We start from the raw sequence: 72,089 nt of genomic DNA on the forward strand, positions 1-72,089 counted from the left end.
GCCACGACATGGAAGCCAAAAGAAGGTCCATAAACAGATGAATGGACAGAGAAGAAGTGGTATATGGACAGAATGGAATATCAGTCACGAAAAAAATAAAAGAATGGCATATGCAGCACCACAGGTGAGCCTAGAGATAATCACACAACGTGAAGTAAGTCAGAATGCGAAAGACAAATGTCCTATGATATCCCTTATGTTATCTGAAAATTCATAAACATGAACATATTTCCATAGAGAAAGACAATCTCAGAATGAGAAGACAACTTATGGTTAAGCCAAAGAAAAGGTGTGAGGAATGGATAAATTAGGATATTGGGGTTAACACACATATACTAATACATATAGAAAATATAATCCCCAAAGACCTATGGAATACCAAGAGTGGTCTACTCAACACTCTGTAATAACCGACATGCAAAAAGGACCCAAAGATCAATAGATATATGTATATGTGTAAATGAACAAGATTCTGTACACCTAGAACAAAAGACATTTTTCAATCAAATTTGCTCTGATAAAAACTACAACTTAAAGACACAAACAAGAATTAAGGAGGCTAAAACTTATCGGGGTTTGTCCTGGCACATTCCACTCTAATCTGCAACCTCAAAGCACAACTTGCAGCAAGGTTCTGTTTCCCTAGCAAGCAGAGTTGGCAACTTAGAAATGCTGCCACCCTAAGGCCGTTTCCTCAAAGAGCAGCTTTAAATCTACTGCTCATGGTCACTAATATTCACAAGGACGGCAGGGCTGTAAATGACTCATGCCCTCAAAAAATGTCCTGGGGTAGGGAATGGCCATAAAAATCCAAACGCGGTAAATTTTTCAAGAAGGCAATTTGAAGTTGTAAGTTTAGCTCAATCTTAAAAAAAATGAAAAGGACACTGAGAAATGCAAAACATCAGGAATTATTAGACGCATGCAAATCCAATCTACACAAAGGTATCACCTAACACCAGTCACAATGACCATCAGCAAAAAGTCAACAAACAATAGATGTTGAAGAAGTTGTGGAGCATAGTGTAACCTCTCGGTCTAAGTGGGATGTAAACTGGTAACAGCCAATAATAGGAACAGAATGGCAGTGCGTTTAAAGGTAAAAATTGAGTCACCATATGATCCGGAAGGCCCACTATTGGGCCTGTCACTTGTGAAAGCCAGAATCAAAAAGACACGGGATGGAAAATCGTGTATTGCAGCAGTATTTACAATAGCTAAGACATGGATACAAACAAAATGTCCATCATCAGATAAATGGACAAAGAAGAAGTGGTATACGTACCGAATGGAATAGTAGCCTCAGAAAAAAATGAACAGTGCCGTTTTCAGGACTACAGATGAGCCTAGAAATAATCATATTAGGTTAAGTTATTCAAAAGGGAATAACAAATATCCTATGATATCATTTATACATGTTATCCTAAGATTTCTACCAATGAACATATTTCCACAGAAAAAGACACTCACAGACTTATAAAACAAACGAATGGTTCGCCAAAATGAAAGGTGGGAGGATGGATAAATTAGGACTATGGGGATAACATACATATACTAATGTATGTTAAATGTATATAAACATATAACATATAAACTCTATGAATTATATAATCACCAATACATATAAGATATATAATCACGAAACACCTGCCAAATACCAAGGGAGGTCTACTCAACATTCTGTAAAAAATTACATGGTAACAGGATCCGAAGATGAACAGACATATGTATGAATCATTGAGCACATTCTGTACAGCCAGACAATCACAACACTCTAATCGAATTTACTCCGATAAGAAAGAGAAATTAAATTTAAAAAACAAACATAAGTAAGGAGACATAAACTTCTGGGGGCTTATCCCAGCACACTCCTCTCTAATTTACAACCTCGGAACACTACCTCCAGGAAGACTCTGTTGCCCTAGTAACAAGAGGTGAGAACGTAATAATGCTGCCGCCTTGTGGCTGTTTCCCACAACAGCAGCTTTAAACCCAGTGCTAATGGTTGCTTAATAGTCACAAGGACTGCAGGGCTGTAAATGACACCTGCCCTCAAAAAATGCCCTGGGGTAGGGAATAGGCAAGAAAATTCAAGTTTTCTTTGACAAGTTTTTGAAGAAGTCAATATGAAGAGGGAAGTTGTACTCACTCTTTAAAAAAAAAAAAAGGAAAAGAATAAAAAGCACATGCCTAAAGCTCAGTATAAGGAATTATTAGTCACATGCAAATCCAACCTCCAAAAAGGTTTCAGCTCACACCAGTCAAATGACCATCAGCAAACAGTCTACAAACTGTAAATGCTGAAGGGATTTTAGAGAACTGTGTACCTTGTAGCTGCTGGTGGGATGTAAAGTGGTAAGAGCACTAACGAAAACTGAATGGAGCTGCTTTAAAAGGTAAAAATTGAGCTACCATATGACGCGGCAGGGCACCTTCTGGGCCTGTAACCTAAGACCACCAGAATCGGAAAGACAGAGGCAGGCAAATGTGCACTGCAGCATTACTGAAATAGCCAAGACGTGGAAGCAAAAAAAAGGTCCATAAACAGATGAATGGACAAAGAAGAAGTGGTATACGGACTAAATGGAATAGTAGCCTCGGGAAAAAAATGAAAAATGCCGTTTTCAGGACTACAGATGAGCCTAGAAATAATCATATCAGGTTAAGTAAGTCAAAAGGGAATGACAAATATCCTATGATATCATTTATACCTGTTATCCTAAGATTGCTACAAATGGACATATTTCCACAGAAAAAGACACTCACAGACTTATAAAAGAAACTACTGGTTAACCAAAATGAAAGGTGGGAGGATGGATACATTAGGATTATGGGGCTAACATACATATCCTAATGTATGTTAAATGTATATAAACATATAACATATAAACTCTATGAATTATATAATCACCAATACATATAAAATATATAATGACAAAACACCTACCAAATACCATGCGAGGTCTACTCAACATTCTGTAATAAGACACATGGTAACAGAATCCGAACATGAACAGACATATGTATGAATCATTGAGCAGATTCTGTACAGCCAGACAATCACAACACTCTAATCCAATATTCTCCGATAAGAAACAGAAATTAAATTAAAAAACAAACAGAAGTAAGGAGACATAAACTTCTGGGGGCTTGTCCCAGCACATTCCCCTCTAATTTACAACCTCGGAACACTACGTCCAGGAAGACTCTGGTGCCCTAATAACAAGAGTTGAGAACGTAATGATGCTGCCGCCTAGTGGGTGTTTCCCACAACAGCAGCTTTAAACCCAGTGCTAATGGTTGCTTAATAGTCACAAGGACTCAGGGCTGTAAATGGCATCTGCCCTCAAAAAATGCCCTGGGGTAGGGAATAGGCAAGAAAATTCAACACATGACAAATCTTTCAAGAAGTCAACATGAAGAGGGAAGTTGTACTCACACTTTAAAAAAAAAAGGAAAACAAAAAAATGGACATGCCTAAAGCTCAGTACAAGGAATTATTAGCCACATACAAATCCAACCTCCAAAAAGGTTTCAGCTCACACCAGTCAAATGACCATCAGCAAACAGTCTACAAACTAGAAATGCTGAAGGGGTTTTAGAGAACTGTGTACCTTCTAGCTGCTGGTGGGATGTAATTGGTAACAGCACTAACGAAAACTGAATGCAGCTGCTTTAAAAGGTAAAAATTGAGCTACCACATGATGCGGCAGGGCACCTTTTGGGCCTATAACCGAAGACCACCAGAATCGGAAAGACAGAGGCAGGCAAATGTGCACTGCAGCAATATTGAAATAGCCACGACATGGAAGCCAAAAGAAGGTCCATAAACAGATGAATGGACAGAGAAGAAGTGGTATATGGACAGAATGGAATATCAGTCACGAAAAAAATAAAAGAATGGCATATGCAGCACCACAGATGAGCCTAGAGATAATCACACAACGTGAAGTAAGTCAGAATGCGAAAGACAAATGTCCTATGATATCCCTTATGTTATCTGAAAATTCATAAACATGAACATATTTCCATAGAGAAAGACAATCTCAGAATGAGAAGACAACTTATGGTTAAGCCAAAGAAATGGTGTGAGGAATGGATAAATTAGGATATTGGGGTTAACACACATATACTAATACATATAAAAAATATAATCCCCAAAGACCTATGGAATACCAAGAGTGGTCTACTCAACACTCTGTAATAACTGACATGGAAAAGGACCCAAAGATCAATAGATATATGTATATGTGTAAATGAACAAGATTCTGTACACCTAGAACAAAAGACATTTTTCAATCAAATTTGCTCTGATAAAAACTACAACTTAAAGACACAAACAAGAATTAAGGAGGCTAAAACTTATCGGGGTTTGTCCTGGCACATTCCACTCTAATCTGCAACCTCAAAGCACAACTTGCAGCAAGGTTCTGTTTCCCTAGCAAGCAGAGTTGGCAACTTAGAAATGCTGCCACCCTAAGGCCGTTTCCTCAAAGAGCAGCTTTAAATCTACTGCTCATGGTCACTAATATTCACAAGGACGGCAGGGCTGTAAATGACTCATGCCCTCAAAAAATGTCCTGGGGTAGGGAATGGCCATAAAAATCCAAACGCGGTAAATTTTTCAAGAAGGCAATTTGAAGTTGTAAGTTTAGCTCAATCTTAAAAAAAATGAAAAGGACACTGAGAAATGCAAAACATCAGGAATTATTAGACGCATGCAAATCCAATCTACACAAAGGTATCACCTAACACCAGTCACAATGACCATCAGCAAAAAGTCAACAAACAATAGATGTTGAAGAAGTTGTGGAGCATAGTGTAACCTCTCGGTCTAAGTGGGATGTAAACTGGTAACAGCCAATAATAGGAACAGAATGGCAGTGCGTTTAAAGGTAAAAATTGAGTCACCATATGATCCGGAAGGCCCACTATTGGGCCTGTCACTTGTGAAAGCCAGAATCAAAAAGACACGGGATGGAAAACCGTGTATTCCAGCAGTATTTACAATAGCTAAGACATGGATACAAACAAAATGTCCATCATCAGATAAATGGACAAAGAAGAAGTGGTATACGTACCGAATGGAATAGTAGCCTCAGAAAAAAATGAACAGTGCCGTTTTCAGGACTACAGATGAGCCTAGAAATAATCATATTAGGTTAAGTTATTCAAAAGGGAATAACAAATATCCTATGATATCATTTATACATGTTATCCTAAGATTTCTACCAATGAACATATTTCCACAGAAAAAGACACTCACAGACTTATAAAACAAACGAATGGTTCGCCAAAATGAAAGGTGGGAGGATGGATAAATTAGGACTATGGGGATAACATACATATACTAATGTATGTTAAATGTATATAAACATATAACATATAAACTCTATGAATTATATAATCACCAATACATATAAAATATATAATCACGAAACACCTGCCAAATACCAAGGGACGTCTACTCAACATCCTGTAAAAAATTACATGGTAACAGGATCCGAAGATGAACAGACATATGTATGAATCATTGAGCACATTCTGTACAGCCAGACAATCACAACACTCTAATCGAATTTACTCCGATAAGAAAGAGAAATTAAATTTAAAAAACAAACATAAGTAAGGAGACATAAACTTCTGGGGGCTTATCCCAGCACACTCCTCTCTAATTTACAACCTCGGAACACTACCTCCAGGAAGACTCTGTTGCCCTAGTAACAAGAGGTGAGAACGTAATAATGCTGCCGCCTTGTGGCTGTTTCCCACAACAGCAGCTTTAAACCCAGTGCTAATGGTTGCTTAATAGTCACAAGGACTGCAGGGCTGTAAATGACACCTGCCCTCAAAAAATGCCCTGGGGTAGGGAATAGGCAAGAAAATTCAAGTTTTCTTTGACAAGTTTTTGAAGAAGTCAATATGAAGAGGGAAGTTGTACTCACTCTTTAAAAAAAAAAAGGAAAAGAATAAAAAGCACATGCCTAAAGCTCAGTATAAGGAATTATTAGTCACATGCAAATCCAACCTCCAAAAAGGTTTCAGCTCACACCAGTCAAATGACCATCAGCAAAAAGTCTACAAACTGTAAATGCTGAAGGGATTTTAGAGAACTGTGTACCTTGTAGCTGCTGGTGGGATGTAAAGTGGTAAGAGCACTAACGAAAACTGAATGGAGCTGCTTTAAAAGGTAAAAATTGAGCTACCATATGACGCGGCAGGGCACCTTCTGGGCCTGTAACCTAAGACCACCAGAATCGGAAAGACAGAGGCAGGCAAATGTGCACTGCAGCATTACTGAAATAGCCAAGACGTGGAAGCAAAAGAAAGGTCCATAAACAGATGAATGGACAAAGAAGAAGTGGTATACGGACTAAATGGAATAGTAGCCTCGGGAAAAAAATGAAAAATGCCGTTTTCAGGACTACAGATGAGCCTAGAAATAATCATATCAGGTTAAGTAAGTCAAAAGGGAATGACAAATATCCTATGATATCATTTATACCTGTTATCCTAAGATTGCTACAAATGGACATATTTCCACAGAAAAAGACACTCACAGACTTATAAAAGAAACTAATGGTTAACCAAAATGAAAGGTGGGAGGATGGATACATTAGGATTATGGGGCTAACATACATATCCTAATGTATGTTAAATGTATATAAACATATAACATATAAACTCTATGAATTATATAATCACCAATACATATAAAATATATAATGACAAAACACCTACCAAATACCATGCGAGGTCTACTCAACATTCTGTAATAAGACACATGGTAACAGAATCCGAACATGAACAGACATATGTATGAATCATTGAGCAGATTCTGTACAGCCAGACAATCACAACACTCTAATCCAATATTCTCCGATAAGAAATAGAAATTAAATTAAAAAACAAACAGAAGTAAGGAGACATAAACTTCTGGGGGCTTGTCCCAGCACATTCCCCTCTAATTTACAACCTCGGAACACTACGTCCAGGAAGACTCTGGTGCCCTAATAACAAGAGTTGAGAACGTAATGATGCTGCCGCCTAGTGGGTGTTTCCCACAACAGCAGCTTTAAACCCAGTGCTAATGGTTGCTTAATAGTCACAAGGACTCAGGGCTGTAAATGGCATCTGCCCTCAAAAAATGCCCTGGGGTAGGGAATAGGCAAGAAAATTCAACACATGACAAATCTTTCAAGAAGTCAACATGAAGAGGGAAGTTGTACTCACACTTTAAAAAAAAAAGGAAAACAAAAAAATGGACATGCCTAAAGCTCAGTACAAGGAATTATTAGCCACATACAAATCCAACCTCCAAAAAGGTTTCAGCTCACACCAGTCAAATGACCATCAGCAAACAGTCTACAAACTAGAAATGCTGAAGGGGTTTTAGAGAACTGTGTACCTTCTAGCTGCTGGTGGGATGTAATTGGTAACAGCACTAACGAAAACTGAATGCAGCTGCTTTAAAAGGTAAAAATTGAGCTACCATATGATGCGGCAGGGCACCTTTTGGGCCTATAACCGAAGACCACCAGAATCGGAAAGACAGAGGCAGGCAAATGTGCACTGCAGCAATATTGAAATAGCCACGACATGGAAGCCAAAAGAAGGTCCATAAACAGATGAATGGACAGAGAAGAAGTGGTATATGGACAGAATGGAATATCAGTCACGAAAAAAATAAAAGAATGGCATATGCAGCACCACAGATGAGCCTAGAGATAATCACACAACGTGAAGTAAGTCAGAATGCGAAAGACAAATGTCCTATGATATCCCTTATGTTATCTGAAAATTCATAAAAATGAACATATTTCCATAGAGAAAGACAATCTCAGAATGAGAAGACAACTTATGGTTAAGCCAAAGAAAAGGTGTGAGGAATGGATAAATTAGGATATTGGGGTTAACACACATATACTAATACATATAAAAAATATAATCCCCAAAGACCTATGGAATACCAAGAGTGGTCTACTCAACACTCTGTAATAACCGACATGCAAAAAGGACCCAAAGATCAATAGATATATGTATATGTGTAAATGAACAAGATTCTGTACACCTAGAACAAAAGACATTTTTCAATCAAATTTGCTCTGATAAAAACTACAACTTAAAGACACAAACAAGAATTAAGGAGGCTAAAACTTATCGGGGTTTGTCCTGGCACATTCCACTCTAATCTGCAACCTCAAAGCACAACTTGCAGCAAGGTTCTGTTTCCCTAGCAAGCAGAGTTGGCAACTTAGAAATGCTGCCACCCTAAGGCCGTTTCCTCAAAGAGCAGCTTTAAATCTACTGCTCATGGTCACTAATATTCACAAGGACGGCAGGGCTGTAAATGACTCATGCCCTCAAAAAATGTCCTGGGGTAGGGAATGGCCATAAAAATCCAAACGCGGTAAATTTTTCAAGAAGGCAATTTGAAGTTGTAAGTTTAGCTCAATCTTAAAAAAAATGAAAAGGACACTGAGAAATGCAAAACATCAGGAATTTTATTAGACGCATGCAAATCCAATCTACACAAAGGTATCACCTAACACCAGTCACAATGACCATCAGCAAAAAGTCAACAAACAATAGATGTTGAAGAAGTTGTGAAGCATAGTGTAACCTCTCGGTCTAAGTGGGATGTAAACTGGTAACAGCCAATAATAGGAACAGAATGGCAGTGCGTTTAAAGGTAAAAATTGAGTCACCATATGATCCGGAAGGCCCACTATTGGGCCTGTCACTTGTGAAAGCCAGAATCAAAAAGACACGGGATGGAAAATCGTGTATTGCAGCAGTATTTACAATAGCTAAGACATGGATACAAACAAAATGTCCATCATCAGATAAATGGACAAAGAAGAAGTGGTATACGTACCGAATGGAATAGTAGCCTCAGAAAAAAATGAACAGTGCCGTTTTCAGGACTACAGATGAGCCTAGAAATAATCATATTAGGTTAAGTTATTCAAAAGGGAATAACAAATATCCTATGATATCATTTATACATGTTATCCTAAGATTTCTACCAATGAACATATTTCCACAGAAAAAGACACTCACAGACTTATAAAACAAACGAATGGTTCGCCAAAATGAAAGGTGGGAGGATGGATAAATTAGGACTATGGGGATAACATACATATACTAATGTATGTTAAATGTATATAAACATATAACATATAAACTCTATGAATTATATAATCACCAATACATATAAAATATATAATCACGAAACACCTGCCAAATACCAAGGGACGTCTACTCAACATCCTGTAAAAAATTACATGGTAACAGGATCCGAAGATGAACAGACATATGTATGAATCATTGAGCACATTCTGTACAGCCAGACAATCACAACACTCTAATCGAATTTACTCCGATAAGAAAGAGAAATTAAATTTAAAAAACAAACATAAGTAAGGAGACATAAACTTCTGGGGGCTTATCCCAGCACACTCCTCTCTAATTTACAACCTCGGAACACTACCTCCAGGAAGACTCTGTTGCCCTAGTAACAAGAGGTGAGAACGTAATAATGCTGCCGCCTTGTGGCTGTTTCCCACAACAGCAGCTTTAAACCCAGTGCTAATGGTTGCTTAATAGTCACAAGGACTGCAGGGCTGTAAATGACACCTGCCCTCAAAAAATGCCCTGGGGTAGGGAATAGGCAAGAAAATTCAAGTTTTCTTTGACAAGTTTTTGAAGAAGTCAATATGAAGAGGGAAGTTGTACTCACTCTTTAAAAAAAAAAAAGGAAAAGAATAAAAAGCACATGCCTAAAGCTCAGTATAAGGAATTATTAGTCACATGCAAATCCAACCTCCAAAAAGGTTTCAGCTCACACCAGTCAAATGACCATCAGCAAACAGTCTACAAACTGTAAATGCTGAAGGGATTTTAGAGAACTGTGTACCTTGTAGCTGCTGGTGGGATGTAAAGTGGTAAGAGCACTAACGAAAACTGAATGGAGCTGCTTTAAAAGGTAAAAATTGAGCTACCATATGACGCGGCAGGGCACCTTCTGGGCCTGTAACCTAAGACCACCAGAATCGGAAAGACAGAGGCAGGCAAATGTGCACTGCAGCATTACTGAAATAGCCAAGACGTGGAAGCAAAAAAAAGGTCCATAAACAGATGAATGGACAAAGAAGAAGTGGTATACGGACTAAATGGAATAGTAGCCTCGGGAAAAAAATGAAAAATGCCGTTTTCAGGACTACAGATGAGCCTAGAAATAATCATATCAGGTTAAGTAAGTCAAAAGGGAATGACAAATATCCTATGATATCATTTATACCTGTTATCCTAAGATTGCTACAAATGGACATATTTCCACAGAAAAAGACACTCACAGACTTATAAAAGAAACTACTGGTTAACCAAAATGAAAGGTGGGAGGATGGATACATTAGGATTATGGGGCTAACATACATATCCTAATGTATGTTAAATGTATATAAACATATAACATATAAACTCTATGAATTATATAATCACCAATACATATAAAATATATAATGACAAAACACCTACCAAATACCATGCGAGGTCTACTCAACATTCTGTAATAAGACACATGGTAACAGAATCCGAACATGAACAGACATATGTATGAATCATTGAGCAGATTCTGTACAGCCAGACAATCACAACACTCTAATCCAATATTCTCCGATAAGAAATAGAAATTAAATTAAAAAACAAACAGAAGTAAGGAGACATAAACTTCTGGGGGCTTGTCCCAGCACATTCCCCTCTAATTTACAACCTCGGAACACTACGTCCAGGAAGACTCTGGTGCCCTAATAACAAGAGTTGAGAACGTAATGATGCTGCCGCCTAGTGGGTGTTTCCCACAACAGCAGCTTTAAACCCAGTGCTAATGGTTGCTTAATAGTCACAAGGACTCAGGGCTGTAAATGGCATCTGCCCTCAAAAAATGCCCTGGGGTAGGGAATAGGCAAGAAAATTCAACACATGACAAATCTTTCAAGAAGTCAACATGAAGAGGGAAGTTGTACTCACACTTTAAAAAAAAAAGGAAAACAAAAAAATGGACATGCCTAAAGCTCAGTACAAGGAATTATTAGCCACATACAAATCCAACCTCCAAAAAGGTTTCAGCTCACACCAGTCAAATGACCATCAGCAAACAGTCTACAAACTAGAAATGCTGAAGGGGTTTTAGAGAACTGTGTACCTTCTAGCTGCTGGTGGGATGTAATTGGTAACAGCACTAACGAAAACTGAATGCAGCTGCTTTAAAAGGTAAAAATTGAGCTACCATATGATGCGGCAGGGCACCTTTTGGGCCTATAACCGAAGACCACCAGAATCGGAAAGACAGAGGCAGGCAAATGTGCACTGCAGCAATATTGAAATAGCCACGACATGGAAGCCAAAAGAAGGTCCATAAACAGATGAATGGACAGAGAAGAAGTGGTATATGGACAGAATGGAATATCAGTCACGAAAAAAATAAAAGAATGGCATATGCAGCACCACAGATGAGCCTAGAGATAATCACACAACGTGAAGTAAGTCAGAATGCGAAAGACAAATGTCCTATGATATCCCTTATGTTATCTGAAAATTCATAAACATGAACATATTTCCATAGAGAAAGACAATCTCAGACTGAGAAGACAACTTATGGTTAAGCCAAAGAAATGGTGTGAAGAATGGATAAATTAGGATATTGGGGTTAACACACATATACTAATACATATAGAAAATACAATCCCCAAAGACCTATGGAATACCAAGAGTGGTCTACTCAACACTCTGTAATAACCGACATGGAAAAGGACCCAAAGATCAATAGATATATGTATATGTGTAAATGAACAAGATTCTGTACACCTAGAACAAAAGACATTTTTCAATCAAATTTGCTCTGATAAAAACTACAACTTAAAGACACAAACAAGAATTAAGGAGGCTAAAACTTATCGGGGTTTGTCCTGGCACATTCCACTCTAATCTGCAACCTCAAAGCACAACTTGCAGCAAGGTTCTGTTTCCCTAGCAAGCAGAGTTGGCAACTTAGAAATGCTGCCACCCTAAGGCCGTTTCCTCAAAGAGCAGCTTTAAATCTACTGCTCATGGTCACTAATATTCACAAGGACGGCAGGGCTGTAAATGACTCATGCCCTCAAAAAATGTCCTGGGGTAGGGAATGGCCATAAAAATCCAAACGCGGTAAATTTTTCAAGAAGGCAATTTGAAGTTGTAAGTTTAGCTCAATCTTAAAAAAAATGAAAAGGACACTGAGAAATGCAAAACATCAGGAATTATTAGACGCATGCAAATCCAATCTACACAAAGGTATCACCTAACACCAGTCACAATGACCATCAGCAAAAAGTCAACAAACAATAGATGTTGAAGAAGTTGTGGAGAATAGTGTAACCTCTCGGTCTACGTGGGATGTAAACTGGTAACAGCCAATAATAGGAACAGAATGGCAGTGCGTTTAAAGGTAAAAATTGAGTCACCATATGATCCGGAAGGCCCACTATTGGGCCTGTCACTTGTGAAAGCCAGAATCAAAAAGACACGGGATGGAAAATCGTGTATTGCAGCAGTATTTACAATAGCTAAGACATGGATACAAACAAAATGTCCATCATCAGATAAATGGACAAAGAAGAAGTGGTATACGTACCGAATGGAATAGTAGCCTCAGAAAAAAATGAACAGTGCCGTTTTCAGGACTACAGATGAGCCTAGAAATAATCATATTAGGTTAAGTTATTCAAAAGGGAATAACAAATATCCTATGATATCATTTATACATGTTATCCTAAGATTTCTACCAATGAACATATTTCCACAGAAAAAGACACTCACAGACTTATAAAACAAACGAATGGTTCGCCAAAATGAAAGGTGGGAGGATGGATAAATTAGGACTATGGGGATAACATACATATACTAATGTATGTTAAATGTATATAAACATATAACATATAAACTCTATGAATTATATAATCACCAATACATATAAAATATATAATCACGAAACACCTGCCAAATACCAAGGGACGTCTACTCAACATCCTGTAAAAAATTACATGGTAACAGGATCCGAAGATGAACAGACATATGTATGAATCATTGAGCACATTCTGTACAGCCAGACAATCACAACACTCTAATCGAATTTACTCCGATAAGAAAGAGAAATTAAATTTAAAAAACAAACATAAGTAAGGAGACATAAACTTCTGGGGGCTTATCCCAGCACACTCCTCTCTAATTTACAACCTCGGAACACTACCTCCAGGAAGACTCTGTTGCCCTAGTAACAAGAGGTGAGAACGTAATAATGCTGCCGCCTTGTGGCTGTTTCCCACAACAGCAGCTTTAAACCCAGTGCTAATGGTTGCTTAATAGTCACAAGGACTGCAGGGCTGTAAATGACACCTGCCCTCAAAAAATGCCCTGGGGTAGGGAATAGGCAAGAAAATTCAAGTTTTCTTTGACAAGTTTTTGAAGAAGTCAATATGAAGAGGGAAGTTGTACTCACTCTTTAAAAAAAAAAGGAAAAGAATAAAAAGCACATGCCTAAAGCTCAGTATAAGGAATTATTAGTCACATGCAAATCCAACCTCCAAAAAGGTTTCAGCTCACACCAGTCAAATGACCATCAGCAAACAGTCTACAAACTGTAAATGCTGAAGGGATTTTAGAGAACTGTGTACCTTGTAGCTGCTGGTGGGATGTAAAGTGGTAAGAGCACTAACGAAAACTGAATGGAGCTGCTTTAAAAGGTAAAAATTGAGCTACCATATGACGCGGCAGGGCACCTTCTGGGCCTGTAACCTAAGACCACCAGAATCGGAAAGACAGAGGCAGGCAAATGTGCACTGCAGCATTACTGAAATAGCCAAGACGTGGAAGCAAAAAAAAAGGTCCATAAACAGATGAATGGACAAAGAAGAAGTGGTATACGGACTAAATGGAATAGTAGCCTCGGGAAAAAAATGAAAAATGCCGTTTTCAGGACTACAGATGAGCCTAGAAATAATCATATCAGGTTAAGTAAGTCAAAAGGGAATGACAAATATCCTATGATATCATTTATACCTGTTATCCTAAGATTGCTACAAATGGACATATTTCCACAGAAAAAGACACTCACAGACTTATAAAAGAAACTACTGGTTAACCAAAATGAAAGGTGGGAGGATGGATATATTAGGATTATGGGGCTAACATACATATCCTAATGTATGTTAAATGTATAGAAACATATAACATATAAACTCTATGAATTATATAATCACCAATACATATAAAATATATAATGACAAAACACCTACCAAATACCATGCGAGGTCTACTCAACATTCTGTAATAAGACACATGGTAACAGAATCCGAACATGAACAGACATATGTATGAATCATTGAGCAGATTCTGTACAGCCAGACAATCACAACACTCTAATCCAATATTCTCCGATAAGAAACAGAAATTAAATTAAAAAACAAACAGAAGTAAGGAGACATAAACTTCTGGGGGCTTGTCCCAGCACATTCCCCTCTAATTTACAACCTCGGAACACTACGTCCAGGAAGACTCTGGTGCCCTAATAACAAGAGTTGAGAACGTAATGATGCTGCCGCCTAGTGGGTGTTTCCCACAACAGCAGCTTTAAACCCAGTGCTAATGGTTGCTTAATAGTCACAAGGACTCAGGGCTGTAAATGGCATCTGCCCTCAAAAAATGCCCTGGGGTAGGGAATAGGCAAGAAAATTCAACACATGACAAATCTTTCAAGAAGTCAACATGAAGAGGGAAGTTGTACTCACACTTTAAAAAAAAAAGGAAAACAAAAAAATGGACATGCCTAAAGCTCAGTACAAGGAATTATTAGCCACATACAAATCCAACCTCCAAAAAGGTTTCAGCTCACACCAGTCAAATGACCATCAGCAAACAGTCTACAAACTAGAAATGCTGAAGGGGTTTTAGAGAACTGTGTACCTTCTAGCTGCTGGTGGGATGTAATTGGTAACAGCACTAACGAAAACTGAATGCAGCTGCTTTAAAAGGTAAAAATTGAGCTACCATATGATGCGGCAGGGCACCTTTTGGGCCTATAACCGAAGACCACCAGAATCGGAAAGACAGAGGCAGGCAAATGTGCACTGCAGCAATATTGAAATAGCCACGACATGGAAGCCAAAAGAAGGTCCATAAACAGATGAATGGACAGAGAAGAAGTGGTATATGGACAGAATGGAATATCAGTCACGAAAAAAATAAAAGAATGGCATATGCAGCACCACAGGTGAGCCTAGAGATAATCACACAACGTGAAGTAAGTCAGAATGCGAAAGACAAATGTCCTATGATATCCCTTATGTTATCTGAAAATTCATAAACATGAACATATTTCCATAGAGAAAGACAATCTCAGACTGAGAAGACAACTTATGGTTAAGCCAAAGAAATGGTGTGAAGAATGGATAAATTAGGATATTGGGGTTAACACACATATACTAATACATATAGAAAATACAATCCCCAAAGACCTATGGAATACCAAGAGTGGTCTACTCAACACTCTGTAATAACCGACATGGAAAAGGACCCAAAGATCAATAGATATATGTATATGTGTAAATGAACAAGATTCTGTACACCTAGAACAAAAGACATTTTTCAATCAAATTTGCTCTGATAAAAACTACAACTTAAAGACACAAACAAGAATTAAGGAGGCTAAAACTTATCGGGGTTTGTCCTGGCACATTCCACTCTAATCTGCAACCTCAAAGCACAACTTGCAGCAAGGTTCTGTTTCCCTAGCAAGCAGAGTTGGCAACTTAGAAATGCTGCCACCCTAAGGCCGTTTCCTCAAAGAGCAGCTTTAAATCTACTGCTCATGGTCACTAATATTCACAAGGACGGCAGGGCTGTAAATGACTCATGCCCTCAAAAAATGTCCTGGGGTAGGGAATGGCCATAAAAATCCAAACGCGGTAAATTTTTCAAGAAGGCAATTTGAAGTTGTAAGTTTAGCTCAATCTTAAAAAAAATGAAAAGGACACTGAGAAATGCAAAACATCAGGAATTATTAGACGCATGCAAATCCAATCTACACAAAGGTATCACCTAACACCAGTCACAATGACCATCAGCAAAAAGTCAACAAACAATAGATGTTGAAGAAGTTGTGGAGAATAGTGTAACCTCTCGGTCTAAGTGGGATGTAAACTGGTAACAGCCAATAATAGGAACAGAATGGCAGTGCGTTTAAAGGTAAAAATTGAGTCACCATATGATCCGGAAGGCCCACTATTGGGCCTGTCACTTGTGAAAGCCAGAATCAAAAAGACACGGGATGGAAAATCGTGTATTGCAGCAGTATTTACAATAGCTAAGACATGGATACAAACAAAATGTCCATCATCAGATAAATGGACAAAGAAGAAGTGGTATACGTACCGAATGGAATAGTAGCCTCAGAAAAAAATGAACAGTGCCGTTTTCAGGACTACAGATGAGCCTGGAAATAATCATATTAGGTTAAGTTATTCAAAAGGGAATAACAAATATCCTATGATATCATTTATACATGTTATCCTAAGATTTCTACCAATGAACATATTTCCACAGAAAAAGACACTCACAGACTTATAAAACAAACGAATGGTTCGCCAAAATGAAAGGTGGGAGGATGGATAAATTAGGACTATGGGGATAACATACATATACTAATGTATGTTAAATGTATATAAACATATAACATATAAACTCTATGAATTATATAATCACCAATACATATAAGATATATAATCACGAAACACCTGCCAAATACCAAGGGACGTCTACTCAACATCCTGTAAAAAATTACATGGTAACAGGATCCGAAGATGAACAGACATATGTATGAATCATTGAGCACATTCTGTACAGCCAGACAATCACAACACTCTAATCGAATTTACTCCGATAAGAAAGAGAAATTAAATTTAAAAAACAAACATAAGTAAGGAGACATAAACTTCTGGGGGCTTATCCCAGCACACTCCTCTCTAATTTACAACCTCGTAACACTACCTCCAGGAAGACTCTGTTGCCCTAGTAACAAGAGGTGAGAACGTAATAATGCTGCCGCCTTGTGGCTGTTTCCCACAACAGCAGCTTTAAACCCAGTGCTAATGGTTGCTTAATAGTCACAAGGACTGCAGGGCTGTAAATGACACCTGCCCTCAAAAAATGCCCTGGGGTAGGGAATAGGCAAGAAAATTCAAGTTTTCTTTGACAAGTTTTTGAAGAAGTCAATATGAAGAGGGAAGTTGTACTCACTCTTTAAAAAAAAAAGGAAAAGAATAAAAAGCACATGCCTAAAGCTCAGTATAAGGAATTATTAGTCACATGCAAATCCAACCTCCAAAAAGGTTTCAGCTCACACCAGTCAAATGACCATCAGCAAACAGTCTACAAACTGTAAATGCTGAAGGGATTTTAGAGAACTGTGTACCTTGTAGCTGCTGGTGGGATGTAAAGTGGTAAGAGCACTAACGAAAACTGAATGGAGCTGCTTTAAAAGGTAAAAATTGAGCTACCATATGACGCGGCAGGGCACCTTCTGGGCCTGTAACCTAAGACCACCAGAATCGGAAAGACAGAGGCAGGCAAATGTGCACTGCAGCATTACTGAAATAGCCAAGACGTGGAAGCAAAAAAAAGGTCCATAAACAGATGAATGGACAAAGAAGAAGTGGTATACGGACTAAATGGAATAGTAGCCTCGGGAAAAAAATGAAAAATGCCGTTTTCAGGACTACAGATGAGCCTAGAAATAATCATATCAGGTTAAGTAAGTCAAAAGGGAATGACAAATATCCTATGATATCATTTATACCTGTTATCCTAAGATTGCTACAAATGGACATATTTCCACAGAAAAAGACACTCACAGACTTATAAAAGAAACTACTGGTTAACCAAAATGAAAGGTGGGAGGATGGATACATTAGGATTATGGGGCTAACATACATATCCTAATGTATGTTAAATGTATATAAACATATAACATATAAACTCTATGAATTATATAATCACCAATACATATAAAATATATAAAGACAAAACACCTACCAAATACCATGCGAGGTCTACTCAACATTCTGTAATAAGACACATGGTAACAGAATCCGAACATGAACAGACATATGTATGAATCATTGAGCAGATTCTGTACAGCCAGACAATCACAACACTCTAATCCAATATTCTCCGATAAGAAATAGAAATTAAATTAAAAAACAAACAGAAGTAAGGAGACATAAACTTCTGGGGGCTTGTCCCAGCACATTCCCCTCTAATTTACAACCTCGGAACACTACGTCCAGGAAGACTCTGGTGCCCTAATAACAAGAGTTGAGAACGTAATGATGCTGCCGCCTAGTGGGTGTTTCCCACAACAGCAGCTTTAAACCCAGTGCTAATGGTTGCTTAATAGTCACAAGGACTCAGGGCTGTAAATGGCATCTGCCCTCAAAAAATGCCCTGGGGTAGGGAATAGGCAAGAAAATTCAACACATGACAAATCTTTCAAGAAGTCAACATGAAGAGGGAAGTTGTACTCACACTTTAAAAAAAAAAGGAAAACAAAAAAATGGACATGCCTAAAGCTCAGTACAAGGAATTATTAGCCACATACAAATCCAACCTCCAAAAAGGTTTCAGCTCACACCAGTCAAATGACCATCAGCAAACAGTCTACAAACTAGAAATGCTGAAGGGGTTTTAGAGAACTGTGTACCTTCTAGCTGCTGGTGGGATGTAATTGGTAACAGCACTAACGAAAACTGAATGCAGCTGCTTTAAAAGGTAAAAATTGAGCTACCATATGATGCGGCAGGGCACCTTTTGGGCCTATAACCGAAGACCACCAGAATCGGAAAGACAGAGGCAGGCAAATGTGCACTGCAGCAATATTGAAATAGCCACGACATGGAAGCCAAAAGAAGGTCCATAAACAGATGAATGGACAGAGAAGAAGTGGTATATGGACAGAATGGAATATCAGTCACGAAAAAAATAAAAGAATGGCATATGCAGCACCACAGGTGAGCCTAGAGATAATCACACAACGTGAAGTAAGTCAGAATGCGAAAGACAAATGTCCTATGATATCCCTTATGTTATCTGAAAATTCATAAACATGAACATATTTCCATAGAGAAAGACAATCTCAGACTGAGAAGACAACTTATGGTTAAGCCAAAGAAATGGTGTGAAGAATGGATAAATTAGGATATTGGGGTTAACACACATATACTAATACATATAGAAAATACAATCCCCAAAGACCTATGGAATACCAAGAGTGGTCTACTCAACACTCTGTAATAACCGACATGGAAAAGGACCCAAAGATCAATAGATATATGTATATGTGTAAATGAACAAGATTCTGTACACCTAGAACAAAAGACATTTTTCAATCAAATTTGCTCTGATAAAAACTACAACTTAAAGACACAAACAAGAATTAAGGAGGCTAAAACTTATCGGGGTTTGTCCTGGCACATTCCACTCTAATCTGCAACCTCAAAGCACAACTTGCAGCAAGGTTCTGTTTCCCTAGCAAGCAGAGTTGGCAACTTAGAAATGCTGCCACCCTAAGGCCGTTTCCTCAAAGAGCAGCTTTAAATCTACTGCTCATGGTCACTAATATTCACAAGGACGGCAGGGCTGTAAATGACTCATGCCCTCAAAAAATGTCCTGGGGTAGGGAATGGCCATAAAAATCCAAACGCGGTAAATTTTTCAAGAAGGCAATTTGAAGTTGTAAGTTTAGCTCAATCTTAAAAAAAATGAAAAGGACACTGAGAAATGCAAAACATCAGGAATTATTAGACGCATGCAAATCCAATCTACACAAAGGTATCACCTAACACCAGTCACAATGACCATCAGCAAAAAGTCAACAAACAATAGATGTTGAAGAAGTTGTGGAGAATAGTGTAACCTCTCGGTCTACGTGGGATGTAAACTGGTAACAGCCAATAATAGGAACAGAATGGCAGTGCGTTTAAAGGTAAAAATTGAGTCACCATATGATCCGGAAGGCCCACTATTGGGCCTGTCACTTGTGAAAGCCAGAATCAAAAAGACACGGGATGGAAAATCGTGTATTGCAGCAGTATTTACAATAGCTAAGACATGGATACAAACAAAATGTCCATCATCAGATAAATGGACAAAGAAGAAGTGGTATACGTACCGAATGGAATAGTAGCCTCAGAAAAAAATGAACAGTGCCGTTTTCAGGACTACAGATGAGCCTAGAAATAATCATATTAGGTTAAGTTATTCAAAAGGGAATAACAAATATCCTATGATATCATTTATACATGTTATCCTAAGATTTCTACCAATGAACATATTTCCACAGAAAAAGACACTCACAGACTTATAAAACAAACGAATGGTTCGCCAAAATGAAAGGTGGGAGGATGGATAAATTAGGACTATGGGGATAACATACATATACTAATGTATGTTAAATGTATATAAACATATAACATATAAACTCTATGAATTATATAATCACCAATACATATAAAATATATAATCACGAAACACCTGCCAAATACCAAGGGACGTCTACTCAACATCCTGTAAAAAATTACATGGTAACAGGATCCGAAGATGAACAGACATATGTATGAATCATTGAGCACATTCTGTACAGCCAGACAATCACAACACTCTAATCGAATTTACTCCGATAAGAAAGAGAAATTAAATTTAAAAAACAAACATAAGTAAGGAGACATAAACTTCTGGGGGCTTATCCCAGCACACTCCTCTCTAATTTACAACCTCGGAACACTACCTCCAGGAAGACTCTGTTGCCCTAGTAACAAGAGGTGAGAACGTAATAATGCTGCCGCCTTGTGGCTGTTTCCCACAACAGCAGCTTTAAACCCAGTGCTAATGGTTGCTTAATAGTCAGAAGGACTGCAGGGCTGTAAATGACACCTGCCCTCAAAAAATGCCCTGGGGTAGGGAATAGGCAAGAGAATTCAAGTTTTCTTTGACAAGTTTTTGAAGAAGTCAATATGAAGAGGGAAGTTGTACTCACTCTTTAAAAAAAAAAGGAAAAGAATAAAAAGCACATGCCTAAAGCTCAGTATAAGGAATTATTAGTCACATGCAAATCCAACCTCCAAAAAGGTTTCAGCTCACACCAGTCAAATGACCATCAGCAAACAGTCTACAAACTGTAAATGCTGAAGGGATTTTAGAGAACTGTGTACCTTGTAGCTGCTGGTGGGATGTAAAGTGGTAAGAGCACTAACGAAAACTGAATGGAGCTGCTTTAAAAGGTAAAAATTGAGCTACCATATGACGCGGCAGGGCACCTTCTGGGCCTGTAACCTAAGACCACCAGAATCGGAAAGACAGAGGCAGGCAAATGTGCACTGCAGCATTACTGAAATAGCCAAGACGTGGAAGCAAAAAAAAGGTCCATAAACAGATGAATGGACAAAGAAGAAGTGGTATACGGACTAAATGGAATAGTAGCCTCGGGAAAAAAATGAAAAATGCCGTTTTCAGGACTACAGATGAGCCTAGAAATAATCATATCAGGTTAAGTAAGTCAAAAGGGAATGACAAATATCCTATGATATCATTTATACCTGTTATCCTAAGATTGCTACAAATGGACATATTTCCACAGAAAAAGACACTCACAGACTTATAAAAGAAACTACTGGTTAACCAAAATGAAAGGTGGGAGGATGGATACATTAGGATTATGGGGCTAACATACATATCCTAATGTATGTTAAATGTATATAAACATATAACATATAAACTCTATGAATTATATAATCACCAATACATATAAAATATATAATGACAAAACACCTACCAAATACCATGCGAGGTCTACTCAACATTCTGTAATAAGACACATGGTAACAGAATCCGAACATGAACAGACATATGTATGAATCATTGAGCAGATTCTGTACAGCCAGACAATCACAACACTCTAATCCAATATTCTCCGATAAGAAATAGAAATTAAATTAAAAAACAAACAGAAGTAAGGAGACATAAACTTCTGGGGGCTTGTCCCAGCACATTCCCCTCTAATTTACAACCTCGGAACACTACGTCCAGGAAGACTCTGGTGCCCTAATAACAAGAGGTGAGAACGTAATGATGCTGCCGCCTAGTGGGTGTTTCCCACAACAGCAGCTTTAAACCCAGTGCTAATGGTTGCTTAATAGTCACAAGGACTCAGGGCTGTAAATGGCATCTGCCCTCAAAAAATGCCCTGGGGTAGGGAATAGGCAAGAAAATTCAACACATGACAAATCTTTCAAGAAGTCAACATGAAGAGGGAAGTTGTACTCACACTTTAAAAAAAAAAGGAAAACAAAAAATGGACATGCCTAAAGCTCAGTACAAGGAATTATTAGCCACATACAAATCCAACCTCCAAAAAGGTTTCAGCTCACACCAGTCAAATGACCATCAGCAAACAGTCTACAAACTAGAAATGCTGAAGGGGTTTTAGAGAACTGTGTACCTTCTAGCTGCTGGTGGGATGTAATTGGTAACAGCACTAACGAAAACTGAATGCAGCTGCTTTAAAAGGTAAAAATTGAGCTACCATATGATGCGGCAGGGCACCTTTTGGGCCTATAACCGAAGACCACCAGAATCGGAAAGACAGAGGCAGGCAAATGTGCACTGCAGCAATATTGAAATAGCCACGACATGGAAGCCAAAAGAAGGTCCATAAAACAGATGAATGGACAGAGAAGAAGTGGTATATGGACAGAATGGAATATCAGTCACGAAAAAAATAAAAGAATGGCATATGCAGCACCACAGATGAGCCTAGAGATAATCACACAACGTGAAGTAAGTCAGAATGCGAAAGACAAATGTCCTATGATATCCCTTATGTTATCTGAAAATTCATAAACATGAACATATTTCCATAGAGAAAGACAATCTCAGAATGAGAAGACAACTTATGGTTAAGCCAAAGAAATGGTGTGAGGAATGGATAAATTAGGATATTGGGGTTAACACACATATACTAATACATATAGAAAATACAATCCCCAAAGACCTATGGAATACCAAGAGTGGTCTACTCAACACTCTGTAATAACCGACATGGAAAAGGACCCAAAGATCAATAGATATATGTATATGTGTAAATGAACAAGATTCTGTACACCTAGAACAAAAGACATTTTTCAATCAAATTTGCTCTGATAAAAACTACAACTTAAAGACACAAACAAGAATTAAGGAGGCTAAAACTTATCGGGGTTTGTCCTGGCACATTCCACTCTAATCTGCAACCTCAAAGCACAACTTGCAGCAAGGTTCTGTTTCCCTAGCAAGCAGAGTTGGCAACTTAGAAATGCTGCCACCCTAAGGCCGTTTCCTCAAAGAGCAGCTTTAAATCTACTGCTCATGGTCACTAATATTCACAAGGACGGCAGGGCTGTAAATGACTCATGCCCTCAAAAAATGTCCTGGGGTAGGGAATGGCCATAAAAATCCAAACGCGGTAAATTTTTCAAGAAGGCAATTTGAAGTTGTAAGTTTAGCTCAATCTTAAAAAAAATGAAAAGGACACTGAGAAATGCAAAACATCAGGAATTATTAGACGCATGCAAATCCAATCTACACAAAGGTATCACCTAACACCAGTCACAATGACCATCAGCAAAAAGTCAACAAACAATAGATGTTGAAGAAGTTGTGGAGAATAGTGTAACCTCTCGGTCTACGTGGGATGTAAACTGGTAACAGCCAATAATAGGAACAGAATGGCAGTGCGTTTAAAGGTAAAAATTGAGTCACCATATGATCCGGAAGGCCCACTATTGGGCCTGTCACTTGTGAAAGCCAGAATCAAAAAGACACGGGATGGAAAATCGTGTATTGCAGCAGTATTTACAATAGCTAAGACATGGATACAAACAAAATGTCCATCATCAGATAAATGGACAAAGAAGAAGTGGTATACGTACCGAATGGAATAGTAGCCTCAGAAAAAAATGAACAGTGCCGTTTTCAGGACTACAGATGAGCCTAGAAATAATCATATTAGGTTAAGTTATTCAAAAGGGAATAACAAATATCCTATGATATCATTTATACATGTTATCCTAAGATTTCTACCAATGAACATATTTCCACAGAAAAAGACACTCACAGACTTATAAAACAAACGAATGGTTCGCCAAAATGAAAGGTGGGAGGATGGATAAATTAGGACTATGGGGATAACATACATATACTAATGTATGTTAAATGTATATAAACATATAACATATAAACTCTATGAATTATATAATCACCAATACATATAAAATATATAATCACGAAACACCTGCCAAATACCAAGGGACGTCTACTCAACATCCTGTAAAAAATTACATGGTAACAGGATCCGAAGATGAACAGACATATGTATGAATCATTGAGCACATTCTGTACAGCCAGACAATCACAACACTCTAATCGAATTTACTCCGATAAGAAAGAGAAATTAAATTTAAAAAACAAACATAAGTAAGGAGACATAAACTTCTGGGGGCTTATCCCAGCACACTCCTCTCTAATTTACAACCTCGGAACACTACCTCCAGGAAGACTCTGTTGCCCTAGTAACAAGAGGTGAGAACGTAATAATGCTGCCGCCTTGTGGCTGTTTCCCACAACAGCAGCTTTAAACCCAGTGCTAATGGTTGCTTAATAGTCACAAGGACTGCAGGGCTGTAAATGACACCTGCCCTCAAAAAATGCCCTGGGGTAGGGAATAGGCAAGAAAATTCAAGTTTTCTTTGACAAGTTTTTGAAGAAGTCAATATGAAGAGGGAAGTTGTACTCACTCTTTAAAAAAAAAAGGAAAAGAATAAAAAGCACATGCCTAAAGCTCAGTATAAGGAATTATTAGTCACATGCAAATCCAACCTCCAAAAAGGTTTCAGCTCACACCAGTCAAATGACCATCAGCAAACAGTCTACAAACTGTAAATGCTGAAGGGATTTTAGAGAACTGTGTACCTTGTAGCTGCTGGTGGGATGTAAAGTGGTAAGAGCACTAACGAAAACTGAATGGAGCTGCTTTAAAAGGTAAAAATTGAGCTACCATATGACGCGGCAGGGCACCTTCTGGGCCTGTAACCTAAGACCACCAGAATCGGAAAGACAGAGGCAGGCAAATGTGCACTGCAGCATTACTGAAATAGCCAAGACGTGGAAGCAAAAAAAAGGTCCATAAACAGATGAATGGACAAAGAAGAAGTGGTATACGGACTAAATGGAATAGTAGCCTCGGGAAAAAAATGAAAAATGCCGTTTTCAGGACTACAGATGAGCCTAGAAATAATCATATCAGGTTAAGTAAGTCAAAAGGGAATGACAAATATCCTATGATATCATTTATACCTGTTATCCTAAGATTGCTACAAATGGACATATTTCCACAGAAAAAGACACTCACAGACTTATAAAAGAAACTACTGGTTAACCAAAATGAAAGGTGGGAGGATGGATACATTAGGATTATGGGGCTAACATACATATCCTAATGTATGTTAAATGTATATAAACATATAACATATAAACTCTATGAATTATATAATCACCAATACATATAAAATATATAATGACAAAACACCTACCAAATACCATGCGAGGTCTACTCAACATTCTGTAATAAGACACATGGTAACAGAATCCGAACATGAACAGACATATGTATGAATCATTGAGCAGATTCTGTACAGCCAGACAATCACAACACTCTAATCCAATATTCTCCGATAAGAAATAGAAATTAAATTAAAAAACAAACAGAAGTAAGGAGACATAAACTTCTGGGGGCTTGTCCCAGCACATTCCCCTCTAATTTACAACCTCGGAACACTACGTCCAGGAAGACTCTGGTGCCCTAATAACAAGAGGTGAGAACGTAATGATGCTGCCGCCTAGTGGGTGTTTCCCACAACAGCAGCTTTAAACCCAGTGCTAATGGTTGCTTAATAGTCACAAGGACTCAGGGCTGTAAATGGCATCTGCCCTCAAAAAATGCCCTGGGGTAGGGAATAGGCAAGAAAATTCAACACATGACAAATCTTTCAAGAAGTCAACATGAAGAGGGAAGTTGTACTCACACTTTAAAAAAAAAAGGAAAACAAAAAATGGACATGCCTAAAGCTCAGTACAAGGAATTATTAGCCACATACAAATCCAACCTCCAAAAAGGTTTCAGCTCACACCAGTCAAATGACCATCAGCAAACAGTCTACAAACTAGAAATGCTGAAGGGGTTTTAGAGAACTGTGTACCTTCTAGCTGCTGGTGGGATGTAATTGGTAACAGCACTAACGAAAACTGAATGCAGCTGCTTTAAAAGGTAAAAATTGAGCTACCATATGATGCGGCAGGGCACCTTTTGGGCCTATAACCGAAGACCACCAGAATCGGAAAGACAGAGGCAGGCAAATGTGCACTGCAGCAATATTGAAATAGCCACGACATGGAAGCCAAAAGAAGGTCCATAAAACAGATGAATGGACAGAGAAGAAGTGGTATATGGACAGAATGGAATATCAGTCACGAAAAAAATAAAAGAATGGCATATGCAGCACCACAGATGAGCCTAGAGATAATCACACAACGTGAAGTAAGTCAGAATGCGAAAGACAAATGTCCTATGATATCCCTTATGTTATCTGAAAATTCATAAACATGAACATATTTCCATAGAGAAAGACAATCTCAGAATGAGAAGACAACTTATGGTTAAGCCAAAGAAATGGTGTGAGGAATGGATAAATTAGGATATTGGGGTTAACACACATATACTAATACATATAGAAAATACAATCCCCAAAGACCTATGGAATACCAAGAGTGGTCTACTCAACACTCTGTAATAACCGACATGGAAAAGGACCCAAAGATCAATAGATATATGTATATGTGTAAATGAACAAGATTCTGTACACCTAGAACAAAAGACATTTTTCAATCAAATTTGCTCTGATAAAAACTACAACTTAAAGACACAAACAAGAATTAAGGAGGCTAAAACTTATCGGGGTTTGTCCTGGCACATTCCACTCTAATCTGCAACCTCAAAGCACAACTTGCAGCAAGGTTCTGTTTCCCTAGCAAGCAGAGTTGGCAACTTAGAAATGCTGCCACCCTAAGGCCGTTTCCTCAAAGAGCAGCTTTAAATCTACTGCTCATGGTCACTAATATTCACAAGGACGGCAGGGCTGTAAATGACTCATGCCCTCAAAAAATGTCCTGGGGTAGGGAATGGCCATAAAAATCCAAACGCGGTAAATTTTTCAAGAAGGCAATTTGAAGTTGTAAGTTTAGCTCAATCTTAAAAAAAATGAAAAGGACACTGAGAAATGCAAAACATCAGGAATTATTAGACGCATGCAAATCCAATCTACACAAAGGTATCACCTAACACCAGTCACAATGACCATCAGCAAAAAGTCAACAAACAATAGATGTTGAAGAAGTTGTGGAGAATAGTGTAACCTCTCGGTCTACGTGGGATGTAAACTGGTAACAGCCAATAATAGGAACAGAATGGCAGTGCGTTTAAAGGTAAAAATTGAGTCACCATATGATCCGGAAGGCCCACTATTGGGCCTGTCACTTGTGAAAGCCAGAATCAAAAAGACACGGGATGGAAAATCGTGTATTGCAGCAGTATTTACAATAGCTAAGACATGGATACAAACAAAATGTCCATCATCAGATAAATGGACAAAGAAGAAGTGGTATACGTACCGAATGGAATAGTAGCCTCAGAAAAAAATGAACAGTGCCGTTTTCAGGACTACAGATGAGCCTAGAAATAATCATATTAGGTTAAGTTATTCAAAAGGGAATAACAAATATCCTATGATATCATTTATACATGTTATCCTAAGATTTCTACCAATGAACATATTTCCACAGAAAAAGACACTCACAGACTTATAAAACAAACGAATGGTTCGCCAAAATGAAAGGTGGGAGGATGGATAAATTAGGACTATGGGGATAACATACATATACTAATGTATGTTAAATGTATATAAACATATAACATATAAACTCTATGAATTATATAATCACCAATACATATAAAATATATAATCACGAAACACCTGCCAAATACCAAGGGACGTCTACTCAACATCCTGTAAAAAATTACATGGTAACAGGATCCGAAGATGAACAGACATATGTATGAATCATTGAGCACATTCTGTACAGCCAGACAATCACAACACTCTAATCGAATTTACTCCGATAAGAAAGAGAAATTAAATTTAAAAAACAAACATAAGTAAGGAGACATAAACTTCTGGGGGCTTATCCCAGCACACTCCTCTCTAATTTACAACCTCGGAACACTACCTCCAGGAAGACTCTGTTGCCCTAGTAACAAGAGGTGAGAACGTAATAATGCTGCCGCCTTGTGGCTGTTTCCCACAACAGCAGCTTTAAACCCAGTGCTAATGGTTGCTTAATAGTCACAAGGACTGCAGGGCTGTAAATGACACCTGCCCTCAAAAAATGCCCTGGGGTAGGGAATAGGCAAGAAAATTCAAGTTTTCTTTGACAAGTTTTTGAAGAAGTCAATATGAAGAGGGAAGTTGTACTCACTCTTTAAAAAAAAAAGGAAAAGAATAAAAAGCACATGCCTAAAGCTCAGTATAAGGAATTATTAGTCACATGCAAATCCAACCTCCAAAAAGGTTTCAGCTCACACCAGTCAAATGACCATCAGCAAACAGTCTACAAACTGTAAATGCTGAAGGGATTTTAGAGAACTGTGTACCTTGTAGCTGCTGGTGGGATGTAAAGTGGTAAGAGCACTAACGAAAACTGAATGGAGCTGCTTTAAAAGGTAAAAATTGAGCTACCATATGACGCGGCAGGGCACCTTTTGGGCCTGTAACCTAAGACCACCAGAATCGGAAAGACAGAGGCAGGCAAATGTGCACTGCAGCATTACTGAAACAGCCAAGACGTGGAAGCAAAAAAAAGGTCCATAAACAGATGAATGGACAAAGAAGAAGTGGTATACGGACTAAATGGAATAGTAGCCTCGGGAAAAAAATGAAAAATGCCGTTTTCAGGACTACAGATGAGCCTAGAAATAATCATATCAGGTTAAGTAAGTCAAAAGGGAATGACAAATATCCTATGATATCATTTATACCTGTTATCCTAAGATTGCTACAAATGGACATATTTCCACAGAAAAAGACACTCACAGACTTATAAAAGAAACTAATGGTTAACCAAAATGAAAGGTGGGAGGATGGATAAATTAGGATTATGGGGCTAACATACATATCCTAATGTATGTTAAATGTATATAAACATATAACATATAAACTCTATGAATTATATAATCACCAATACATATAAAATATATAATGACAAAACACCTACCAAATACCATGCGAGGTCTACTCAACATTCTGTAATAAGACACATGGTAACAGAATCCGAAAATGAACAGACATATGTATGAATCATTGAGCAGATTCTGTACAGCCAGACAATCACAACACTCTAAACCAATATTCTCCGATAAGAAATAGAAATTAAATTAAAAAACAAACAGAAGTAAGGAGACATAAACTTCTGGGGGCTTGTCCCAGCACATTCCCCTCTAATTTACAACCTCGGAACACTACGTCCAGGAAGACTCTGGTGCCCTAATAACAAGAGGTGAGAACGTAATGATGCTGCCGCCTAGTGGGTGTTTCCCACAACAGCAGCTTTAAACCCAGTGCTAATGGTTGCTTAATAGTCACAAGGACTCAGGGCTGTAAATGGCATCTGCCCTCAAAAAATGCCCTGGGGTAGGGAATAGGCAAGAAAATTCAACACATGACAAATCTTTCAAGAAGTCAACATGAAGAGGGAAGTTGTACTCACACTTTAAAAAAAAAAGGAAAACAAAAAAATGGACATGCCTAAAGCTCAGTACAAGGAATTATTAGCCACATACAAATCCAACCTCCAAAAAGGTTTCAGCTCACACCAGTCAAATGACCATCAGCAAACAGTCTACAAACTAGAAATGCTGAAGGGGTTTTAGAGAACTGTGTACCTTCTAGCTGCTGGTGGGATGTAATTGGTAACAGCACTAACGAAAACTGAATGCAGCTGCTTTAAAAGGTAAAAATTGAGCTACCATATGATGCGGCAGGGCACCTTTTGGGCCTATAACCTAAGACCACCAGAATCGGAAAGACAGAGGCAGGCAAATGTGCACTGCAGCAATATTGAAATAGCCACGACATGGAAGCCAAAAGAAGGTCCATAAACAGATGAATGGACAGAGAAGAAGTGGTATATGGACAGAATGGAATATCAGTCACGAAAAAAATAAAAGAATGGCATATGCAGCACCACAGATGAGCCTAGAGATAAGCACACAACGTGAAGTAAGTCAGAATGCGAAAGACAAATGTCCTATGATATCCCTTATGTTATCTGAAAATTCATAAACATGAACATATTTCCATAGAGAAAGACAATCTCAGAATGAGAAGACAACTTATGGTTAAGCCAAAGAAATGGTGTGAGGAATGGATAAATTAGGATATTGGGGTTAACACACATATACTAATACATATAAAAAATATAATCCCCAAAGACCTATGGAATACCAAGAGTGGTCTACTCAACACTCTGTAATAACCGACATGCAACAAGGACCCAAAGATCAATAGATATATGTATATGTGTAAATGAACAAGATTCTGTACACCTAGAACAAAAGACATTTTTCAATCAAATTTGCTCTGATAAAAACTACAACTTAAAGACACAAACAAGAATTAAGGAGGCTAAAACTTATCGGGGTTTGTCCTGGCACATTCCACTCTAATCTGCAACCTCAAAGCACAACTTGCAGCAAGGTTCTGTTTCCCTAGCAAGCAGAGTTGGCAACTTAGAAATGCTGCCACCCTAAGGCCGTTTCCTCAAAGAGCAGCTTTAAATCTACTGCTCATGGTCACTAATATTCACAAGGACGGCAGGGCTGTAAATGACTCATGCCCTCAAAAAATGTCCTGGGGTAGGGAATGGCCATAAAAATCCAAACGCGGTAAATTTTTCAAGAAGGCAATTTGAAGTTGTAAGTTTAGCTCAATCTTAAAAAAAATGAAAAGGACACTGAGAAATGCAAAACATCAGGAATTTTATTAGACGCATGCAAATCCAATCTACACAAAGGTATCACCTAACACCAGTCACAATGACCATCAGCAAAAAGTCAACAAACAATAGATGTTGAAGAAGTTGTGAAGCATAGTGTAACCTCTCGGTCTAAGTGGGATGTAAACTGGTAACAGCCAATAATAGGAACAGAATGGCAGTGCGTTTAAAGGTAAAAATTGAGTCACCATATGATCCGGAAGGCCCACTATTGGGCCTGTCACTTGTGAAAGCCAGAATCAAAAAGACACGGGATGGAAAATCGTGTATTGCAGCAGTATTTACAATAGCTAAGACATGGATACAAACAAAATGTCCATCATCAGATAAATGGACAAAGAAGAAGTGGTATACGTACCGAATGGAATAGTAGCCTCAGAAAAAAATGAACAGTGCCGTTTTCAGGACTACAGATGAGCCTGGAAATAATCATATTAGGTTAAGTTATTCAAAAGGGAATAACAAATATCCTATGATATCATTTATACATGTTATCCTAAGATTTCTACCAATGAACATATTTCCACAGAAAAAGACACTCACAGACTTATAAAACAAACGAATGGTTCGCCAAAATGAAAGGTGGGAGGATGGATAAATTAGGACTATGGGGATAACATACATATACTAATGTATGTTAAATGTATATAAACATATAACATATAAACTCTATGAATTATATAATCACCAATACATATAAAATATATAATCACGAAACACCTGCCAAATACCAAGGGAGGTCTACTCAACATTCTGTAAAAAATTACATGGTAACAGGATCCGAAGATGAACAGACATATGTATGAATCATTGAGCACATTCTGTACAGCCAGACAATCACAACACTCTAATCGAATTTACTCCGATAAGAAAGAGAAATTAAATTTAAAAAACAAACATAAGTAAGGAGACATAAACTTCTGGGGGCTTATCCCAGCACACTCCTCTCTAATTTACAACCTCGGAACACTACCTCCAGGAAGACTCTGTTGCCCTAGTAACAAGAGGTGAGAACGTAATAATGCTGCCGCCTTGTGGCTGTTTCCCACAACAGCAGCTTTAAACCCAGTGCTAATGGTTGCTTAATAGTCACAAGGACTGCAGGGCTGTAATTGACACCTGCCCTCAAAAAATGCCCTGGGGTAGGGAATAGGCAAGAAAATTCAAGTTTTCTTTGACAAGTTTTTGAAGAAGTCAATATGAAGAGGGAAGTTGTACTCACTCTTTAAAAAAAAAAAGGAAAAGAATAAAAAGCACATGCCTAAAGCTCAGTATAAGGAATTATTAGTCACATGCAAATCCAACCTCCAAAAAGGTTTCAGCTCACACCAGTCAAATGACCATCAGCAAACAGTCTACAAACTAGAAATGCTGAAGGGGTTTTAGAGAACTGTGTACCTTCTAGCTGCTGGTGGGATGTAATTGGTAACAGCACTAACGAAAACTGAATGCAGCTGCTTTAAAAGGTAAAAATTGAGCTACCATATGATGCGGCAGGGCACCTTTTGGGCCTATAACCTAAGACCACCAGAATCGGAAAGACAGAGGCAGGCAAATGTGCACTGCAGCAATATTGAAATAGCCACGACATGGAAGCCAAAAGAAGGTCCATAAAACAGATGAATGGACAGAGAAGAAGTGGTATATGGACAGAATGGAATATCAGTCACGAAAAAAATAAAAGAATGGCATATGCAGCACCACAGATGAGCCTAGAGATAATCACACAACGTGAAGTAAGTCAGAATGCGAAAGACAAATGTCCTATGATATCCCTTATGTTATCTGAAAATTCATAAACATTAACATATTTCCATAGAGAAAGACAATCTCAGAATGAGAAGACAACTTATGGTTAAGCCAAAGAAATGGTGTGAGGAATGGATAAATTAGGATATTGGGGTTAACACACATATACTAATACATATAAAAAATATAATCCCCAAAGACCTATGGAATACCAAGAGTGGTCTACTCAACACTCTGTAATAACCGACATGCAACAAGGACCCAAAGATCAATAGATATATGTATATGTGTAAATGAACAAGATTCTGTACACCTAGAACAAAAGACATTTTTCAATCAAATTTGCTCTGATAAAAACTACAACTTAAAGACACAAACAAGAATTAAGGAGGCTAAAACTTATCGGGGTTTGTCCTGGCACATTCCACTCTAATCTGCAACCTCAAAGCACAACTTGCAGCAAGGTTCTGTTTCCCTAGCAAGCAGAGTTGGCAACTTAGAAATGCTGCCACCCTAAGGCCGTTTCCTCAAAGAGCAGCTTTAAATCTACTGCTCATGGTCACTAATATTCACAAGGACGGCAGGGCTGTAAATGACTCATGCCCTCAAAAAATGTCCTGGGGTAGGGAATGGCCATAAAAATCCAAACGCGGTAAATTTTTCAAGAAGGCAATTTGAAGTTGTAAGTTTAGCTCAATCTTAAAAAAAATGAAAAGGACACTGAGAAATGCAAAACATCAGGAATTTTATTAGACGCATGCAAATCCAATCTACACAAAGGTATCACCTAACACCAGTCACAATGACCATCAGCAAAAAGTCAACAAACAATAGATGTTGAAGAAGTTGTGAAGCATAGTGTAACCTCTCGGTCTAAGTGGGATGTAAACTGGTAACAGCCAATAATAGGAACAGAATGGCAGTGCGTTTAAAGGTAAAAATTGAGTCACCATATGATCCGGAAGGCCCACTATTGGGCCTGTCACTTGTGAAAGCCAGAATCAAAAAGACACGGGATGGAAAATCGTGTATTGCAGCAGTATTTACAATAGCTAAGACATGGATACAAACAAAATGTCCATCATCAGATAAATGGACAAAGAAGAAGTGGTATACGTACCGAATGGAATAGTAGCCTCAGAAAAAAATGAACAGTGCCGTTTTCAGGACTACAGATGAGCCTGGAAATAATCATATTAGGTTAAGTTATTCAAAAGGGAATAACAAATATCCTATGATATCATTTATACATGTTATCCTAAGATTTCTACCAATGAACATATTTCCACAGAAAAAGACACTCACAGACTTATAAAACAAACGAATGGTTCGCCAAAATGAAAGGTGGGAGGATGGATAAATTAGGACTATGGGGATAACATACATATACTAATGTATGTTAAATGTATATAAACATATAACATATAAACTCTATGAATTATATAATCACCAATACATATAAAATATATAATCACGAAACACCTGCCAAATACCAAGGGAGGTCTACTCAACATTCTGTAAAAAATTACATGGTAACAGGATCCGAAGATGAACAGACATATGTATGAATCATTGAGCACATTCTGTACAGCCAGACAATCACAACACTCTAATCGAATTTACTCCGATAAGAAAGAGAAATTAAATTTAAAAAACAAACATAAGTAAGGAGACATAAACTTCTGGGGGCTTATCCCAGCACACTCCTCTCTAATTTACAACCTTGGAACACTACCTCCAGGAAGACTCTGTTGCCCTAGTAACAAGAGGTGAGAACGTAATAATGCTGCCGCCTTGTGGCTGTTTCCCACAACAGCAGCTTTAAACCCAGTGCTAATGGTTGCTTAATAGTCACAAGGACTGCAGGGCTGTAATTGACACCTGCCCTCAAAAAATGCCCTGGGGTAGGGAATAGGCAAGAAAATTCAAGTTTTCTTTGACAACTTTTTGAAGAAGTCAATATGAAGAGGGAAGTTGTACTCACTCTTTAAAAAAAAAAAGGAAAAGAATAAAAAGCACATGCCTAAAGCTCAGTATAAGGAATTATTAGTCACATGCAAATCCAACCTCCAAAAAGGTTTCAGCTCACACCAGTCAAATGACCATCAGCAAACAGTCTACAAACTGTAAATGCTGAAGGGATTTTAGAGAACTGTGTACCTTGTAGCTGCTGGTGGGATGTAAAGTGGTAAGAGCACTAACGAAAACTGAATGGAGCTGCTTTAAAAGGTAAAAATTGAGCTACCATATGACGCGGCAGGGCACCTTCTGGGCCTGTAACCTAAGACCACCAGAATCGGAAAGACAGAGGCAGGCAAATGTGCACTGCAGCATTACTGAAATAGCCAAGACGTGGAAGCAAAAAAAAGGTCCATAAACAGATGAATTGACAAAGAAGTGGTATACGGACTAAATGGAATAGTAGCCTCGGGAAAAAAATGAAAAATGCCGTTTTCAGGACTACAGATGAGCCTAGAAATAATCATATCAGGTTAAGTAAGTCAAAAGGGAATGACAAATATCCTATGATATCATTTATACCTGTTATCCTAAGATTGCTACAAATGGACATATTTCCACAGAAAAAGACACTCACAGACTTATAAAAGAAACTACTGGTTAACCAAAATGAAAGGTGGGAGGATGGATACATTAGGATTATGGGGCTAACATACATATCCTAATGTATGTTAAACGTATATAAACATATAACATATAAACTCTATGAATTATATAATCACCAATACATATAAAATATATAATGACAAAACACCTACCAAATACCATGCGAGGTCTACTCAACATTCTGTAATAAGACACATGGTAACAGAATCCGAACATGAACAGACATATGTATGAATCATTGAGCAGATTCTGTACAGCCAGACAATCACAACACTCTAATCCAATATTCTCCGATAAGAAACAGAAATTAAATTAAAAAACAAACAGAAGTAAGGAGACATAAACTTCTGGGGGCTTGTCCCAGCACATTCCCCTCTAATTTACAACCTCGGAACACTACGTCCAGGAAGACTCTGGTGCCCTAATAACAAGAGTTGAGAACGTAATGATGCTGCCGCCTAGTGGGTGTTTCCCACAACAGCAGCTTTAAACCCAGTGCTAATGGTTGCTTAATAGTCACAAGGACTCAGGGCTGTAAATGGCATCTGCCCTCAAAAAATGCCCTGGGGTAGGGAATAGGCAAGAAAATTCAACACATGACAAATCTTTCAAGAAGTCAACATGAAGAGGGAAGTTGTACTCACACTTTAAAAAAAAAAGGAAAACAAAAAAATGGACATGCCTAAAGCTCAGTACAAGGAATTATTAGCCACATACAAATCCAACCTCCAAAAAGGTTTCAGCTCACACCAGTCAAATGACCATCAGCAAACAGTCTACAAACTAGAAATGCTGAAGGGGTTTTAGAGAACTGTGTACCTTCTAGCTGCTGGTGGGATGTAATTGGTAACAGCACTAACGAAAACTGAATGCAGCTGCTTTAAAAGGTAAAAATTGAGCTACCATATGATGCGGCAGGGCACCTTTTGGGCCTATAACCTAAGACCACCAGAATCGGAAAGACAGAGGCAGGCAAATGTGCACTGCAGCAATATTGAAATAGCCACGACATGGAAGCCAAAAGAAGGTCCATAAACAGATGAATGGACAGAGAAGAAGTGGTATATGGACAGAATGGAATATCAGTCACGAAAAAAATAAAAGAATGGCATATGCAGCACCACAGATGAGCCTAGAGATAATCACACAACGTGAAGTAAGTCAGAATGCGAAAGACAAATGTCCTATGATATCCCTTATGTTATCTGAAAATTCATAAACATGAACATATTTCCATAGAGAAAGACAATCTCAGACTGAGAAGACAACTTATGGTTAAGCCAAAGAAATGGTGTGAAGAATGGATAAATTAGGATATTGGGGTTAACACACATATACTAATACATATAGAAAATACAATCCCCAAAGACCTATGGAATACCAAGAGTGGTCTACTCAACACTCTGTAATAACCGACATGGAAAAGGACCCAAAGATCAATAGATATATGTATATGTGTAAATGAACAAGATTCTGTACACCTAGAACAAAAGACATTTTTCAATCAAATTTGCTCTGATAAAAACTACAACTTAAAGACACAAACAAGAATTAAGGAGGCTAAAACTTATCGGGGTTTGTCCTGGCACATTCCACTCTAATCTGCAACCTCAAAGCACAACTTGCAGCAAGGTTCTGTTTCCCTAGCAAGCAGAGTTGGCAACTTAGAAATGCTGCCACCCTAAGGCCGTTTCCTCAAAGAGCAGCTTTAAATCTACTGCTCATGGTCACTAATATTCACAAGGACGGCAGGGCTGTAAATGACTCATGCCCTCAAAAAATGTCCTGGGGTAGGGAATGGCCATAAAAATCCAAACGCGGTAAATTTTTCAAGAAGGCAATTTGAAGTTGTAAGTTTAGCTCAATCTTAAAAAAAATGAAAAGGACACTGAGAAATGCAAAACATCAGGAATTATTAGACGCATGCAAATCCAATCTACACAAAGGTATCACCTAACACCAGTCACAATGACCATCAGCAAAAAGTCAACAAACAATAGATGTTGAAGAAGTTGTGGAGAATAGTGTAACCTCTCGGTCTAAGTGGGATGTAAACTGGTAACAGCCAATAATAGGAACAGAATGGCAGTGCGTTTAAAGGTAAAAATTGAGTCACCATATGATCCGGAAGGCCCACTATTGGGCCTGTCACTTGTGAAAGCCAGAATCAAAAAGACACGGGATGGAAAATCGTGTATTGCAGCAGTATTTACAATAGCTAAGACATGGATACAAACAAAATGTCCATCATCAGATAAATGGACAAAGAAGAAGTGGTATACGTACCGAATGGAATAGTAGCCTCAGAAAAAAATGAACAGTGCCGTTTTCAGGACTACAGATGAGCCTAGAAATAATCATATTAGGTTAAGTTATTCAAAAGGGAATAACAAATATCCTATGATATCATTTATACATGTTATCCTAAGATTTCTACCAATGAACATATTTCCACAGAAAAAGACACTCACAGACTTATAAAACAAACGAATGGTTCGCCAAAATGAAAGGTGGGAGGATGGATAAATTAGGACTATGGGGATAACATACATATACTAATGTATGTTAAATGTATATAAACATATAACATATAAACTCTATGAATTATATAATCACCAATACATATAAGATATATAATCACGAAACACCTGCCAAATACCAAGGGAGGTCTACTCAACATTCTGTAAAAAATTACATGGTAACAGGATCCGAAGATGAACAGACATATGTATGAATCATTGAGCACATTCTGTACAGCCAGACAATCACAACACTCTAATCGAATTTACTCCGATAAGAAAGAGAAATTAAATTTAAAAAACAAACATAAGTAAGGAGACATAAACTTCTGGGGGCTTATCCCAGCACACTCCTCTCTAATTTACAACCTCGGAACACTACCTCCAGGAAGACTCTGTTGCCCTAGTAACAAGAGGTGAGAACGTAATAATGCTGCCGCCTTGTGGCTGTTTCCCACAACAGCAGCTTTAAACCCAGTGCTAATGGTTGCTTAATAGTCACAAGGACTGCAGGGCTGTAAATGACACCTGCCCTCAAAAAATGCCCTGGGGTAGGGAATAGGCAAGAAAATTCAAGTTTTCTTTGACAAGTTTTTGAAGAAGTCAATATGAAGAGGGAAGTTGTACTCACTCTTTAAAAAAAAAAAGGAAAAGAATAAAAAGCACATGCCTAAAGCTCAGTATAAGGAATTATTAGTCACATGCAAATCCAACCTCCAAAAAGGTTTCAGCTCACACCAGTCAAATGACCATCAGCAAACAGTCTACAAACTGTAAATGCTGAAGGGATTTTAGAGAACTGTGTACCTTGTAGCTGCTGGTGGGATGTAAAGTGGTAAGAGCACTAACGAAAACTGAATGGAGCTGCTTTAAAAGGTAAAAATTGAGCTACCATATGACGCGGCAGGGCACCTTCTGGGCCTGTAACCTAAGACCACCAGAATCGGAAAGACAGAGGCAGGCAAATGTGCACTGCAGCATTACTGAAATAGCCAAGACGTGGAAGCAAAAAAAAGGTCCATAAACAGATGAATGGACAAAGAAGAAGTGGTATACGGACTAAATGGAATAGTAGCCTCGGGAAAAAAATGAAAAATGCCGTTTTCAGGACTACAGATGAGCCTAGAAATAATCATATCAGGTTAAGTAAGTCAAAAGGGAATGACAAATATCCTATGATATCATTTATACCTGTTATCCTAAGATTGCTACAAATGGACATATTTCCACAGAAAAAGACACTCACAGACTTATAAAAGAAACTACTGGTTAACCAAAATGAAAGGTGGGAGGATGGATACATTAGGATTATGGGGCTAACATACATATCCTAATGTATGTTAAATGTATATAAACATATAACATATAAACTCTATGAATTATATAATCACCAATACATATAAAATATATAATGACAAAACACCTACCAAATACCATGCGAGGTCTACTCAACATTCTGTAATAAGACACATGGTAACAGAATCCGAACATGAACAGACATATGTATGAATCATTGAGCAGATTCTGTACAGCCAGACAATCACAACACTCTAATCCAATATTCTCCGATAAGAAATAGAAATTAAATTAAAAAACAAACAGAAGTAAGGAGACATAAACTTCTGGGGGCTTGTCCCAGCACATTCCCCTCTAATTTACAACCTCGGAACACTACGTCCAGGAAGACTCTGGTGCCCTAATAACAAGAGTTGAGAACGTAATGATGCTGCCGCCTAGTGGGTGTTTCCCACAACAGCAGCTTTAAACCCAGTGCTAATGGTTGCTTAATAGTCACAAGGACTCAGGGCTGTAAATGGCATCTGCCCTCAAAAAATGCCCTGGGGTAGGGAATAGGCAAGAAAATTCAACACATGACAAATCTTTCAAGAAGTCAACATGAAGAGGGAAGTTGTACTCACACTTTAAAAAAAAAAGGAAAACAAAAAAATGGACATGCCTAAAGCTCAGTACAAGGAATTATTAGCCACATACAAATCCAACCTCCAAAAAGGTTTCAGCTCACACCAGTCAAATGACCATCAGCAAACAGTCTACAAACTAGAAATGCTGAAGGGGTTTTAGAGAACTGTGTACCTTCTAGCTGCTGGTGGGATGTAATTGGTAACAGCACTAACGAAAACTGAATGCAGCTGCTTTAAAAGGTAAAAATTGAGCTACCATATGATGCGGCAGGGCACCTTTTGGGCCTATAACCTAAGACCACCAGAATCGGAAAGACAGAGGCAGGCAAATGTGCACTGCAGCAATATTGAAATAGCCACGACATGGAAGCCAAAAGAAGGTCCATAAACAGATGAATGGACAGAGAAGAAGTGGTATATGGACAGAATGGAATATCAGTCACGAAAAAAATAAAAGAATGGCATATGCAGCACCACAGATGAGCCTAGAGATAATCACACAACGTGAAGTAAGTCAGAATGCGAAAGACAAATGTCCTATGATATCCCTTATGTTATCTGAAAATTCATAAACATGAACATATTTCCATAGAGAAAGACAATCTCAGACTGAGAAGACAACTTATGGTTAAGCCAAAGAAATGGTGTGAAGAATGGATAAATTAGGATATTGGGGTTAACACACATATACTAATACATATAAAAAATACAATCCCCAAAGACCTATGGAATACCAAGAGTGGTCTACTCAACACTCTGTAATAACCGACATGGAAAAGGACCCAAAGATCAATAGATATATGTATATGTGTAAATGAACAAGATTCTGTACACCTAGAACAAAAGACATTTTTCAATCAAATTTGCTCTGATAAAAACTACAACTTAAAGACACAAACAAGAATTAAGGAGGCTAAAACTTATCGGGGTTTGTCCTGGCACATTCCACTCTAATCTGCAACCTCAAAGCACAACTTGCAGCAAGGTTCTGTTTCCCTAGCAAGCAGAGTTGGCAACTTAGAAATGCTGCCACCCTAAGGCCGTTTCCTCAAAGAGCAGCTTTAAATCTACTGCTCATGGTCACTAATATTCACAAGGACGGCAGGGCTGTAAATGACTCATGCCCTCAAAAAATGTCCTGGGGTAGGGAATGGCCATAAAAATCCAAACGCGGTAAATTTTTCAAGAAGGCAATTTGAAGTTGTAAGTTTAGCTCAATCTTAAAAAAAATGAAAAGGACACTGAGAAATGCAAAACATCAGGAATTATTAGACGCATGCAAATCCAATCTACACAAAGGTATCACCTAACACCAGTCACAATGACCATCAGCAAAAAGTCAACAAACAATAGATGTTGAAGAAGTTGTGGAGAATAGTGTAACCTCTCGGTCTAAGTGGGATGTAAACTGGTAACAGCCAATAATAGGAACAGAATGGCAGTGCGTTTAAAGGTAAAAATTGAGTCACCATATGATCCGGAAGGCCCACTATTGGGCCTGTCACTTGTGAAAGCCAGAATCAAAAAGACACGGGATGGAAAATCGTGTATTGCAGCAGTATTTACAATAGCTAAGACATGGATACAAACAAAATGTCCATCATCAGATAAATGGACAAAGAAGAAGTGGTATACGTACCGAATGGAATAGTAGCCTCAGAAAAAAATGAACAGTGCCGTTTTCAGGACTACAGATGAGCCTAGAAATAATCATATTAGGTTAAGTTATTCAAAAGGGAATAACAAATATCCTATGATATCATTTATACATGTTATCCTAAGATTTCTACCAATGAACATATTTCCACAGAAAAAGACACTCACAGACTTATAAAACAAACGAATGGTTCGCCAAAATGAAAGGTGGGAGGATGGATAAATTAGGACTATGGGGATAACATACATATACTAATGTATGTTAAATGTATATAAACATATAACATATAAACTCTATGAATTATATAATCACCAATACATATAAGATATATAATCACGAAACACCTGCCAAATACCAAGGGAGGTCTACTCAACATCCTGTAAAAAATTACATGGTAACAGGATCCGAAGATGAACAGACATATGTATGAATCATTGAGCACATTCTGTACAGCCAGACAATCACAACACTCTAATCGAATTTACTCCGATAAGAAAGAGAAATTAAATTTAAAAAACAAACATAAGTAAGGAGACATAAACTTCTGGGGGCTTATCCCAGCACACTCCTCTCTAATTTACAACCTCGGAACACTACCTCCAGGAAGACTCTGTTGCCCTAGTAACAAGAGGTGAGAACGTAATAATGCTGCCGCCTTGTGGCTGTTTCCCACAACAGCAGCTTTAAACCCAGTGCTAATGGTTGCTTAATAGTCACAAGGACTGCAGGGCTGTAAATGACACCTGCCCTCAAAAAATGCCCTGGGGTAGGGAATAGGCAAGAAAATTCAAGTTTTCTTTGACAAGTTTTTGAAGAAGTCAATATGAAGAGGGAAGTTGTACTCACTCTTTAAAAAAAAAAAAGGAAAAGAATAAAAAGCACATGCCTAAAGCTCAGTATAAGGAATTATTAGTCACATGCAAATCCAACCTCCAAAAAGGTTTCAGCTCACACCAGTCAAATGACCATCAGCAAACAGTCTACAAACTGTAAATGCTGAAGGGATTTTAGAGAACTGTGTACCTTGTAGCTGCTGGTGGGATGTAAAGTGGTAAGAGCACTAACGAAAACTGAATGGAGCTGCTTTAAAAGGTAAAAATTGAGCTACCATATGACGCGGCAGGGCACCTTCTGGGCCTGTAACCTAAGACCACCAGAATCGGAAAGACAGAGGCAGGCAAATGTGCACTGCAGCATTACTGAAATAGCCAAGACGTGGAAGCAAAAAAAAGGTCCATAAACAGATGAATGGACAAAGAAGAAGTGGTATACGGACTAAATGGAATAGTAGCCTCGGGAAAAAAATGAAAAATGCCGTTTTCAGGACTACAGATGAGCCTAGAAATAATCATATCAGGTTAAGTAAGTCAAAAGGGAATGACAAATATCCTATGATATCATTTATACCTGTTATCCTAAGATTGCTACAAATGGACATATTTCCACAGAAAAAGACACTCACAGACTTATAAAAGAAACTAATGGTTAACCAAAATGAAAGGTGGGAGGATGGATACATTAGGATTATGGGGCTAACATACATATCCTAATGTATGTTAAATGTATATAAACATATAACATATAAACTCTATGAATTATATAATCACCAATACATATAAAATATATAATGACAAAACACCTACCAAATACCATGCGAGGTCTACTCAACATTCTGTAATAAGACACATGGTAACAGAATCCGAACATGAACAGACATATGTATGAATCATTGAACAGATTCTGTACAGCCAGACAATCACAACACTCTAATCCAATATTCTCCGATAAGAAATAGAAATTAAATTAAAAAACAAACAGAAGTAAGGAGACATAAACTTCTGGGGGCTTGTCCCAGCACATTCCCCTCTAATTTACAACCTCGGAACACTACGTCCAGGAAGACTCTGGTGCCCTAATAACAAGAGTTGAGAACGTAATGATGCTGCCGCCTAGTGGGTGTTTCCCACAACAGCAGCTTTAAACCCAGTGCTAATGGTTGCTTAATAGTCACAAGGACTCAGGGCTGTAAATGGCATCTGCCCTCAAAAAATGCCCTGGGGTAGGGAATAGGCAAGAAAATTCAACACATGACAAATCTTTCAAGAAGTCAACATGAAGAGGGAAGTTGTACTCACACTTTAAAAAAAAAAGGAAAACAAAAAAATGGACATGCCTAAAGCTCAGTACAAGGAATTATTAGCCACATACAAATCCAACCTCCAAAAAGGTTTCAGCTCACACCAGTCAAATGACCATCAGCAAACAGTCTACAAACTAGAAATGCTGAAGGGGTTTTAGAGAACTGTGTACCTTCTAGCTGCTGGTGGGATGTAATTGGTAACAGCACTAACGAAAACTGAATGCAGCTGCTTTAAAAGGTAAAAATTGAGCTACCATATGATGCGGCAGGGCACCTTTTGGGCCTATAACCTAAGACCACCAGAATCGGAAAGACAGAGGCAGGCAAATGTGCACTGCAGCAATATTGAAATAGCCACGACATGGAAGCCAAAAGAAGGTCCATAAAACAGATGAATGGACAGAGAAGAAGTGGTATATGGACAGAATGGAATATCAGTCACGAAAAAAATAAAAGAATGGCATATGCAGCACCACAGATGAGCCTAGAGATAATCACACAACGTGAAGTAAGTCAGAATGCGAAAGACAAATGTCCTATGATATCCCTTATGTTATCTGAAAATTCATAAACATGAACATATTTCCATAGAGAAAGACAATCTCAGAATGAGAAGACAACTTATGGTTAAGCCAAAGAAATGGTGTGAGGAATGGATAAATTAGGATATTGGGGTTAACACACATATACTAATACATATAAAAAATATAATCCCCAAAGACCTATGGAATACCAAGAGTGGTCTACTCAACACTCTGTAATAACCGACATGGAAAAGGACCCAAAGATCAATAGATATATGTATATGTGTAAATGAACAAGATTCTGTACACCTAGAACAAAAGACATTTTTCAATCAAATTTGCTCTGATAAAAACTACAACTTAAAGACACAAACAAGAATTAAGGAGGCTATAACTTATCGGGGTTTGTCCTGGCACATTCCACTCTAATCTGCAACCTCAAAGCACAACTTGCAGCAAGGTTCTGTTTCCCTAGCAAGCAGAGTTGGCAACTTAGAAATGCTGCCACCCTAAGGCCGTTTCCTCAAAGAGCAGCTTTAAATCTACTGCTCATGGTCACTAATATTCACAAGGACGGCAGGGCTGTAAATGACTCATGCCCTCAAAAAATGTCCTGGGGTAGGGAATGGCCATAAAAATCCAAACGCGGTAAATTTTTCAAGAAGGCAATTTGAAGTTGTAAGTTTAGCTCAATCTTAAAAAAAATGAAAAGGACACTGAGAAATGCAAAACATCAGGAATTATTAGACGCATGCAAATCCAATCTACACAAAGGTATCACCTAACACCAGTCACAATGACCATCAGCAAAAAGTCAACAAACAATAGATGTTGAAGAAGTTGTGGAGAATAGTGTAACCTCTCGGTCTAAGTGGGATGTAAACTGGTAACAGCCAATAATAGGAACAGAATGGCAGTGCGTTTAAAGGTAAAAATTGAGTCACCATATGATCCGGAAGGCCCACTATTGGGCCTGTCACTTGTGAAAGCCAGAATCAAAAAGACACGGGATGGAAAATCGTGTATTGCAGCAGTATTTACAATAGCTAAGACATGGATACAAACAAAATGTCCATCATCAGATAAATGGACAAAGAAGAAGTGGTATACGTACCGAATGGAATAGTAGCCTCAGAAAAAAATGAACAGTGCCGTTTTCAGGACTACAGATGAGCCGGGAAATAATCATATTAGGTTAAGTTATTCAAAAGGGAATAACAAATATCCTATGATATCATTTATACATGTTATCCTAAGATTTCTACCAATGAACATATTTCCACAGAAAAAGACACTCACAGACTTATAAAACAAACGAATGGTTCGCCAAAATGAAAGGTGGGAGGATGGATAAATTAGGACTATGGGGATAACATACATATACTAATGTATGTTAAATGTATATAAACATATAACATATAAACTCTATGAATTATATAATCACCAATACATATAAAATATATAATCACGAAACACCTGCCAAATACCAAGGGACGTCTACTCAACATCCTGTAAAAAATTACATGGTAACAGGATCCGAAGATGAACAGACATATGTATGAATCATTGAGCACATTCTGTACAGCCAGACAATCACAACACTCTAATCGAATTTACTCCGATAAGAAAGAGAAATTAAATTTAAAAAACAAACATAAGTAAGGAGACATAAACTTCTGGGGGCTTATCCCAGCACACTCCTCTCTAATTTACAACCTCGGAACACTACCTCCAGGAAGACTCTGTTGCCCTAGTAACAAGAGGTGAGAACGTAATAATGCTGCCGCCTTGTGGCTGTTTCCCACAACAGCAGCTTTAAACCCAGTGCTAATGGTTGCTTAATAGTCACAAGGACTGCAGGGCTGTAAATGACACCTGCCCTCAAAAAATGCCCTGGGGTAGGGAATAGGCAAGAAAATTCAAGTTTTCTTTGACAAGTTTTTGAAGAAGTCAATATGAAGAGGGAAGTTGTACTCACTCTTTAAAAAAAAAAAAGGAAAAGAATAAAAAGCACATGCCTAAAGCTCAGTATAAGGAATTATTAGTCACATGCAAATCCAACCTCCAAAAAGGTTTCAGCTCACACCAGTCAAATGACCATCAGCAAACAGTCTACAAACTGTAAATGCTGAAGGGATTTTAGAGAACTGTGTACCTTGTAGCTGCTGGTGGGATGTAAAGTGGTAAGAGCACTAACGAAAACTGAATGGAGCTGCTTTAAAAGGTAAAAATTGAGCTACCATATGACGCGGCAGGGCACCTTCTGGGCCTGTAACCTAAGACCACCAGAATCGGAAAGACAGAGGCAGGCAAATGTGCACTGCAGCATTACTGAAATAGCCAAGACGTGGAAGCAAAAAAAAGGTCCATAAACAGATGAATGGACAAAGAAGAAGTGGTATACGGACTAAATGGAATAGTAGCCTCGGGAAAAAAATGAAAAATGCCGTTTTCAGGACTACAGATGAGCCTAGAAATAATCATATCAGGTTAAGTAAGTCAAAAGGGAATGACAAATATCCTATGATATCATTTATACCTGTTATCCTAAGATTGCTACAAATGGACATATTTCCACAGAAAAAGACACTCACAGACTTATAAAAGAAACTACTGGTTAACCAAAATGAAAGGTGGGAGGATGGATACATTAGGATTATGGGGCTAACATACATATCCTAATGTATGTTAAATGTATATAAACATATAACATATAAACTCTATGAATTATATAATCACCAATACATATAAAATATATAATGACAAAACACCTACCAAATACCATGCGAGGTCTACTCAACATTCTGTAATAAGACACATGGTAACAGAATCCGAACATGAACAGACATATGTATGAATCATTGAACAGATTCTGTACAGCCAGACAATCACAACACTCTAATCCAATATTCTCCGATAAGAAATAGAAATTAAATTAAAAAACAAACAGAAGTAAGGAGACATAAACTTCTGGGGGCTTGTCCCAGCACATTCCCCTCTAATTTCCAACCTCGGAACACTACGTCCAGGAAGACTCTGGTGCCCTAATAACAAGAGTTGAGAACGTAATGATGCTGCCGCCTAGTGGGTGTTTCCCACAACAGCAGCTTTAAACCCAGTGCTAATGGTTGCTTAATAGTCACAAGGACTCAGGGCTGTAAATGGCATCTGCCCTCAAAAAATGCCCTGGGGTAGGGAATAGGCAAGAAAATTCAACACATGACAAATCTTTCAAGAAGTCAACATGAAGAGGGAAGTTGTACTCACACTTTAAAAAAAAAAGGAAAACAAAAAAATGGACATGCCTAAAGCTCAGTACAAGGAATTATTAGCCACATACAAATCCAACCTCCAAAAAGGTTTCAGCTCACACCAGTCAAATGACCATCAGCAAACAGTCTACAAACTAGAAATGCTGAAGGGGTTTTAGAGAACTGTGTACCTTCTAGCTGCTGGTGGGATGTAATTGGTAACAGCACTAACGAAAACTGAATGCAGCTGCTTTAAAAGGTAAAAATTGAGCTACCATATGATGCGGCAGGGCACCTTTTGGGCCTATAACCTAAGACCACCAGAATCGGAAAGACAGAGGCAGGCAAATGTGCACTGCAGCAATATTGAAATAGCCACGACATGGAAGCCAAAAGAAGGTCCATAAAACAGATGAATGGACAGAGAAGAAGTGGTATATGGACAGAATGGAATATCAGTCACGAAAAAAATAAAAGAATGGCATATGCAGCACCACAGATGAGCCTAGAGATAATCACACAACGTGAAGTAAGTCAGAATGCGAAAGACAAATGTCCTATGATATCCCTTATGTTATCTGAAAATTCATAAACATGAACATATTTCCATAGAGAAAGACAATCTCAGAATGAGAAGACAACTTATGGTTAAGCCAAAGAAATGGTGTGAGGAATGGATAAATTAGGATATTGGGGTTAACACACATATACTAATACATATAAAAAATATAATCCCCAAAGACCTATGGAATACCAAGAGTGGTCTACTCAACACTCTGTAATAACCGACATGGAAAAGGACCCAAAGATCAATAGATATATGTATATGTGTAAATGAACAAGATTCTGTACACCTAGAACAAAAGACATTTTTCAATCAAATTTGCTCTGATAAAAACTACAACTTAAAGACACAAACAAGAATTAAGGAGGCTATAACTTATCGGGGTTTGTCCTGGCACATTCCACTCTAATCTGCAACCTCAAAGCACAACTTGCAGCAAGGTTCTGTTTCCCTAGCAAGCAGAGTTGGCAACTTAGAAATGCTGCCACCCTAAGGCCGTTTCCTCAAAGAGCAGCTTTAAATCTACTGCTCATGGTCACTAATATTCACAAGGACGGCAGGGCTGTAAATGACTCATGCCCTCAAAAAATGTCCTGGGGTAGGGAATGGCCATAAAAATCCAAACGCGGTAAATTTTTCAAGAAGGCAATTTGAAGTTGTAAGTTTAGCTCAATCTTAAAAAAAATGAAAAGGACACTGAGAAATGCAAAACATCAGGAATTATTAGACGCATGCAAATCCAATCTACACAAAGGTATCACCTAACACCAGTCACAATGACCATCAGCAAAAAGTCAACAAACAATAGATGTTGAAGAAGTTGTGGAGAATAGTGTAACCTCTCGGTCTAAGTGGGATGTAAACTGGTAACAGCCAATAATAGGAACAGAATGGCAGTGCGTTTAAAGGTAAAAATTGAGTCACCATATGATCCGGAAGGCCCACTATTGGGCCTGTCACTTGTGAAAGCCAGAATCAAAAAGACACGGGATGGAAAATCGTGTATTGCAGCAGTATTTACAATAGCTAAGACATGGATACAAACAAAATGTCCATCATCAGATAAATGGACAAAGAAGAAGTGGTATACGTACCGAATGGAATAGTAGCCTCAGAAAAAAATGAACAGTGCCGTTTTCAGGACTACAGATGAGCCGGGAAATAATCATATTAGGTTAAGTTATTCAAAAGGGAATAACAAATATCCTATGATATCATTTATACATGTTATCCTAAGATTTCTACCAATGAACATATTTCCACAGAAAAAGACACTCACAGACTTATAAAACAAACGAATGGTTCGCCAAAATGAAAGGTGGGAGGATGGATAAATTAGGACTATGGGGATAACATACATATACTAATGTATGTTAAATGTATATAAACATATAACATATAAACTCTATGAATTATATAATCACCAATACATATAAAATATATAATCACGAAACACCTGCCAAATACCAAGGGACGTCTACTCAACATCCTGTAAAAAATTACATGGTAACAGGATCCGAAGATGAACAGACATATGTATGAATCATTGAGCACATTCTGTACAGCCAGACAATCACAACACTCTAATCGAATTTACTCCGATAAGAAAGAGAAATTAAATTTAAAAAACAAACATAAGTAAGGAGACATAAACTTCTGGGGGCTTATCCCAGCACACTCCTCTCTAATTTACAACCTCGGAACACTACCTCCAGGAAGACTCTGTTGCCCTAGTAACAAGAGGTGAGAACGTAATAATGCTGCCGCCTTGTGGCTGTTTCCCACAACAGCAGCTTTAAACCCAGTGCTAATGGTTGCTTAATAGTCACAAGGACTGCAGGGCTGTAAATGACACCTGCCCTCAAAAAATGCCCTGGGGTAGGGAATAGGCAAGAAAATTCAAGTTTTCTTTGACAAGTTTTTGAAGAAGTCAATATGAAGAGGGAAGTTGTACTCACTCTTTAAAAAAAAAAGGAAAAGAATAAAAAGCACATGCCTAAAGCTCAGTATAAGGAATTATTAGTCACATGCAAATCCAACCTCCAAAAAGGTTTCAGCTCACACCAGTCAAATGACCATCAGCAAACAGTCTACAAACTGTAAATGCTGAAGGGATTTTAGAGAACTGTGTACCTTGTAGCTGCTGGTGGGATGTAAAGTGGTAAGAGCACTAACGAAAACTGAATGGAGCTGCTTTAAAAGGTAAAAATTGAGCTACCATATGACGCGGCAGGGCACCTTTTGGGCCTGTAACCTAAGACCACCAGAATCGGAAAGACAGAGGCAGGCAAATGTGCACTGCAGCATTACTGAAACAGCCAAGACGTGGAAGCAAAAAAAAGGTCCATAAACAGATGAATGGACAAAGAAGAAGTGGTATACGGACTAAATGGAATAGTAGCCTTGGGAAAAAAATGAAAAATGCCGTTTTCAGGACTACAGATGAGCCTAGAAATAATCATATCAGGTTAAGTAAGTCAAAAGGGAATGACAAATATCCTATGATATCATTTATACCTGTTATCCTAAGATTGCTACAAATGGACATATTTCCACAGAAAAAGACACTCACAGACTTATAAAAGAAACTAATGGTTAACCAAAATGAAAGGTGGGAGGATGGATAAATTAGGATTATGGGGCTAACATACATATCCTAATGTATGTTAAATGTATATAAACATATAACATATAAACTCTATGAATTATATAATCACCAATACATATAAAATATATAATGACAAAACACCTACCAAATACCATGCGAGGTCTACTCAACATTCTGTAATAAGACACATGATAACAGAATCCGAAAATGAACAGACATATGTATGAATCATTGAGCAGATTCTGTACAGCCAGACAATCACAACACTCTAAACCAATATTCTCCGATAAGAAATAGAAATTAAATTAAAAAACAAACAGAAGTAAGGAGACATAAACTTCTGGGGGCTTGTCCCAGCACATTCCCCTCTAATTTACAACCTCGGAACACTACGTCCAGGAAGACTCTGGTGCCCTAATAACAAGAGGTGAGAACGTAATGATGCTGCCGCCTAGTGGGTGTTTCCCACAACAGCAGCTTTAAACCCAGTGCTAATGGTTGCTTAATAGTCACAAGGACTCAGGGCTGTAAATGGCATCTGCCCTCAAAAAATGCCCTGGGGTAGGGAATAGGCAAGAAAATTCAACACATGACAAATCTTTCAAGAAGTCAACATGAAGAGGGAAGTTGTACTCACACTTTAAAAAAAAAAGGAAAACAAAAAAATGGACATGCCTAAAGCTCAGTACAAGGAATTATTAGCCACATACAAATCCAACCTCCAAAAAGGTTTCAGCTCACACCAGTCAAATGACCATCAGCAAACAGTCTACAAACTAGAAATGCTGAAGGGGTTTTAGAGAACTGTGTACCTTCTAGCTGCTGGTGGGATGTAATTGGTAACAGCACTAACGAAAACTGAATGCAGCTGCTTTAAAAGGTAAAAATTGAGCTACCATATGATGCGGCAGGGCACCTTTTGGGCCTATAACCTAAGACCACCAGAATCGGAAAGACAGAGGCAGGCAAATGTGCACTGCAGCAATATTGAAATAGCCACGACATGGAAGCCAAAAGAAGGTCCATAAACAGATGAATGGACAGAGAAGAAGTGGTATATGGACAGAATGGAATATCAGTCACGAAAAAAATAAAAGAATGGCATATGCAGCACCACAGATGAGCCTAGAGATAATCACACAACGTGAGGTAAGTCAGAATGCGAAAGACAAATGTCCTATGATATCCCTTATGTTATCTGAAAATTCATAAACATGAACATATTTCCATAGAGAAAGACAATCTCAGAATGAGAAGACAACTTATGGTTAAGCCAAAGAAATGGTGTGAAGAATGGATAAATTAGGATATTGGGGTTAACACACATATACTAATACATATAAAAAATATAATCCCCAAAGACCTATGGAATACCAAGAGTGGTCTACTCAACACTCTGTAATAACCGACATGCAACAAGGACCCAAAGATCAATAGATATATGTATATGTGTAAATGAACAAGATTCTGTACACCTAGAACAAAAGACATTTTTCAATCAAATTTGCTCTGATAAAAACTACAACTTAAAGACACAAACAAGAATTAAGGAGGCTAAAACTTATCGGGGTTTGTCCTGGCACATTCCACTCTAATCTGCAACCTCAAAGCACAACTTGCAGCAAGGTTCTGTTTCCCTAGCAAGCAGAGTTGGCAACTTAGAAATGCTGCCACCCTAAGGCCGTTTCCTCAAAGAGCAGCTTTAAATCTACTGCTCATGGTCACTAATATTCACAAGGACGGCAGGGCTGTAAATGACTCATGCCCTCAAAAAATGTCCTGGGGTAGGGAATGGCCATAAAAATCCAAACGCGGTAAATTTTTCAAGAAGGCAATTTGAAGTTGTAAGTTTAGCTCAATCTTAAAAAAAATGAAAAGGACACTGAGAAATGCAAAACATCAGGAATTTTATTAGACGCATGCAAATCCAATCTACACAAAGGTATCACCTAACACCAGTCACAATGACCATCAGCAAAAAGTCAACAAACAATAGATGTTGAAGAAGTTGTGAAGCATAGTGTAACCTCTCGGTCTAAGTGGGATGTAAACTGGTAACAGCCAATAATAGGAACAGAATGGCAGTGCGTTTAAAGGTAAAAATTGAGTCACCATATGATCCGGAAGGCCCACTATTGGGCCTGTCACTTGTGAAAGCCAGAATCAAAAAGACACGGGATGGAAAATCGTGTATTGCAGCAGTATTTACAATAGCTAAGACATGGATACAAACAAAATGTCCATCATCAGATAAATGGACAAAGAAGAAGTGGTATACGTACCGAATGGAATAGTAGCCTCAGAAAAAAATGAACAGTGCCGTTTTCAGGACTACAGATGAGCCTGGAAATAATCATATTAGGTTAAGTTATTCAAAAGGGAATAACAAATATCCTATGATATCATTTATACATGTTATCCTAAGATTTCTACCAATGAACATATTTCCACAGAAAAAGACACTCACAGACTTATAAAACAAACGAATGGTTCACCAAAATGAAAGGTGGGAGGATGGATAAATTAGGACTATGGGGATAACATACATATACTAATGTATGTTAAATGTATATAAACATATAACATATAAACTCTATGAATTATATAATCACCAATACATATAAAATATATAATCACGAAACACCTGCCAAATACCAAGGGAGGTCTACTCAACATTCTGTAAAAAATTACATGGTAACAGGATCCGAAGATGAACAGACATATGTATGAATCATTGAGCACATTCTGTACAGCCAGACAATCACAACACTCTAATCGAATTTACTCCGATAAGAAAGAGAAATTAAATTTAAAAAACAAACATAAGTAAGGAGACATAAACTTCTGGGGGCTTATCCCAGCACACTCCTCTCTAATTTACAACCTCGGAACACTACCTCCAGGAAGACTCTGTTGCCCTAGTAACAAGAGGTGAGAACGTAATAATGCTGCCGCCTTGTGGCTGTTTCCCACAACAGCAGCTTTAAACCCAGTGCTAATGGTTGCTTAATAGTCACAAGGACTGCAGGGCTGTAATTGACACCTGCCCTCAAAAAATGCCCTGGGGTAGGGAATAGGCAAGAAAATTCAAGTTTTCTTTGACAAGTTTTTGAAGAAGTCAATATGAAGAGGGAAGTTGTACTCACTCTTTAAAAAAAAAAAGGAAAAGAATAAAAAGCACATGCCTAAAGCTCAGTATAAGGAATTATTAGTCACATGCAAATCCAACCTCCAAAAAGGTTTCAGCTCACACCAGTCAAATGACCATCAGCAAACAGTCTACAAACTAGAAATGCTGAAGGGGTTTTAGAGAACTGTGTACCTTCTAGCTGCTGGTGGGATGTAATTGGTAACAGCACTAACGAAAACTGAATGCAGCTGCTTTAAAAGGTAAAAATTGAGCTACCATATGATGCGGCAGGGCACCTTTTGGGCCTATAACCTAAGACCACCAGAATCGGAAAGACAGAGGCAGGCAAATGTGCACTGCAGCAATATTGAAATAGCCACGACATGGAAGCCAAAAGAAGGTCCATAAAACAGATGAATGGACAGAGAAGAAGTGGTATATGGACAGAATGGAATATCAGTCACGAAAAAAATAAAAGAATGGCATATGCAGCACCACAGATGAGCCTAGAGATAATCACACAACGTGAAGTAAGTCAGAATGCGAAAGACAAATGTCCTATGATATCCCTTATGTTATCTGAAAATTCATAAACATGAACATATTTCCATAGAGAAAGACAATCTCAGACTGAGAAGCCAACTTATGGTTAAGCCAAAGAAATGGTGTGAGGAATGGATAAATTAGGATATTGGGGTTAACACACATATACTAATACATATAAAAAATATAATCCCCAAAGACCTATGGAATACCAAGAGTGGTCTACTCAACACTCTGTAATAACCGACATGCAACAAGGACCCAAAGATCAATAGATATATGTATATGTGTAAATGAACAAGATTCTGTACACCTAGAACAAAAGACATTTTTCAATCAAATTTGCTCTGATAAAAACTACAACTTAAAGACACAAACAAGAATTAAGGAGGCTAAAACTTATCGGGGTTTGTCCTGGCACATTCCACTCTAATCTGCAACCTCAAAGCACAACTTGCAGCAAGGTTCTGTTTCCCTAGCAAGCAGAGTTGGCAACTTAGAAATGCTGCCACCCTAAGGCCGTTTCCTCAAAGAGCAGCTTTAAATCTACTGCTCATGGTCACTAATATTCACAAGGACGGCAGGGCTGTAAATGACTCATGCCCTCAAAAAATGTCCTGGGGTAGGGAATGGCCATAAAAATCCAAACGCGGTAAATTTTTCAAGAAGGCAATTTGAAGTTGTAAGTTTAGCTCAATCTTAAAAAAAATGAAAAGGACACTGAGAAATGCAAAACATCAGGAATTTTATTAGACGCATGCAAATCCAATCTACACAAAGGTATCACCTAACACCAGTCACAATGACCATCAGCAAAAAGTCAACAAACAATAGATGTTGAAGAAGTTGTGAAGCATAGTGTAACCTCTCGGTCTAAGTGGGATGTAAACTGGTAACAGCCAATAATAGGAACAGAATGGCAGTGCGTTTAAAGGTAAAAATTGAGTCACCATATGATCCGGAAGGCCCACTATTGGGCCTGTCACTTGTGAAAGCCAGAATCAAAAAGACACGGGATGGAAAATCGTGTATTGCAGCAGTATTTACAATAGCTAAGACATGGATACAAACAAAATGTCCATCATCAGATAAATGGACAAAGAAGAAGTGGTATACGTACCGAATGGAATAGTAGCCTCAGAAAAAAATGAACAGTGCCGTTTTCAGGACTACAGATGAGCCTGGAAATAATCATATTAGGTTAAGTTATTCAAAAGGGAATAACAAATATCCTATGATATCATTTATACATGTTATCCTAAGATTTCTACCAATGAACATATTTCCACAGAAAAAGACACTCACAGACTTATAAAACAAACGAATGGTTCGCCAAAATGAAAGGTGGGAGGATGGATAAATTAGGACTATGGGGATAACATACATATACTAATGTATGTTAAATGTATATAAACATATAACATATAAACTCTATGAATTATATAATCACCAATACATATAAAATATATAATCACGAAACACCTGCCAAATACCAAGGGAGGTCTACTCAACATCCTGTAAAAAATTACATGGTAACAGGATCCGAAGATGAACAGACATATGTATGAATCATTGAGCACATTCTGTACAGCCAGACAATCACAACACTCTAATCGAATTTACTTCGATAAGAAAGAGAAATTAAATTTAAAAAACAAACATAAGTAAGGAGACATAAACTTCTGGGGGCTTATCCCAGCACACTCCTCTCTAATTTACAACCTCGGAACACTACCTCCAGGAAGACTCTGTTGCCCTAGTAACAAGAGGTGAGAACGTAATAATGCTGCCGCCTTGTGGCTGTTTCCCACAACAGCAGCTTTAAACCCAGTGCTAATGGTTGCTTAATAGTCACAAGGACTGCAGGGCTGTAAATGACACCTGCCCTCAAAAAATGCCCTGGGGTAGGGAATAGGCAAGAAAATTCAAGTTTTCTTTGACAAGTTTTTGAAGAAGTCAATATGAAGAGGGAAGTTGTACTCACTCTTTAAAAAAAAAAGGAAAAGTATAAAAAGCACATGCCTAAAGCTCAGTATAAGGAATTATTAGTCACATGCAAATCCAACCTCCAAAAAGGTTTCAGCTCACACCAGTCAAATGACCATCAGCAAACAGTCTACAAACTGTAAATGCTGAAGGGATTTTAGAGAACTGTGTACCTTGTAGCTGCTGGTGGGATGTAAAGTGGTAAGAGCACTAACGAAAACTGAATGGAGCTGCTTTAAAAGGTAAAAATTGAGCTACCATATGACGCGGCAGGGCACCTTCTGGGCCTGTAACCTAAGACCACCAGAATCGGAAAGACAGAGGCAGGCAAATGTGCACTGCAGCATTACTGAAATAGCCAAGACGTGGAAGCAAAAAAAAGGTCCATAAACAGATGAATGGACAAAGAAGAAGTGGTATACGGACTAAATGGAATAGTAGCCTCGGGAAAAAAATGAAAAATGCCGTTTTCAGGACTACAGATGAGCCTAGAAATAATCATATCAGGTTAAGTAAGTCAAAAGGGAATGACAAATATCCTATGATATCATTTATACCTGTTATCCTAAGATTGCTACAAATGGACATATTTCCACAGAAAAAGACACTCACAGACTTATAAAAGAAACTACTGGTTAACCAAAATGAAAGGTGGGAGGATGGATACATTAGGATTATGGGGCTAACATACATATCCTAATGTATGTTAAATGTATATAAACATATAACATATAAACTCTATGAATTATATAATCACCAATACATATAAAATATATAATGACAAAACACTTACCAAATACCATGCGAGGTCTACTCAACATTCTGTAATAAGACACATGGTAACAGAATCCGAACATGAACAGACATATGTATGAATCATTGAGCAGATTCTGTACAGCCAGACAATCACAACACTCTAATCCAATATTCTCCGATAAGAAACAGAAATTAAATTAAAAAACAAACAGAAGTAAGGAGACATAAACTTCTGGGGGCTTGTCCCAGCACATTCCCCTCTAATTTACAACCTCGGAACACTACGTCCAGGAAGACTCTGGTGCCCTAATAACAAGAGTTGAGAACGTAATGATGCTGCCGCCTAGTGGGTGTTTCCCACAACAGCAGCTTTAAACCCAGTGCTAATGGTTGCTTAATAGTCACAAGGACTCAGGGCTGTAAATGGCATCTGCCCTCAAAAAATGCCCTGGGGTAGGGAATAGGCAAGAAAATTCAACACATGACAAATCTTTCAAGAAGTCAACATGAAGAGGGAAGTTGTACTCACACTTTAAAAAAAAAAGGAAAACAAAAAAATGGACATGCCTAAAGCTCAGTACAAGGAATTATTAGCCACATACAAATCCAACCTCCAAAAAGGTTTCAGCTCACACCAGTCAAATGACCATCAGCAAACAGTCTACAAACTAGAAATGCTGAAGGGGTTTTAGAGAACTGTGTACCTTCTAGCTGCTGGTGGGATGTAATTGGTAACAGCACTAACGAAAACTGAATGCAGCTGCTTTAAAAGGTAAAAATTGAGCTACCATATGATGCGGCAGGGCACCTTTTGGGCCTATAACCTAAGACCACCAGAATCGGAAAGACAGAGTCAGGCAAATGTGCACTGCAGCAATATTGAAATAGCCACGACATGGAAGCCAAAAGAAGGTCCATAAACAGATGAATGGACAGAGAAGAAGTGGTATATGGACAGAATGGAATATCAGTCACGAAAAAAATAAAAGAATGGCATATGCAGCACCACAGATGAGCCTAGAGATAATCACACAACGTGAAGTAAGTCAGAATGCGAAAGACAAATGTCCTATGATATCCCTTATGTTATCTGAAAATTCATAAACATGAACATATTTCCATAGAGAAAGACAATCTCAGACTGAGAAGACAACTTATGGTTAAGCCAAAGAAATGGTGTGAAGAATGGATAAATTAGGATATTGGGGTTAACACACATATACTAATACATATAGAAAATACAATCCCCAAAGACCTATGGAATACCAAGAGTGGTCTACTCAACACTCTGTAATAACCGACATGGAAAAGGACCCAAAGATCAATAGATATATGTATATGTGTAAATGAACAAGATTCTGTACACCTAGAACAAAAGACATTTTTCAATCAAATTTGCTCTGATAAAAACTACAACTTAAAGACACAAACAAGAATTAAGGAGGCTAAAACTTATCGGGGTTTGTCCTGGCACATTCCACTCTAATCTGCAACCTCAAAGCACAACTTGCAGCAAGGTTCTGTTTCCCTAGCAAGCAGAGTTGGCAACTTAGAAATGCTGCCACCCTAAGGCCGTTTCCTCAAAGAGCAGCTTTAAATCTACTGCTCATGGTCACTAATATTCACAAGGACGGCAGGGCTGTAAATGACTCATGCCCTCAAAAAATGTCCTGGGGTAGGGAATGGCCATAAAAATCCAAACGCGGTAAATTTTTCAAGAAGGCAATTTGAAGTTGTAAGTTTAGCTCAATCTTAAAAAAAATGAAAAGGACACTGAGAAATGCAAAACATCAGGAATTTTATTAGACGCATGCAAATCCAATCTACACAAAGGTATCACCTAACACCAGTCACAATGACCATCAGCAAAAAGTCAACAAACAATAGATGTTGAAGAAGTTGTGAAGCATAGTGTAACCTCTCGGTCTAAGTGGGATGTAAACTGGTAACAGCCAATAATAGGAACAGAATGGCAGTGCGTTTAAAGGTAAAAATTGAGTCACCATATGATCCGGAAGGCCCACTATTGGGCCTGTCACTTGTGAAAGCCAGAATCAAAAAGACACGGGATGGAAAACCGTGTATTGCAGCAGTATTTACAATAGCTAAGACATGGATACAAACAAAATGTCCATCATCAGATAAATGGACAAAGAAGAAGTGGTATACGTACCGAATGGAATAGTAGCCTCAGAAAAAAATGAACAGTGCCGTTTTCAGGACTACAGATGAGCCTGGAAATAATCATATTAGGTTAAGTTATTCAAAAGGGAATAACAAATATCCTATGATATCATTTATACATGTTATCCTAAGATTTCTACCAATGAACATATTTCCACAGAAAAAGACACTCACAGACTTATAAAACAAACGAATGGTTCGCCAAAATGAAAGGTGGGAGGATGGATAAATTAGGACTATGGGGATAACATACATATACTAATGTATGTTAAATGTATATAAACATATAACATATAAACTCTATGAATTATATAATCACCAATACATATAAAATATATAATCACGAAACACCTGCCAAATACCAAGGGAGGTCTACTCAACATTCTGTAAAAAATTACATGGTAACAGGATCCGAAGATGAACAGACATATGTATGAATCATTGAGCACATTCTGTACAGCCAGACAATCACAACACTCTAATCGAATTTACTCCGATAAGAAAGAGAAATTAAATTTAAAAAACAAACATAAGTAAGGAGACATAAACTTCTGGGGGCTTATCCCAGCACACTCCTCTCTAATTTACAACCTCGGAACACTACCTCCAGGAAGACTCTGTTGCCCTAGTAACAAGAGGTGAGAACGTAATAATGCTGCCGCCTTGTGGCTGTTTCCCACAACAGCAGCTTTAAACCCAGTGCTAATGGTTGCTTAATAGTCACAAGGACTGCAGGGCTGTAAATGACACCTGCCCTCAAAAAATGCCCTGGGGTAGGGAATAGGCAAGAAAATTCAAGTTTTCTTTGACAAGTTTTTGAAGAAGTCAATATGAAGAGGGAAGTTGTACTCACTCTTTAAAAAAAAAAGGAAAAGAATAAAAAGCACATGCCTAAAGCTCAGTATAAGGAATTATTAGTCACATGCAAATCCAACCTCCAAAAAGGTTTCAGCTCACACCAGTCAAACGACCATCAGCAAAAAGTCTACAAACTGTAAATGCTGAAGGGATTTTAGAGAACTGTGTACCTTGTAGCTGCTGGTGGGATGTAAAGTGGTAAGAGCACTAACGAAAACTGAATGGAGCTGCTTTAAAAGGTAAAAATTGAGCTACCATATGACGCGGCAGGGCACCTTCTGGGCCTGTAACCTAAGACCACCAGAATCGGAAAGACAGAGGCAGGCAAATGTGCACTGCAGCATTACTGAAATAGCCAAGACGTGGAAGCAAAAAAAAGGTCCATAAACAGATGAATGGACAAAGAAGAAGTGGTATACGGACTAAATGGAATAGTAGCCTCGGGAAAAAAATGAAAAATGCCGTTTTCAGGACTACAGATGAGCCTAGAAATAATCATATCAGGTTAATTAAGTCAAAAGGGAATGACAAATATCCTATGATATCATTTATACCTGTTATCCTAAGATTGCTACAAATGGACATATTTCCACAGAAAAAGACACTCACAGACTTATAAAAGAAACTAATGGTTAACCAAAATGAAAGGTGGGAGGATGGATACATTAGGATTATGGGGCTAACATACATATCCTAATGTATGTTAAATGTATATAAACATATAACATATAAACTCTATGAATTATATAATCACCAATACATATAAAATATATAATGACAAAACACCTACCAAATACCATGCGAGGTCTACTCAACATTCTGTAATAAGACACATGGTAACAGAATCCGAACATGAACAGACATATGTATGAATCATTGAGCAGATTCTGTACAGCCAGACAATCACAACACTCTAATCCAATATTCTCCGATAAGAAATAGAAATTAAATTAAAAAACAAACAGAAGTAAGGAGACATAAACTTCTGGGGGCTTGTCCCAGCACATTCCCCTCTAATTTACAACCTCGGAACACTACGTCCAGGAAGACTCTGGTGCCCTAATAACAAGAGTTGAGAACGTAATGATGCTGCCGCCTAGTGGGTGTTTCCCACAACAGCAGCTTTAAACCCAGTGCTAATGGTTGCTTAATAGTCACAAGGACTCAGGGCTGTAAATGGCATCTGCCCTCAAAAAATGCCCTGGGGTAGGGAATAGGCAAGAAAATTCAACACATGACAAATCTTTCAAGAAGTCAACATGAAGAGGGAAGTTGTACTCACACTTTAAAAAAAAAAGGAAAACAAAAAAATGGACATGCCTAAAGCTCAGTACAAGGAATTATTAGCCACATACAAATCCAACCTCCAAAAAGGTTTCAGCTCACACCAGTCAAATGACCATCAGCAAACAGTCTACAAACTAGAAATGCTGAAGGGGTTTTAGAGAACTGTGTACCTTCTAGCTGCTGGTGGGATGTAATTGGTAACAGCACTAACGAAAACTGAATGCAGCTGCTTTAAAAGGTAAAAATTGAGCTACCATATGATGCGGCAGGGCACCTTTTGGGCCTATAACCTAAGACCACCAGAATCGGAAAGACAGAGGCAGGCAAATGTGCACTGCAGCAATATTGAAATAGCCACGACATGGAAGCCAAAAGAAGGTCCATAAACAGATGAATGGACAGAGAAGAAGTGGTATATGGACAGAATGGAATATCAGTCACGAAAAAAATAAAAGAATGGCATATGCAGCACCACAGATGAGCCTAGAGATAATCACACAACGTGAAGTAAGTCAGAATGCGAAAGACAAATGTCCTATGATATCCCTTATGTTATCTGAAAATTCATAAACATGAACATATTTCCATAGAGAAAGACAATCTCAGACTGAGAAGACAACTTATGGTTAAGCCAAAGAAATGGTGTGAAGAATGGATAAATTAGGATATTGGGGTTAACACACATATACTAATACATATAGAAAATACAATCCCCAAAGACCTATGGAATACCAAGAGTGGTCTACTCAACACTCTGTAATAACCGACATGGAAAAGGACCCAAAGATCAATAGATATATGTATATGTGTAAATGAACAAGATTCTGTACACCTAGAACAAAAGACATTTTTCAATCAAATTTGCTCTGATAAAAACTACAACTTAAAGACACAAACAAGAATTAAGGAGGCTAAAACTTATCGGGGTTTGTCCTGGCACATTCCACTCTAATCTGCAACCTCAAAGCACAACTTGCAGCAAGGTTCTGTTTCCCTAGCAAGCAGAGTTGGCAACTTAGAAATGCTGCCACCCTAAGGCCGTTTCCTCAAAGAGCAGCTTTAAATCTACTGCTCATGGTCACTAATATTCACAAGGACGGCAGGGCTGTAAATGACTCATGCCCTCAAAAAATGTCCTGGGGTAGGGAATGGCCATAAAAATCCAAACGCGGTAAATTTTTCAAGAAGGCAATTTGAAGTTGTAAGTTTAGCTCAATCTTAAAAAAAATGAAAAGGACACTGAGAAATGCAAAACATCAGGAATTTTATTAGACGCATGCAAATCCAATCTACACAAAGGTATCACCTAACACCAGTCACAATGACCATCAGCAAAAAGTCAACAAACAATAGATGTTGAAGAAGTTGTGAAGCATAGTGTAACCTCTCGGTCTAAGTGGGATGTAAACTGGTAACAGCCAATAATAGGAACAGAATGGCAGTGCGTTTAAAGGTAAAAATTGAGTCACCATATGATCCGGAAGGCCCACTATTGGGCCTGTCACTTGTGAAAGCCAGAATCAAAAAGACACGGGATGGAAAACCGTGTATTGCAGCAGTATTTACAATAGCTAAGACATGGATACAAACAAAATGTCCATCATCAGATAAATGGACAAAGAAGAAGTGGTATACGTACCGAATGGAATAGTAGCCTCAGAAAAAAATGAACAGTGCCGTTTTCAGGACTACAGATGAGCCTGGAAATAATCATATTAGGTTAAGTTATTCAAAAGGGAATAACAAATATCCTATGATATCATTTATACATGTTATCCTAAGATTTCTACCAATGAACATATTTCCACAGAAAAAGACACTCACAGACTTATAAAACAAACGAATGGTTCGCCAAAATGAAAGGTGGGAGGATGGATAAATTAGGACTATGGGGATAACATACATATACTAATGTATGTTAAATGTATATAAACATATAACATATAAACTCTATGAATTATATAATCACCAATACATATAAAATATATAATCACGAAACACCTGCCAAATACCAAGGGAGGTCTACTCAACATTCTGTAAAAAATTACATGGTAACAGGATCCGAAGATGAACAGACATATGTATGAATCATTGAGCACATTCTGTACAGCCAGACAATCACAACACTCTAATCGAATTTACTCCGATAAGAAAGAGAAATTAAATTTAAAAAACAAACATAAGTAAGGAGACATAAACTTCTGGGGGCTTATCCCAGCACACTCCTCTCTAATTTACAACCTCGGAACACTACCTCCAGGAAGACTCTGTTGCCCTAGTAACAAGAGGTGAGAACGTAATAATGCTGCCGCCTTGTGGCTGTTTCCCACAACAGCAGCTTTAAACCCAGTGCTAATGGTTGCTTAATAGTCACAAGGACTGCAGGGCTGTAAATGACACCTGCCCTCAAAAAATGCCCTGGGGTAGGGAATAGGCAAGAAAATTCAAGTTTTCTTTGACAAGTTTTTGAAGAAGTCAATATGAAGAGGGAAGTTGTACTCACTCTTTAAAAAAAAAAGGAAAAGAATAAAAAGCACATGCCTAAAGCTCAGTATAAGGAATTATTAGTCACATGCAAATCCAACCTCCAAAAAGGTTTCAGCTCACACCAGTCAAACGACCATCAGCAAAAAGTCTACAAACTGTAAATGCTGAAGGGATTTTAGAGAACTGTGTACCTTGTAGCTGCTGGTGGGATGTAAAGTGGTAAGAGCACTAACGAAAACTGAATGGAGCTGCTTTAAAAGGTAAAAATTGAGCTACCATATGACGCGGCAGGGCACCTTCTGGGCCTGTAACCTAAGACCACCAGAATCGGAAAGACAGAGGCAGGCAAATGTGCACTGCAGCATTACTGAAATAGCCAAGACGTGGAAGCAAAAAAAAGGTCCATAAACAGATGAATGGACAAAGAAGAAGTGGTATACGGACTAAATGGAATAGTAGCCTCGGGAAAAAAATGAAAAATGCCGTTTTCAGGACTACAGATGAGCCTAGAAATAATCATATCAGGTTAATTAAGTCAAAAGGGAATGACAGATATCCTATGATATCATTTATACCTGTTATCCTAAGATTGCTACAAATGGACATATTTCCACAGAAAAAGACACTCACAGACTTATAAAAGAAACTAATGGTTAACCAAAATGAAAGGTGGGAGGATGGATACATTAGGATTATGGGGCTAACATACATATCCTAATGTATGTTAAATGTATATAAACATATAACATATAAACTCTATGAATTATATAATCACCAATACATATAAAATATATAATGACAAAACACCTACCAAATACCATGCGAGGTCTACTCAACATTCTGTAATAAGACACATGGTAACAGAATCCGAACATGAACAGACATATGTATGAATCATTGAGCAGATTCTGTACAGCCAGACAATCACAACACTCTAATCCAATATTCTCCGATAAGAAATAGAAATTAAATTAAAAAACAAACAGAAGTAAGGAGACATAAACTTCTGGGGGCTTGTCCCAGCACATTCCCCTCTAATTTACAACCTCGGAACACTACGTCCAGGAAGACTCTGGTGCCCTAATAACAAGAGTTGAGAACGTAATGATGCTGCCGCCTAGTGGGTGTTTCCCACAACAGCAGCTTTAAACCCAGTGCTAATGGTTGCTTAATAGTCACAAGGACTCAGGGCTGTAAATGGCATCTGCCCTCAAAAAATGCCCTGGGGTAGGGAATAGGCAAGAAAATTCAACACATGACAAATCTTTCAAGAAGTCAACATGAAGAGGGAAGTTGTACTCACACTTTAAAAAAAAAAGGAAAACAAAAAAATGGACATGCCTAAAGCTCAGTACAAGGAATTATTAGCCACATACAAATCCAACCTCCAAAAAGGTTTCAGCTCACACCAGTCAAATGACCATCAGCAAACAGTCTACAAACTAGAAATGCTGAAGGGGTTTTAGAGAACTGTGTACCTTCTAGCTGCTGGTGGGATGTAATTGGTAACAGCACTAACGAAAACTGAATGCAGCTGCTTTAAAAGGTAAAAATTGAGCTACCATATGATGCGGCAGGGCACCTTTTGGGCCTATAACCTAAGACCACCAGAATCGGAAAGACAGAGGCAGGCAAATGTGCACTGCAGCAATATTGAAATAGCCACGACATGGAAGCCAAAAGAAGGTCCATAAACAGATGAATGGACAGAGAAGAAGTGGTATATGGACAGAATGGAATATCAGTCACGAAAAAAATAAAAGAATGGCATATGCAGCACCACAGATGAGCCTAGAGATAATCACACAACGTGAAGTAAGTCAGAATGCGAAAGACAAATGTCCTATGATATCCCTTATGTTATCTGAAAATTCATAAACATGAACATATTTCCATAGAGAAAGACAATCTCAGACTGAGAAGACAACTTATGGTTAAGCCAAAGAAATGGTGTGAAGAATGGATAAATTAGGATATTGGGGTTAACACACATATACTAATACATATAGAAAATACAATCCCCAAAGACCTATGGAATACCAAGAGTGGTCTACTCAACACTCTGTAATAACCGACATGGAAAAGGACCCAAAGATCAATAGATATATGTATATGTGTAAATGAACAAGATTCTGTACACCTAGAACAAAAGACATTTTTCAATCAAATTTGCTCTGATAAAAACTACAACTTAAAGACACAAACAAGAATTAAGGAGGCTAAAACTTATCGGGGTTTGTCCTGGCACATTCCACTCTAATCTGCAACCTCAAAGCACAACTTGCAGCAAGGTTCTGTTTCCCTAGCAAGCAGAGTTGGCAACTTAGAAATGCTGCCACCCTAAGGCCGTTTCCTCAAAGAGCAGCTTTAAATCTACTGCTCATGGTCACTAATATTCACAAGGACGGCAGGGCTGTAAATGACTCATGCCCTCAAAAAATGTCCTGGGGTAGGGAATGGCCATAAAAATCCAAACGCGGTAAATTTTTCAAGAAGGCAATTTGAAGTTGTAAGTTTAGCTCAATCTTAAAAAAAATGAAAAGGACACTGAGAAATGCAAAACATCAGGAATTTTATTAGACGCATGCAAATCCAATCTACACAAAGGTATCACCTAACACCAGTCACAATGACCATCAGCAAAAAGTCAACAAACAATAGATGTTGAAGAAGTTGTGAAGCATAGTGTAACCTCTCGGTCTAAGTGGGATGTAAACTGGTAACAGCCAATAATAGGAACAGAATGGCAGTGCGTTTAAAGGTAAAAATTGAGTCACCATATGATCCGGAAGGCCCACTATTGGGCCTGTCACTTGTGAAAGCCAGAATCAAAAAGACACGGGATGGAAAACCGTGTATTGCAGCAGTATTTACAATAGCTAAGACATGGATACAAACAAAATGTCCATCATCAGATAAATGGACAAAGAAGAAGTGGTATACGTACCGAATGGAATAGTAGCCTCAGAAAAAAATGAACAGTGCCGTTTTCAGGACTACAGATGAGCCTGGAAATAATCATATTAGGTTAAGTTATTCAAAAGGGAATAACAAATATCCTATGATATCATTTATACATGTTATCCTAAGATTTCTACCAATGAACATATTTCCACAGAAAAAGACACTCACAGACTTATAAAACAAACGAATGGTTCGCCAAAATGAAAGGTGGGAGGATGGATAAATTAGGACTATGGGGATAACATACATATACTAATGTATGTTAAATGTATATAAACATATAACATATAAACTCTATGAATTATATAATCACCAATACATATAAAATATATAATCACGAAACACCTGCCAAATACCAAGGGAGGTCTACTCAACATTCTGTAAAAAATTACATGGTAACAGGATCCGAAGATGAACAGACATATGTATGAATCATTGAGCACATTCTGTACAGCCAGACAATCACAACACTCTAATCGAATTTACTCCGATAAGAAAGAGAAATTAAATTTAAAAAACAAACATAAGTAAGGAGACATAAACTTCTGGGGGCTTATCCCAGCACACTCCTCTCTAATTTACAACCTCGGAACACTACCTCCAGGAAGACTCTGTTGCCCTAGTAACAAGAGGTGAGAACGTAATAATGCTGCCGCCTTGTGGCTGTTTCCCACAACAGCAGCTTTAAACCCAGTGCTAATGGTTGCTTAATAGTCACAAGGACTGCAGGGCTGTAAATGACACCTGCCCTCAAAAAATGCCCTGGGGTAGGGAATAGGCAAGAAAATTCAAGTTTTCTTTGACAAGTTTTTGAAGAAGTCAATATGAAGAGGGAAGTTGTACTCACTCTTTAAAAAAAAAAGGAAAAGAATAAAAAGCACATGCCTAAAGCTCAGTATAAGGAATTATTAGTCACATGCAAATCCAACCTCCAAAAAGGTTTCAGCTCACACCAGTCAAACGACCATCAGCAAAAAGTCTACAAACTGTAAATGCTGAAGGGATTTTAGAGAACTGTGTACCTTGTAGCTGCTGGTGGGATGTAAAGTGGTAAGAGCACTAACGAAAACTGAATGGAGCTGCTTTAAAAGGTAAAAATTGAGCTACCATATGACGCGGCAGGGCACCTTCTGGGCCTGTAACCTAAGACCACCAGAATCGGAAAGACAGAGGCAGGCAAATGTGCACTGCAGCATTACTGAAATAGCCAAGACGTGGAAGCAAAAAAAAGGTCCATAAACAGATGAATGGACAAAGAAGAAGTGGTATACGGACTAAATGGAATAGTAGCCTCGGGAAAAAAATGAAAAATGCCGTTTTCAGGACTACAGATGAGCCTAGAAATAATCATATCAGGTTAATTAAGTCAAAAGGGAATGACAGATATCCTATGATATCATTTATACCTGTTATCCTAAGATTGCTACAAATGGACATATTTCCACAGAAAAAGACACTCACAGACTTATAAAAGAAACTAATGGTTAACCAAAATGAAAGGTGGGAGGATGGATACATTAGGATTATGGGGCTAACATACATATCCTAATGTATGTTAAATGTATATAAACATATAACATATAAACTCTATGAATTATATAATCACCAATACATATAAAATATATAATGACAAAACACCTACCAAATACCATGCGAGGTCTACTCAACATTCTGTAATAAGACACATGGTAACAGAATCCGAACATGAACAGACATATGTATGAATCATTGAGCAGATTCTGTACAGCCAGACAATCACAACACTCTAATCCAATATTCTCCGATAAGAAATAGAAATTAAATTAAAAAACAAACAAAAGTAAGGAGACATAAACTTCTGGGGGCTTGTCCCAGCACATTCCCCTCTAATTTACAACCTCGGAACACTACGTCCAGGAAGACTCTGGTGCCCTAATAACAAGAGTTGAGAACGTAATGATGCTGCCGCCTAGTGGGTGTTTCCCACAACAGCAGCTTTAAACCCAGTGCTAATGGTTGCTTAATAGTCACAAGGACTCAGGGCTGTAAATGGCATCTGCCCTCAAAAAATGCCCTGGGGTAGGGAATAGGCAAGAAAATTCAACACATGACAAATCTTTCAAGAAGTCAACATGAAGAGGGAAGTTGTACTCACACTTTAAAAAAAAAAGGAAAACAAAAAAATGGACATGCCTAAAGCTCAGTACAAGGAATTATTAGCCACATACAAATCCAACCTCCAAAAAGGTTTCAGCTCACACCAGTCAAATGACCATCAGCAAACAGTCTACAAACTAGAAATGCTGAAGGGGTTTTAGAGAACTGTGTACCTTCTAGCTGCTGGTGGGATGTAATTGGTAACAGCACTAACGAAAACTGAATGCAGCTGCTTTAAAAGGTAAAAATTGAGCTACCATATGATGCGGCAGGGCACCTTTTGGGCCTATAACCGAAGACCACCAGAATCGGAAAGACAGAGGCAGGCAAATGTGCACTGCAGCAATATTGAAATAGCCACGACATGGAAGCCAAAAGAAGGTCCATAAACAGATGAATGGACAGAGAAGAAGTGGTATATGGACAGAATGGAATATCAGTCACGAAAAAAATAAAAGAATGGCATATGCAGCACCACAGATGAGCCTAGAGATAATCACACAACGTGAAGTAAGTCAGAATGCGAAAGACAAATGTCCTATGATATCCCTTATGTTATCTGAAAATTCATAAACATGAACATATTTCCATAGAGAAAGACAATCTCAGAATGAGAAGACAACTTATGGTTAAGCCAAAGAAAAGGTGTGAGGAATGGATAAATTAGGATATTGGGGTTAACACACATATACTAATACATATAAAAAATATAATCCCCAAAGACCTATGGAATACCAAGAGTGGTCTACTCAACACTCTGTAATAACCGACATGCAAAAAGGACCCAAAGATCAATAGATATATGTATATGTGTAAATGAACAAGATTCTGTACACCTAGAACAAAAGACATTTTTCAATCAAATTTGCTCTGATAAAAACTACAACTTAAAGACACAAACAAGAATTAAGGAGGCTAAAACTTATCGGGGTTTGTCCTGGCACATTCCACTCTAATCTGCAACCTCAAAGCACAACTTGCAGCAAGGTTCTGTTTCCCTAGCAAGCAGAGTTGGCAACTTAGAAATGCTGCCACCCTAAGGCCGTTTCCTCAAAGAGCAGCTTTAAATCTACTGCTCATGGTCACTAATATTCACAAGGACGGCAGGGCTGTAAATGACTCATGCCCTCAAAAAATGTCCTGGGGTAGGGAATGGCCATAAAAATCCAAACGCGGTAAATTTTTCAAGAAGGCAATTTGAAGTTGTAAGTTTAGCTCAATCTTAAAAAAAATGAAAAGGACACTGAGAAATGCAAAACATCAGGAATTATTAGACGCATGCAAATCCAATCTACACAAAGGTATCACCTAACACCAGTCACAATGACCATCAGCAAAAAGTCAACAAACAATAGATGTTGAAGAAGTTGTGGAGCATAGTGTAACCTCTCGGTCTAAGTGGGATGTAAACTGGTAACAGCCAATAATAGGAACAGAATGGCAGTGCGTTTAAAGGTAAAAATTGAGTCACCATATGATCCGGAAGGCCCACTATTGGGCCTGTCACTTGTGAAAGCCAGAATCAAAAAGACACGGGATGGAAAATCGTGTATTGCAGCAGTATTTACAATAGCTAAGACATGGATACAAACAAAATGTCCATCATCAGATAAATGGACAAAGAAGAAGTGGTATACGTACCGAATGGAATAGTAGCCTCAGAAAAAAATGAACAGTGCCGTTTTCAGGACTACAGATGAGCCTAGAAATAATCATATTAGGTTAAGTTATTCAAAAGGGAATAACAAATATCCTATGATATCATTTATACATGTTATCCTAAGATTTCTACCAATGAACATATTTCCACAGAAAAAGACACTCACAGACTTATAAAACAAACGAATGGTTCGCCAAAATGAAAGGTGGGAGGATGGATAAATTAGGACTATGGGGATAACATACATATACTAATGTATGTTAAATGTATATAAACATATAACATATAAACTCTATGAATTATATAATCACCAATACATATAAGATATATAATCACGAAACACCTGCCAAATACCAAGGGAGGTCTACTCAACATCCTGTAAAAAATTACATGGTAACAGGATCCGAAGATGAACAGACATATGTATGAATCATTGAGCACATTCTGTACAGCCAGACAATCACAACACTCTAATCGAATTTACTCCGATAAGAAAGAGAAATTAAATTTAAAAAACAAACATAAGTAAGGAGACATAAACTTCTGGGGGCTTATCCCAGCACACTCCTCTCTAACTTACAACCTCGGAACACTACCTCCAGGAAGACTCTGTTGCCCTAGTAACAAGAGGTGAGAACGTAATAATGCTGCCGCCTTGTGGCTGTTTCCCACAACAGCAGCTTTAAACCCAGTGCTAATGGTTGCTTAATAGTCACAAGGACTGCAGGGCTGTAAATGACACCTGCCCTCAAAAAATGCCCTGGGGTAGGGAATAGGCAAGAAAATTCAAGTTTTCTTTGACAAGTTTTTGAAGAAGTCAATATGAAGAGGGAAGTTGTACTCACTCTTTAAAAAAAAAAAAGGAAAAGAATAAAAAGCACATGCCTAAAGCTCAGTATAAGGAATTATTAGTCACATGCAAATCCAACCTCCAAAAAGGTTTCAGCTCACACCAGTCAAATGACCATCAGCAAAAAGTCTACAAACTGTAAATGCTGAAGGGATTTTAGAGAACTGTGTACCTTGTAGCTGCTGGTGGGATGTAAAGTGGTAAGAGCACTAACGAAAACTGAATGGAGCTGCTTTAAAAGGTAAAAATTGAGCTACCATATGACGCGGCAGGGCACCTTCTGGGCCTGTAACCTAAGACCACCAGAATCGGAAAGACAGAGGCAGGCAAATGTGCACTGCAGCATTACTGAAATAGCCAAGACGTGGAAGCAAAAAAAAGGTCCATAAACAGATGAATGGACA

The sequence above is a fragment of the Eubalaena glacialis genome, chromosome 2 (assembly GCF_028564815.1).
Source record: "Eubalaena glacialis isolate mEubGla1 chromosome 2, mEubGla1.1.hap2.+ XY, whole genome shotgun sequence".
In the NCBI taxonomy this organism is placed as follows: domain Eukaryota; kingdom Metazoa; phylum Chordata; class Mammalia; order Artiodactyla; family Balaenidae; genus Eubalaena; species Eubalaena glacialis.